Source organism: Syzygium oleosum, unplaced genomic scaffold (genome assembly GCF_021117445.2).
Source record: "Syzygium oleosum isolate NSW1041296 unplaced genomic scaffold, Sole_v2.1 Sole_v2.01, whole genome shotgun sequence".
In the NCBI taxonomy this organism is placed as follows: Eukaryota; Viridiplantae; Streptophyta; class Magnoliopsida; order Myrtales; family Myrtaceae; genus Syzygium; species Syzygium oleosum.
Window position 1 is genome coordinate 31167366 of NW_026607485.1, and position 72089 is coordinate 31239454.

General features: G+C 41.1%; 4 protein-coding genes and 2 pseudogenes across 6 annotated transcripts; 4 read left to right on the forward strand and 2 right to left on the reverse strand.

Annotated features, from left to right (window-relative positions):
• Positions 1–274: 274 nt before the first annotated feature.
• LOC115664722 (cytochrome P450 81E8-like) lies at positions 275–18771 on the forward strand (annotated as a pseudogene).
• A 924-nt stretch (positions 18772–19695) lies between these two features.
• LOC130137472 (fasciclin-like arabinogalactan protein 8) lies at positions 19696–21569 on the forward strand. Its single transcript, XM_056308838.1, has 2 exons — positions 19696–20010; positions 21144–21569. Exons 1-2 carry the CDS (start codon positions 19696–19698, stop codon positions 21567–21569), a joined length of 741 nt encoding a protein of 246 aa, XP_056164813.1.
• Positions 21570–22590: 1021 nt separating this feature from the next.
• On the reverse strand, positions 22591–25968 carry LOC115694341 (cytochrome P450 81E8-like). The gene is made up of 2 exons (XM_030621470.2): positions 24976–25968; positions 22591–23335 (listed from the first exon to the last, which is right to left on the reverse strand). The coding sequence occupies exons 1-2, from the start codon at positions 25900–25902 to the stop codon at positions 22724–22726; spliced, it is 1539 nt and encodes a 512-aa protein (XP_030477330.2). The 5' UTR covers positions 25903–25968; the 3' UTR covers positions 22591–22723.
• Positions 25969–26566: 598 nt separating this feature from the next.
• Positions 26567–40281, forward strand: LOC115694342 (cytochrome P450 81Q32-like). Of its 3 annotated transcripts, XM_056302392.1 has the most exons (3): positions 33410–33895; positions 37398–38229; positions 39529–40281. In XM_056302392.1, exons 1-3 carry the CDS (start codon positions 33876–33878, stop codon positions 40138–40140), a joined length of 1464 nt encoding a protein of 487 aa, XP_056158367.1. In that variant the 5' UTR covers positions 33410–33875; the 3' UTR covers positions 40141–40281. The 3 variants fall into 3 exon arrangements, 2 of the variants coding, with proteins under 2 accessions (XP_056158367.1, XP_030477331.1); XR_008814267.1 differs by lacking the exons at positions 33410–33895; positions 39529–40281 and adding an exon at positions 26567–27185 and having other exon boundaries at positions 37398–37540; XM_030621471.2 differs by lacking the exon at positions 33410–33895 and having other exon boundaries at positions 36983–38229.
• A 1901-nt stretch (positions 40282–42182) lies between these two features.
• Positions 42183–47244, forward strand: LOC115694338 (cytochrome P450 81Q32-like; annotated as a pseudogene).
• A 909-nt stretch (positions 47245–48153) lies between these two features.
• On the reverse strand, positions 48154–49947 carry LOC115694344 (UDP-glycosyltransferase 83A1). Its single transcript, XM_030621472.2, has 2 exons — positions 49470–49947; positions 48154–49040 (listed from the first exon to the last, which is right to left on the reverse strand). The coding sequence occupies exons 1-2, from the start codon at positions 49945–49947 to the stop codon at positions 48154–48156; spliced, it is 1365 nt and encodes a 454-aa protein (XP_030477332.1).
• Positions 49948–72089: the final 22142 nt, after the last annotated feature.

A 72089-nucleotide genomic window follows, 5' to 3' on the forward strand; every position in this document is an offset into this window, starting at 1 on the left:
TGGACCTAAAGTTTGGAGTTTTTTTTAGACAAAAAAAAGTTCATGACAAATTTAAGGCTTGATATAAAGTTGGACGTTTTTTAGGGAATTAGGTCATCATCTTTTGGTACCTCTATATTAGTGGCTGGCAAAAGGACATAGTACATCAATCTTGTTCATCCTGTCCAAACTCTTCCAAAATTCAAACCCAGACATGGAACGTTCTCCATCCTCCACCTTCTTTCCTCTGGTTCTCCTCCTCCTCATCGCTCTCAAACTCTTGTCATGATGGCTAAACCAACCCAAAAACCTCCCACCAAGTCCACCTACCATCTCCATCATCGGTCACCTCCACCTCCTGAAATTCCCCCTCCACCACACCCTCCACGCCCTCTCCCTAACCTACGGCCCCATCTTCTCCCTCTGCTTCAGCTCCCGCCGGGTGGTCGTCGTCTCATCAGCGGAAGCCGCTGAAGAGTGCTTCACCACGAATGACATCTTGCTCACCAGCTACCCAGCCCTTCTCATCAACAAGCACCTCGGCTACAACTGCACCACCGTCGTCTCCTTCTCTTACGGTGACCACTGGCGCAACCTATGCCGCATCTGTGCCCTTGAGATCTTCTCCTCCACCCGCCTCAATGGCTTCTTGCCCATTCGGAGGGATAAAATCAAGCGGCTCCTCCTGAAACTCCACAAGATATCATCCTGTGATCAAGCGTCTGATAAGGGCTTCACAAAGGTGGAGCTAAAATCGATGTTCTCCGAGCTGACGTTCAACATCATAGTGCGGATGGTGGCCGGGAAGAGATACTATGGCCGGGACGTGAGCGACATCGAGGAGGCGGCGGCGTTCCGGGAGATGATGAAGGAGATCGTGAGGTACGGCGGGGCTTCGAATCCGGGGGACTACTTGGGGGTTTTGAGGTGGGTCTTCAGGGGTTTCAAGAAGAAAGTGTTTAGGCTGAGCAAGAGAACGGACGAGTTCTTGCAAAACTTGATTGAAGAACACAGAAAAATTGATAAGAATGGTGGTTGTGGTAATTTGGAGAGCAAGAACACTATGGTGGATCACTTGTTGTCGTTGCAGGAGTCTCAACCGGAATATTACACTGACCAGATTATCAAAGGGCTGATGCTGGTACGTAGATAACTACAAATCTTTCAATCTGATGAACGTAGCCAAGCATGTTGATAGTCGACAAATTCTTTCTTAAACTAGAAGCTTAGTACTGAGTTGGCCGTTGCTCGTTTTACTATACTTCCTTCTACGTTATGCTTATTTAACAGATAATTTACTAAATCATTTGTGACAAATTCTATTAGATTCATAATCAAAACTGTTTCCCACATCATCATGTGCTAATAAATCCATATTTAAATCATCCACCAGAAAAATTCATTATTAACGACTAGATTAATGAAGTTAACAGGGTAATTTCTTGAGCCTATCAAGTAGGCTTTTTCTATATGAATAAAAGTGATTGTTAACAGTTCATCTTACCTGCTTGAAGTTTGATGTCTAAAGGAGTTTAATAAGTATTTTGGAAGGTAAATTAAATGGTTTAAAATTTGCTTGAAATATCTCTTAGATATAGAAACAAGAAAAATTGCACTATGAAAATTTTGATTGGTGGTTATGTTTAGAGCAAGGTGAGAACTTTAGGTGATTCGACATCTTTCTTCCTCTTTCACTTTCATTGAGACGTGAATCCCATAAATTTATCCTCTTGAAAATTGACATGTGTGACTCAAATTTTTTTTGTCCTCTTTCTCTTTTTTTGTACGTGGTTAAGGATTTTCACGTATAGGAAAGTCCATTAGAGATAATGGACATGATGATCTTGGCCATATACCACACGTTTGCCCGTGACCTGTGCTCCATTTCCTTGTCTTACTTGAGAGGGCAACTCCCGTTCGATGACTAGATAAGGTTATATACCATTCGCTTAATTTGCTGTAGGCAGATGAAAATGTTCTTTCACAAAAAAAAATGATTTTGAGGAGTCATTATCAGATAACCTTTATCGTCATAGAAACAGATTATTGACATAAATAAATCTTGGAATCGTAATCAGGTTAAACGCAGATTGAAATTCAAATGGGTGGTCCAAATGACATAAGATTGTTCGAATATATTCATAAAGAGAAACTGAATATTATTGGCGGTTAATTTTATGTTTTGAATATTTCTCCAACCTTACGATTATTGTAAGTGTCATATTTTTGTCAATTTATTCAACAATATATTCTAATTATTTTTTACTAATATGGATACCACATATATCTATAATTGGTTGAGTTTTCATATAGATAATGTGAATAACTTGTAATTATTCACCAATCAAACATATGGTTGTAGAAATTGTTCTCCGCCCAATGGAAGAAAATATAATCTATTTGTAATCGATAGTTAACTAAAAACTTGTGAGGTTTTGTGGGACCATTGCCAACTGCTCTAAAAGCTTAATTTGTTAAATGAAAGTGTATGCTTAATTTTTTTTTTTGCCTAGTACTAAGCGTGTAAATATTTCATTGGGACGTAAATAGAGGCCTGAAAAGATTTGAACTCTGGACATTTTGCTCTGATATCGTGTGAGATTTTGTAGAAACACTGCCAACTGTTCAAAAAACTTGATCTAGTAGATGAATGTGTGATTTAATTTTTAAATATTCTATCAGAATTAACATATTTATTATTAGTTTTAAATATAGATAAGAGTTAATTTTAGAATTTATATTTGTCCATTCGTGTAATAGTTGTAAAGATGGCTATAAGGGAAAACAATAGCTCCTTAAAATTAGGAGCCTGTTATGAAATACATGAATGAATATTCATTATATTCAATGTACCTATTATGGCACATTCGTAACCTACATTCTACGTATGAATGCCCATCTCCCTATTCAATGTATATATTCAATACATTGACATTAATGATATGTGCATCCTTGTTTCCTTATAAATAGGAGCTTATTTTTTGTCATTGGGTAAGAAATCAGATCAGAAGAAGAGAATGAAAGAGGAAAATATACAGTGAAAATAAAATTTCTCCTCTGACTTTCTCTACCATCTTTGGTGTTTATCTACTTTCTCTACTTAATCTCTCTCTATTCTCTCTATTATATTCTTGCAGCACAATATTTTACAACACGTTATCAGCACGAAGATCTACCAATTGAGTAAATAATTTTTGCAAGGTAAGTATATATTCTCTTTTTTTATTAATCAACTTATACTTCATCTTCTTCTATCAATTTTTTTTCTTTTGCTTGGCCTGAAGCCAAATTTCCAACCTAAAAGTATCCTTCTGCTCCTGAAGTGGCGGTGGATATTTGGAAATCCTTCTAATTAATTTAAGGATTCATTTGTTTTGCAAGAATTATGGCAAATATTGAAAAGCCCAAATTCCACATCCTCGAAGTGAGTGGAAATAATTATCTATCCTGGTGCCTTGACATGGAAATGCACCTCCAAGGGCAAGATCTTGCTAACGCAATTACAGAAGACGGAACCTCAAATGCAAAAGATAAAGCAAATGCACTGATTTTTGTTCGTCGTCATTTGCATGAGAGCCTGCAGACTCAATATTTATCTGTTCGAGACCCTCAGACCTTGTGGAAGAGGTTGAAGGATAGGTATGATCATACCAAGACTGTTATCCTTCCTCAAGCACAATATGACTGGCAAAATCTCAGACTACAAGATTTTAAATCAGTGTCTGACTATAACTCTGCTTTATTTGATATTGTTTCTCGGCTTGAGTTATGCGGTATCAAGCTCACCGATGCGGAACTGTTAGAGAAAACTTTCTCCACCTTCCATGCTTCGAATATTGTATTGCAACAAAGAATACCGAAAGCTCAATTTGACACATACTCTGAATTAATTTCTGTGCTCCTCACTGCTGAGCAAACTAATGAATTGCTGCTCAAAAATCATGATCTTAGACCTGCTGGCTCAAAAGCATTGCCTGAAGCACATGCTAACTCTGAGAAAATTACTGGCCATTTTAAGGGCTATAAGCGCAGGCAAGAATATAATCCTCGAAGGGGTGGCAGAAAATTTAACCGCCCTAGGAAATCTAACTTTGGCCCGAATCATGACAAAGAAAAGAAGCCAAAGAAGGTGACTAATGAAAGTATTTGCCATCGTTGTGGCATGACTGGGCACTGGTCACGTACTTGTCGTACACCAAAGCACTTTGTTGATCTATACCAGGCATCTTTAAAAAATACGGGCAAACGTGGTGAATCTCACGTCATTGAAATTAATCCTGCTGCCATAACCACTGTTGAGGCCAACAATATCTCTGTTGGTGGGACTCTTCTTGCTCCTAAAGTAGCAAATGCATCCCTGGATGTCTCTGATTTCTTTGAGGACCTCTGATTGCTTTGATGAAGCATCAGACTGGTGGATGACATCTTAGACTTTGAATTTTATGATTCTAATAATTTCTTTTCTAGTTGTTTTTCTTTAAATGTATTACCTTTTATTGTTCTTTAATATGGTTATGCAATGAAATGCTTATGAACTTGACATAATATTTATTATTTTGAAATTTTATTTGACCCTATAACTAATATGAAAATTTTATGATACTTGACACCTGAAGTTGTCAACATAAATGCAAATGGAAAATACCGAGAAAAAGGAAGATGTTTGTTTGCTTGATAGTGCATCAACGCATACCATATTTCGTAGTAGACACTTTTTCTCGAGTATGACATTGCGTAAGACACATGTCCATACAATATCTGGTCCTATTCCGATTATTGATGGTTTCGGGAATGCCACAATTGTTTTGCCAAAAGGCACCATCCTGCATATTGAGAATGCATTTCTAAGCAGTAGATCAAAAAGGAATCTGCTTAGCTTCAAAGATGTACGCCGTAATGGATACCATGTTGAGACTATTTATGAGCAAAATAAAGAATATATTGGCATTACCTCTTATAAGATGGGCCTGAAGACCATCCATGAGAAGCTAGAAGCTTCTTCTATGGGTTTGTATTGTGTCATGATTAAGGCCGTTGAAACCTACTCCACCATATCCCGGAGATTGGTAAACCCCGATCGCCTTTGGATTATGGCATGATCGCCTTGGTCACCCTGGCGCTTCAATGATACGTAGAATAATTCAAAATACAAAAGGGCACCCTTTAAAGGATACAAAGGTATTATTGTCCAAAGATTATAATTGTGAAGCTTGTTCACAAGGAAAACTCATTATCAAACCTTCTATAACAAAGGTTGATATTGAATCCCCTTTATTCCTGCAAAGAATTCAGGGTGATATTTGTGGACCAATACAATCACCAAGTGGACCGTTTCGATATTTTATGGTACTAGTGGACGCATCCTGCAGATGGTCCCATGTTTGTCTATTATCTGCGCGCAATGTCACCTTTGCACGTTTACTTGCACAGATTATAAAGCTCCGGGCACAATTCCCTGATTATCCAATTAAAAGCATAAGGATGGATAATGCTGGTGAATTTACATCAAAGAGTTTTGATACGTATTGTACTTCACTCGGAATCGAGGTCGAGCACCCGGTCGCATATGTTCATACTCAAAATGGATTGGCAGAATCATTGATTAAACATATCCAAATCATTGCCCGCACTCTATTATTGAGAACGAATCTCAACGATACAGCATGGGGTCATGCAGTTTTGCATGCGGCAGCCCTAATAAGATTGCGCCCCGCCCCACTACTAGTCTCTTACAATCTCCCCTTCAAATGGTTCTTGGTTATGAACCTGATATTTCACATTTACGCACCTTTGGTTGTGCAGTGCAGGTGCCTGTAGCACCGCCAAAAAGAATGAAAATGGGTCCCCAACGCCGTTTGGGCATTTATGTTGGGTTTAATTCACCGTCCATCATTAGGTTCTTGGAACCAACTACTGGTGATCTTTTTACTGCCAGATTCGCAGATTGTCATTTCAATGAGACTATGTTTCCATCGATTGGGACACCTAAAACTGACATGGCTGCGAAGCAAAAACCAGTTAAGGTTTTCTCCTGGAATGAGAAAAAATTATCTCAATTAGACCCAAGAACTCCTGAGTGTGAAAACGAGGTGCAGCGCATAATCCATTTACAGGCTATAGCCAATAGACTTCCTGACGCATTTAATGATGCTACTAAGGTAACGAAGTCTCATATTCCAGCTGCAAATGCTCCAGCTAGGATAGCTGTTCCCGAAGGACAAGCTAAAATGGATCAAAATCCCCCACATTTGAAGCGTGGTAGACCGATAGGATCAAAAGACACTGTTCCTCGAAAATGAAGGGGAAAGAATCAGGAATCCGCTCCAGAAGAGCCTGGTGTTGTGCTTACTCCTAAAGAGCTTAATGCCCCTGAAGAGGCACAAACCCATGAAAAGATCACCAACCCTAGGAATACTGAGAATTCCATTACATATTGTAATGAGATTCGGGATCGGAATGAAATCATCATTGATGATGTTTTTGCATTCTCAGTTGCTCATAAAATTATGGATGATGATTGTGAGCCGCAATCTATTATTGAATGCCGTCAAAGGCAAGATTGGTCTAAGTGGGAGGAAGCAATTAAGGCTGAATTAGCTTCCCTAGCTAAACAAAAGGTTTTTGGACCCATAACTCGCATCCCCGATAATGTAAAGCCCGTTGGATATAAATGGGTATTTATCCGGAAACGAAATGAGAAAAACGAGGTTGTCAGGTATAAAGCCCGACTCGTTGCCCAAGGATTCTCCCAGAGACCTGGGATTGATTATGATGAGACATATTCACCTGTGATGGATATGATTACATTTCGTTTTCTCATTAGTCTGGTACTCTCTGAAAGATTGGAAATGCGTCTTATGGACGTTGTGACGGCATATCTATATGGCTCATTAGACTCGGATATTTATATGAAAATTCCTGAGGGATTCAAAATGCCTGATGCATGCACTCCCCGCAACTTATTCTCAATAAAATTGCAAAGATCTTTGTACGGGTTAAAGCAATCCGGTCGCATGTGGTATCAACGCCTAAGTGAGTACCTAATTAAGGAAAGGTACAAGAATGATCCTATCTGCCCATGCGTGTTTATTAAGAAATCAGAAACCAGATTTGCTATTGTCGCAGTTTATGTCGACGATATAAATTTAATTGGAACTCCAGAAGAGTTAGCTAAAACTGCTGAGTATTTGAAAAAGGAATTTGAAGTTAAAGATTTGGGTAAAACCAAACTTTGTCTTGGTCTAGAGCTTGAGCATAAAGCAAATGGAATAATCGTCCATCAATCAGCATACATTGAAAGATTACTTAAACGCTTCAACATGGACAATGCTCACCCATTGAGCACTCCTATGGTTGTAAGGTCTCTAGATCCTCAAAAGGATCCGTTTCGTCCTAGAGAATCTGATGAAGAAATACTTGGTCCTGAAGTACCATATCTCAATGCAATTGGGGCTTTGATGTACTTGGCACAATGTACGAGACCAGATATCGCTTTTGCGGTAAATTTATTGGCACGTTTTAGTTCTGAACCAACTCGGAGACGTTGGAATGGAGTTAAACATATTTTTCGTTATCTCCGAGGAACCATAGATTTGGGATTATATTATTCCAAGGATTCCACTACCTCTGGTTTAGTTGGATATGCTGATACTGGATATAGATCTGATCCACATAAAGCTCGCTCTCAAACTGGTTATTTATTTTGTTATAATGGCACTGCCATTTCTTGGCGTTCTATGAAGCAATCGCTAGTAGCTACATCTTCCAACCACTCTGAAATTATTGCTTTATATGAAGCTGGAAGAGAGTGTGTTTGGTTAAGATCCGTTATAACACATATTCACAATTCTTGTTGCTTAACACCGGTTACAAATTCTCCCACTATAATTTATGAAGATAATGCTGCTTGTGTTGCACAAGTTAGGGGAGGATATATCAAAGGTGATAGGACCAAGCATATCTTGCCGAAATTTTTCTATACTCACGAACTCCAAGAAAGTCGACAAATTGATGTTAAGCAGATTCAATCCATAAACAATCTTGCAGATCTTTTTACCAAATCATTGCCAACGTCAACTTTTGAGAAATTAGTATATGGCATTGGTATGCGGCGAGTTCATAAGATGTAAGATTAACTAGCCCCAGCAGTGGCTATATAGCTCAAATTGAGGGGGAGATATTGTGAATTATGCATTGCACTCTTTTTCCCTTTTGTCCGGTTTTTGTCCCATTGGGTTTTTCCTTCTTAAGGTTTTTAATGAGGCAATTAATGCATCCATAAAAGGGAGAGATCATAAAATTTGTGCCCTGTACTCTTTTTCCCTTTTGTCCGGTTTTTGTCCCACTAGAGTTTTTTCGGCTTAAGGTTTTTAATGAGGCAGTATCATTCAATGCACATTCATGAATACAATGAATATTCAAGGGGGAGTGTTATGAAATACATGAATGAATATTCATTATATTCAATGTACCTATTATGGCACATTCGTAACCTACATACATGAATGAATATTCAATGTACCTATTATGGCGTATTCGTAACCTACATTCTACGTATGAATGCCCATCTCCCTATTCAATGTATATATTCAATACATTGACATTAATGATATGTGCATCCTTGTTTCCTTATAAATAGGAGCTTATTTTTTGTCATTGGGTAAGAAATCACATCAGAAGAAGAGAATGAAAGAGGAAAATATACAGTGAAAATAAAATTTCTCCTCTGACTTTCTCTACCATCTTTGGTGTTTATCTACTTTCTTTACTTAATCTCTCTATTATTTTCTTGCAGCGCAATATTTTACAACAGAGCCATGGTTATATATAATTATTCGAAGATACATCCAGAGTAGCTGTAAAAAGAAGGGATGTTGACACAATTGGTCCCTAAACTTTGGTCCAATATGCAATGTAGTTCTTAAACTTTAAATTTATTCAATGTGGTCCCTGAACTTTAACCCAATATGCAATGTCATCCCTAAACTTTTAATTTATTCAATGTGATCCTGGATTTTTTGTACATGTTCAATTTAGTCCCTAGACTATAAGAAAATATTCAATATTGTCCCTGAACTTGAATTAATAGAATGACAACATTGGACATTTTCATATAGTACAGGGACTAAATTGAACATGTACCAAAAGTTCAGGGATCATATTGAACAAATTAAAAGTTCGGGGACTATATTGAACAAATTAAAAGTTCCGGGACTACATTGCACATTAAGCTAAAGTTTATGAAATACATTGAAAAAATTTAAAATTCAGGGACCACATTACATATTTAGTTAAAGTTCAACGACCATTTGTGTCATTTTCCTTAAAAAGAACTTATCGAGGATAATCATTTTGTGACTAATACCATGACTGAGCAACTCGAATGATCTCAAAATTGAAAAGAGCAATGTCAACACCATTGGCAGCTCTTTATTGCTTTTTTTCTTGTTTTTATGAACAACTCTTTTCCTTTTTATAAGATAAAGGTCAATGAGGGCGAGCAGCGCTAACAATTCCTTCTAGGGATTATCAAACGGGTTTCACACTTGCTAAGAAATGTTTAGTTTAAGTCATGACTTCTCTGCACCACTTGCGACCTAAAGGTTTGAGATTGGCAAACCTAGCACTATACTCCTACCAAGTTGCTAAAAGTCAGGAAGTCTCTTCACACAAGATATGTCATAGTTAGGCAACACAGCATGAGCTGTTAAGGTTCGCTATCGAACTCGTGACCTTGTGAAAAACATTTGATCCATTTAGGGCATTAGATTGCTAACGAACTCGTAGTTAGGCAATACAACATGAGCTATTCTTAATTCAACCATGAAAAGCCTAGGACAAATTTGCGGGAAGTTGGTTGTGCAATGCATGATCATGATTAAGTTAGGGCATTAGGTTGCTTTGGCATAGCAGCATTTACTACTCAATTTTGGCTAGTTAGTGATTCCCTTAAATGAATATATTGATAATACTACTTGAAAGCTCTCTAATTTTCAGAATCTTAGTTTTATTTATCTTTTCTCTTCCTCCTACTCTTGCTAATTTAAAGCCGCCACCCACCGCTTCCGACCACCCATAGATTCTTTGTCGAAGATATGGTATCATTGTCGTTTGCGCCATGACCCTTATAACCATAACCTCACCCAACCAACATCTCAACATTGAACCATAGTGGTGTTGATGGTGATGTTGCGTCGGGCTGATGGTGGTGCCATTCATTTAATAGTGGCACTGTAATATTAGCTAGTGATTGGCGGTGGCAGCAATGGCTCAAGCCATCATGACGGAGAGAGAAGAATAATTATGGCCTCCTTGAGGTGGTGGCGGCAGCGGCTTCGACACAGTGGCTAATTTGTATACAAGTGGTGTCCTCTTTGAGACATCACTCACAATAAGAAGTTATATTTGAATACAAGTTTGTATTCTTCTCAAGGAGGACACCATTAATTTTATACAAGTTTGTCCTCTTTGACAAGTGGTGTCCTCTTTGAGACATCACCCACTTGTTAAATATCCCATCAATAAGAAGTCTTTCAATTGGAGACGGCAGAAAGCATGACCTCTTTGAATAAACTTGCTGAATAAGTGCTCTTTACGCTCTCATCTTCCATACCTAAAAAGATTTTAGGTAATGACTTTGTGTCTATTCAAATCATCGAGAAAGAAAATTATAGCAGAAACCTCCAATTGTGCAGAGATCTACGGAGGATGTCAATATCTTCATTGTTGCGGAAACGAGCAATCGAACAATAAAAAATTCATAATAAGTAAATAAATTAGACATCAAATTTACGTGGTTCATAGATGTGACATACATCCACGGAGAGCTGTGTAGAATTCCACTCTAGATAAAGCGATACAACGAAAATTACAACCACACTCAAGTCATTCAAACACTCTCAGTATTTCTCGGCCTTCAATTACACCTCGATGATGACTTGTATGTTTGTGTTGAGGCACAAGCTTAATGGTGTTGTCAGGATTAGGAAGTTGAGAGTTTTAATTGAAAACGAGATTATTAAGACGATCAAGGATGTGTGGACTAACAATAGCATGAAGTTTTGCTCGAATCTGTTAGATGAATTATGCATGATGGAATCCACAGTGAGACTCGCATTAGTGCTAGTGAACCACAATGGATTATAGAGTTGATGAGCAAGATATTACTAAAGACGACCCATAAAATGCTCTCTAGTGTTGGTATGGCTAAAAGATTTCTGGCGGACGTGCTTAGTATGGCGAACTACCTAGTTAATAAATCTGCATCGACTACGATTGGATGTCAGACTCCCAAAAAAAGTGTGGTCAGATAACATTACTAATTATTCTATTCTTAGATTAGTTGTTTGCCCATGTTATATTTGAGTGAGTAATGGTAAGCTTGATAGGAGAACAAGAAAGTGCATAATTCTGGGCTATGCATAAGGTGAGCGGCGATTGTAGTGCCTAGAATTAAATTCTCATATTGTCAGCAGAGAAGTTATATTTAACAAGTCTCTGGATAAGAGTGATAGTGGCAATGTTTTAACGGATCTAGAAGGTGTTTAGCTCAAAGTGGAGTTTCAACTAGAAACTCCTGAGATAGCGGGTATTAGCGGAGTAATCGACGCAGATGGTGCTTGTAGCAAAATAGTCTATAGAACTAACAGTTGATGTAACTGCTGAGTTTGACAAAGTGCGTGTTCAATCCCCTAACAAAAATGGATGTAACGGTTGTTTTGCTTTATCTGTGATAGAGAATGTTTGATTAGAAAATACTTGTGAAGTAGTTAAACGTGCATGTAGAGTTGGTGTTCTGATGAGGTCCACAATTATGGCGAAGTTCCAACAAGCTTTGGACTTTGAAGATCTCTATGGTGGTTGAGCCCATAAGAGGTTGTGGAAGAGTAGCGGTGAAGTTCAAATTCCATTGAAGTAATTGTGACTTAGCTCAAAGGTCGAGGCAAGATGGAAATTAATGAAACTGTGACATTCCGAATTTCGGCCCATAGTTGGGATTTATAAAACGTGTAATTCGTCAGTGTGCTTATAGTAAAATCTCGCCCGGGAACTGATCACTCTCGGTTATTGTTTTAAAATTGAGATTTCGCTAGAATCGCGCTCGATCGAATTTGGCCGTTATTTAGACCCCGAACTTGACAACGATTTTCGGGAGTTTCAGACGAAATAAATTGGACGGTGTCAATATTATCGTAGCCAGCGTTGAGATTGTCAGAATAATGGAAAAAGGGGAGTTTTTGACCGGGTGCGAATTTGGACTAGTAGACCTCCCTCGATATAGTTTGATTTAATTAATTCGGCCTTTGTCCCTTTTTATATGCAAGGCTTATTTTGGACCGGTAGATCGCTTTCGATTTTGAATTTGGGTCATCGGATCGCATTTAATATTTGATTGAAGTTAATTTTTTTATTGTTTTTCTCTCTCATCTCTCCTCTCTCCTCCGCGCGCACGTTCCCCCTTCTGACCGCGCACATTCTCTCTCTCTCTCTCTCTCTCTCTCTCCCCGGTCACCTTTTCCCCTTGCGCACGTTTGCCCCCCTGTCAGACCCATCCCTTCTCCTTCTCTCTCTTCCTTTTTCTTTTTCTTCTTCCTTCTTTCTTCTTCTTCTTCCTCCTCCTTCGCCGCTCGATCGTTTCTGCTTCTGCTCGCACCAGCCGACGCCGACCGAGCTCGCCTCCAGCCCCGTCGCCGTCACCGCCGTCGCCCGACCGAGCTGTGCCGCCGCTCGTCGCCCGCGACCGCCGCTCGTCGGCCTTGTCCGCCTGTCGCCGGCCCTGTCCACGCTGCACGCGAGCAGCAGCTTGCCGCTGCGTCCGCCATGGTCCGGCATTGCCCAGCCGTCCGCCGGCCTGTCCTCCGTCACCCGGCCACCCGAGACGCCGCCGTGCCACCTCCAGCCGCCGCGCGACCCCCTCTCCCCCTGTTTCTCTCTTCCCCGACGCCTTCCCCAGTTTCGGCTCCCAGCTTCGCCGCCGCCGCCGCTCGGCCTCCGCCACCCAGCCTTTCCCCCCCGCCACTTCCGCCGATCTGCCGCTCCCCCTTTGGCCGCCACCACCTTTCTTCCTCTGTTGTTCTTCCTCCCCGACGCCTTCCCTGTTTTGGGCTCTCCCCGGCGCCGCCTCGACCAGTCGCCGCGTGTCGCCGTACCGGCCGCCGTCGCTGCCCCGTCTACCACCACCTAGCCCCGGCGACCCTGCCCAGCCAGCCCGAGCGTGCCCCGGGCCGTGGCCGAGCCCGCGCCCTTGCTCGTACGGTTCAGCCGAGGAGGGGGACCGTCACTGTTCATTCCGAGTACTGTTCATACGGCCCATTACTGTTCATTCCGAGTACTGGTCATCCGAGGCCCATTAATGTTCATTCGCGTCTTGTTCATCCGGCCATTCTTGTTCATTCCGAACTTGTTCATCGGGGCCGTTCTTGTTCATTCGGCCTTGTTCATCCGGGCCGTTTTTGAGCCCGTGCGGGTTTTTCCCGAGCCAAATTGAAGTAAGTGACTTCCTAAACCCTACCTAGTACTTTGGGTATTTTATAGGCTTGTCTCGGGTTTAGAACGGCTAGGGCGTGTTTTAATTAAATTATATTATGATATAATTGTGCTAATTGGATTGGATAAAATAATGTGCATGATTTGGGTGATCATACGTGGCCGACTTGAACGTCGGGTTTGTGGATTGACGTGGCGAATTGTGAATATGGATCCTTTGATGCAATTGGCGTGAAATTGATTGAATTGAATGGCGTGTGCATGCCTGTCGATTTTAAGCCCGGATTGATCGGAGGGCTACGGACTTGGGACGTGTTGACGGCGGTCCGTGTGAAGGCATGAATGGTCGATGTGCCAAATGGATTCGAGCTTGAGACGTGTTGACGGTGGCCCGTTAAAGGTGTGTTGGACCGGGACGTGTTTACGTCGGTCATTGGAAATTGATTGAATAATGTGGCTTGGGACGTGTTGACGGCGGCCACTGGAAATTGATTGAATAGTGTGGCTTGGGACGTGTTGACGGCGGCCACTGGAAATTGATTGAATAGTGTGGCTTGGGACGTGTTGACGGCGGCCACTGGATTTGTTTGAATGGTATGGCTTGGGACGTGTTGACGGCGGCCATTGGAATTGATCGAATTGTGTGGCTTGTGTGCCTGTGAGACCGGACTTGAGACGTGTTGACGGTAGTCCGTGAGAGGAAAGTTGGTTGGACACGTGTGTGCGATGTGACTGATTGGTTTGGCGGATTGCGAGTGGGAGTGTGTGCCGAGTGATTGTGATATGGTGGTGAACTATTGTTGCGTTATCATGTTTGGACTAATATGCAGGGTTGGCACGTGGTTCGAGGCGAGGTAAGCTTGTCGTGTGAAATTGATTGTGTTGTTTGGCTATTCGCATGTTAGACTTGTCTGGGTACGCATTGGCCTACGTGGGGTATAGGGGGTTGCTTATTGAGACTCGTTCTCACGGTTATTATATAACCATTTCAGATCCGCGATCGTGATCGATTCGGAGATGCCGCGAGCTCCACAGGGATTGAAAGATAGATCATTTACCCCTGTCTTTTGAGTACCTTTTGTAGAGGAGATAAGTTTGTCAACCACCGCCCCTTTTGAAAATTGTGGCTTTAAATTTGGTAGACTGGGTTATTGTTTTGTAATAGTGATCGCTTTATGATGTATGCAATTACCGTTGCGTGCTATCCCTTTGTTATTGTTTATTGTCCGGGTTAATTAATTTCGCTTCCGTTTGCCTTTATTGTTGGGTGTTTCGTTTGGGTCGGCGACGCGTCCGGGACGTCGCGTTCAATACGACCGTGGAAGGGGTGTCGCGAGCCCGTTGGGGTTCGGGGCGTGACAGAAACTATGTCTCGAATTTAAGTAAATTTCCTAGTTTGATAGGTTCCCTTAAAAGGAAGTTTCCTATTTTGAATCCAACTCTCTTCTATATAAGAAGTGGGCTTTCCTCACGAAGAGCATTCAAGAGGAGTTTGTGCTTGTGAATTACATGCCGAGTGTTTGAACCCGTGAAAATCTTGTGTTAAGATTTTGTATACTTCCTTTATGAGATTAAGAGGTTCTTTTGCGGGGAATTGTGAGGACTAAACTTTGTGTGACAACAGCTAGCATTAATCTAGCACTCTTTCTTGGAGAAAATCGTGACAACTCGTGAACATCCAAGTGAATCCATTCTGCAATCTTTGTGGTTTCTCTAGCAGTATTACTGAAGTGCACTTTCCGTCGTTTGCCTAAGTCACAGTACACGCATATATTCAGTTTATCAGCCACATAACCACTCGGTAGATTCCTTTCACTCGAAACCTTTAGGTTTCTCTCACCAATGTGCAATGCTACAATTCAGACTATTGAACATATGCATCTGACGTCTTTGCGGCGAAATTCGTCAATGTCTCACCTTGAAGCTCACAAGCCATTGTGCTTGATTCCTTTCATTATTACTAAGGCACCTCGAATGACTTTCAGAATTCCTCTTCATCTTAAGGCAATCCCTTCTAAGATGCCCTCTCTTACCACAACTCCAACCTATAGCACCACTAATCCTAGATTGATTTCATTTGTTTAGCTGTGTACTGCTCCTACAACCACAAGTATTATTTTATCCACTACTTTCACATACTAAAGCAACAGGCATAGGCTCACCATATTTTCTTTTACGGATGTCCTCCTCAAAATCAAATCACGAATCTCATCAAAAGTCAAACTTATTGACCTAGAGGAATTACTAACAGTATTAAAAATAGTATTCCAACTATCAGATAATGAGGATTATAGATCCGAGCATATATCTCATCATCAAAGTCAATTTCAATGAAACTCAATTGTTTAAAGACCACATTGAATTCATGGTTATGATCAGCAGCTGACGCACCTTCGCCCATCTTTAAGTTAAACATACGTCACATTAAGTAGACATTGTTGATCGCAGAGTGTTTTTCGTACATGCTCGATAGGGCCTTCATCAAACAAGCAATGATCTTATCTTTGACGATATTAAACGCAACATTACGAGTCAACATTAGCCATATAACATCCAACACTTGTCTATCCAGCAATTCCTGATCAGCTTGCTTTATCAACTTAGGCTTTTTCCCAAACAAGGGTAAGTGCAGATTCCTTTAGTACAGGTAATTCTCAATCTGCATCTTCCAAAAACAAAAATCATTCCCATCAAATCTATTTATTCTGACTTTTCCTTCTTTTGTCATCTTCGATTCGCTTCAATCCAGCCAAACCTAGCTCTGATACTAATTGTTGCGGAAACAAGAAATCAAATTATAAAATATACAGGATAAGGAAATAAACAGATATTAGATTTACTTGATTCGGTTGGTGTAATCAACATCCATGAGTAGAGCAGCACAAAATTCAATTGTAGATCAAGCAAGACAACAAAGATTACAACCACACTCAAGCTACTCAAATACTCTTAAGGTGCGCATGGCAACGATTCTTTGCCCGGGAACTGATTCTGCTCAGAAATGATTCTTTTTTATTCCATGCCCGAGAATAATTTCTAAGCATTTGAAGGCGTTTGGTAACTATTCAAAATTTTTATTCTTAGAATAGAAAAAGAACAGAAATGTGTTTGGTAATTACATAAAATTTATTTTTATTAATAATATTTTAAAATTTTTTAATATTTCTTTCTATTTTTTTTTCCTTTTTTTTTTCTTTCTTTCCTTTCCCTTCCTTGGCCATGGCCGGTCGCCGGCGCCGGTGACCGGCCACATGCCAAGGCCGGCAAGGGCGGCTGCGAGGTCGACCTCGCCATGGCTGGGCGAGGTCGACCTCGCCATGGCCTCGCCGTCGCGACCGTGAGCCGCCCTCGCCGGCCTTGGCCTGTGGCCGGTCGCCAGTGGCCGGCGGCAGGCCGAAAGAAGAAAAACAAAAAACAAACCAAGAAAGAAGAAAAAAATCAAGAAGAATCAGAAATGGAAAAATTGTTTCCAGAATCAAGAAGCTACTTTTTTTTGCTTCTTAATTCTATTCCAAAACTGATTCTAGGAATAATTTTTTGCAAATTTGTGCCCGGGCTCAAAAATTTTAACAAACGGATTTCTGTTCCCAAACTGATTCTGGGAATAAAAGAACAGAAATTTTCACTGTTTGGCAACTTGCCAAACGGGCCCTTAGTATTTCCTAGTCCCTAATTGCACCCAACAACTCATATGGTGTTTAATCCTCGCAATTTCTCGTGAAATAATCTCTCAATCTCAGAAAAGATTTACACAAAATCATAATACAGATTTCCACAACTTCAAACACTTAGAATGTAATTCACGAGCACAAGCTTCTGTTGGATGCTCTTCACAAAGAAAGACCCACTACTTATATAGAAGAGAATTTGATTCAAAATAGGAAACTTCCTTTTAAGGAAATCTATGCATAATAGGGAACCAATCAAATTAGGAAACCTACTTCAATTAGGAAAGTTTTCTTTTCGAGTTCAAACTCGAGACATATTTTCAACATCCATCATGCTATAGTAAATAACAGTTGGCATGATGGTCCCATTACAAGCATATTTATCTTTGCGTACCTAATTAATATTCATAACTCATCAAACTTAATGGATTATCAATGTCATGAAGTGGATATGATGATTAACTAAGCCTAAACTTTGTAAAACTTAATTTAGAAGAATATCACCTATGATTTTGAGAATGGAGTGAATGAAGATGCGCTCAACATAATGATGAACTCATGTATTTGCAAGCAAGCAATATAATGTATACAAGATATATGTATAAACATAATATTGTACAATAATGGGATAAACTATAAGTGGATATTTAAACAACTAAATCATATCTAGGGCTCAAGAAAGAACCTGTTGTATAGCTTTATGAATTAATTAATTGATATTTGTGAATCATCCCTAGTCTACCTAGCATCATTTTTACCTTAGCATCTTTTTTCTCCCCTTCCGATAAATATTTACACCTATCCACAAGGACCACAATTTAAATCTTTCGTTTGATGATAACCTGTGAAGTGTGTGCAACAGATACAGTCAACGATCTATATCTCTTATATTTTCTGCGTTATGCAGGTTATGATTTTAGCCTATATCGACACATCAGCTGTGACGCTTGAATGGGCAATGTCAGAGCTACTCAACAATCTTCGGGTTCTAAAGAAAGCTGCTGAGGAGTTGGATAGTGTAATTGGTGAGCAACAATTGACAGATGAAGCCAACGCATCGATGCTTCTCTATCTATAAAACATTATATCTGAAACTCTGCGATTACATCCAGCAGCTCCACTTCTACTCCCACACATTTCCTCCGAGGATTGCTCCATAAGTGGATACGATGTCCCTCGTGACACCATAGTACTAGTCAACACATGGGCCATTCGTAGGGACCCAAAACTATGGGATGGCTCGACGAGTTTTAGGCCGGAGAGGTTTGAAAATGAAGTCGGGCCATACAAGTTGTTGCCATTCGGGGTTCGAAGGCAGGCATGTCCCGGAGCGGGATTAGCTCAACGGGTCATGAGCTTAGCTTTAGGGTCTTTGGTTCAATGTTTCGAATGGAAGAGGGTGAGCCAGGAATTGGTGGACATGACTGAAGGAAGAGGTGTGACCATGCCTAAGGTGGTGTCATTGGAGGCAATGTGCAAACCCCGTACGATCATGCCCAAGATTATGGGCCAATGAGTAGCTATCGACACATTGCTTGTCTTACTATTTATGTTTTTACCAAATGTGAGATGTAATGAAACTTGAAAGATTGGTAAATTTTAATAAGATAATGCAGCGTATTTAGACTCATTTATAACAGATAGCTTAATCTTTAGAATTATTATGACTTGGCTAATTATCCCATTAATTAGTTATCATTTTAATATTGATGATTAATTAAGAAAATCTAGAGAGAAAAAAGCCCAACCATGGATGTTAAAGACTTCTAGTTCTTTTAAATTGGAATGCATTAGTAATAGGACACATACATTCATGTGTGCATTGTGCACAACAGAAAAGAGGGGAAGAAAAAGGTAAATACAAAATTTGTAGTGGGTGGTTGACAAAATAATTACTTAACAATGATCATAACAATGTCAAATTATTTACTATAATCAAGTTTCTATATAGGATAAAAAATTTGGAAAAGTACTAAAAAAGTCTTAAACATATTGTATAGGTACCAATTCATTTCATCCGGTCAATTTAGGCCGAAAATCGCTGATGTGGACGCCGGCCATTCTATATGGCACAGCTGGCGGACGATTGGTACTAATGTCAATATATTTTAATAATTTTTTGTTCATTTCTTTTTTATTATTATTTTTTCCTTTTTCTTTCTTTTTTTCTTCATATTGGCCTTGGGTGAGACCATTGTGGCCTCACTGGCCACGGGTCCAGGGACTTCGCACCCCCATCAACTACAAGCAAGGTGGCCCTCACCGGCCAAAATGACAGGAAAAAAAAATAATCATTTTAAAAAAAATTTGTTCACATTAATGCCAGTCGTACCTAGTAGGATGGCTAGGGTCAACGTCAGCGATTTCTGACGAAAATTGGTCGGGATACTCATTGGCAAAATGTAAAAAGGTTTATGACTAAATTGACCCAATTGAAAAATTTAGTACTAGATCAGTTTTAGAGTGGACCGGTTCCACAAAATGGGAACCAGGAACCGCCCACTAGTTCCTGGACCCACTCAAGAACCAGACCACCGATCCGACCCAGTTCCCAGGTGGGTCCATGGAAATGGCCATTGCACAGCCTTACCATGTGCATTACGCCCCATTCTTCCTTCTCTTCCTATGCTCCGCCCACAACATAACCAAGATCCTCGTGGGCTTCCCCGAGAACTCATTCTTCAACTCCTACGTCAGCCAGACCAAGCTAGCTGACGAGATCAACAGTCGCCAAGCCATCATCATCCTCACCCTTGACAACGACACCATGTCCACCCTCGCCGACAAGAAGCCCATGTCTATCATCAAGAACGAGCTCGTCATCCATGTCGCCCTCGATTACTTTGACCCCAGAAGCTTAGACCTGTTAAACGGGTGGGTCGGGTCGGGTTTGGGTCGGGTCATAAATGGTCCGACCCAAATTGACCCATTAACCCGTTTATGACCCATTTATTCATAGTGTAAATATCTCGACCCATACCCAACCCATACCCGACCCGACCCATATTGCTAAAACACATTTATATTTAACATAATCTAGGAATACTTGTTTCTTATGATTTTTTTTTTTAAATTATACTGCTAAAACATTTTATGCAATACAAAGCTAGTAAAAAAATTTTATAATTTTTTTTAAAATTGAGGTTCTGTTTTTTTTACAAAAAATGCGACATTTCTAAAAAAATATTTTATATAAAGTCATTATCCAAGAAAATAAAAAAATTAATATTTTTTATTTTTTAAATCGAATTTTTAATTTTTTCTTTTCTTTTTTTTTCTTTTTTTCTTTTTCCTTTATTTTTGGCCGAACGCCGGCCGCCGTGGCCGGCGACCGACCCCAGGCGAGGACGAGCTCGCCGGAGGCCGGCGAAGCTCGTTCTCACAGATCTGGCGAGGCCGAGGCCTCGCCGGCCTCAGGCGAGGCTCCAGCCTCGCCGATCTGGCGAGACTCGAGCTCGCCGGCCTCAGGCGAGCTCGAGTCTCGCCAGATCGGCAAGGCTGGAGCCTCGCCACAGGTCGACAAGGCTGGAGCCTCGCCGGGATCGGGCGAGCCTCGAGGTCGCCGGAATCGGGCGAGCTCGAGGCTCGCCAAATCGGCGAGGCTCGAGCCTCGTCCGAGGCCGGCGAGGCTCGAGCCTCGTCCGAGGCCGGCGACCTCGAGCTTCGCCGGCCTCCGGCGAGGTCGTCCCGCCCCGGTGGCCGGTCGCCGTGGCCGACCACCGGCCGAAATAAAAAAAAAAAAAAGAAAAAGAAAGAAGAGAAAAGAAAAAATAAAAGAAAAGGAGAAAAAAATAATTAAATTTTGATTTTTTTTAAATATTTTTGTAAAGAAGGAGAGAGTGTGTGGATGGGTCTAGTAGGTGGGTTGGACATGGGTTCCAAACTCAACCCATTTAGACCCATTTATCTTTAAGCTTTAAAATTTAAAACCCATTTAAGGTTGGTTCTTTAAAATTAAAGTGACCCATATATGACCCATTTATTTTTAAATGGGTCATATATGGGTTTAAGACCCATTTTGACACTTCTACAGAAGCTCCACCAGATCCCCAAGGGCTCCACCCTCTCCACCACTCTAGACTAGATCATCGGGATGCGCCCGATAACACTAGCTTCGTCAACATCACTAACCTCCGGGGGGAAAAGGTCGGTTTTGGCGCCACCGCCCCCGACTGGCAGCTCAACTCATTGTACACCAAGTCGGTGAAGCAAATCGCCTACAACATCTCTGTCCTCCATATCAGTGCACCTATCATGTTCCCTGTAATCCTCGCCACCCCGGCACCGTCGGCCTCGGACGTGAATGTGACGGTGCTGCTTGAGAAGGCAAGGTGCAAGATGTTCGTGAGCCTCCTCATCTTGAGCTTTGAGAGAGAGCCAGCGAGCGAGAGAGAGCATGATTACGTGAGTGTGGAGAGTGAAGGAATTAGAGATTAGAGAAGGCCAAAGGAACTCTCTTAGGGTTTTAAAATGTAAAATTTAAAAAACAAAGATATATATATAGCGATCCAGTCTGGATCGTATGGGTGGATGGATCCGCACCTGAAACTGAGAATTGGACCGATATTCATCAGTTTCAATTTATTGGAACTGGGAACGGGGATAGTTTCCGGTATGGTCCGGTTCTTTTGCCCATCCCTACATTACAATACATTTTTTTGGTACTTTCCCCCGCGCAAAGTCCTAGCCCACCACTTGACCGGAGCTCCCACACCAACTTGGCAAGCTAGTCCATGGAGTCGGCCATTATTCACATTCAACAACTTAAAGAGAAAAATTGCTAAAAATTAGAGCTCGGATTGGTTTGGGTCCCAATCCAGCGAGCGGCGCACCTGACTCACCCACCTCCGCCTTTGCTTCTCTTTTTGGATCTTTCGATTAATTTTTTTTCTTATTTTTGACCTTTTTTCTGATGTGGCGCCCACACGGTGCCCTATCAAAGTCGTGCCATAGAAATTACTTGAAAAGAAAATTCATGTCAGTTTTTTCTTTACTAAAACTGGGCGAATCTAACAGGATTTATTAATTGCACTTATATGGACAATTTAAAGACTTGATTACATTATTCGAAAGTTTTAGATTTGATTGCTCTCAATAATTTTTGTGCCTTTTTTTTTTATTGGAGATGTATTGGGAAACGATTGATCAAGCATGCACCGCCAATGTAACATAAAAGTTCCACAAGCGGCTTTATCCATCATTGGTTTTATGGTTAATTAAAGAGTGGGTAGCTCCAACAATTAAATCAATGGTGGATTAATTGAGCATATATTTATTCACGGCTAGTCCAAGGAAACAGGACGTTCAAAAATGGCTCCTCAACCTTCCGAGGTTAAAAGGACGTTTGAAAATGGAAGAAGACACACACAAGCATCCAATATATTAATTTGAACAAATCGTAAGCCAACGTTTAAACAAGTAAACTCTGTTCAGTAAATAATGACAGCTTGCCACACACTTAAGAGATTAACTTTATAAATAAGTCTCAACACACTGCGTTATCATATGAAAGTGTACTTCTATCAAGTTTCATTACATTTTACAAATGGTATAAACATAAATAGTAGGACAAGCAATGTGTCCGTCGCTTCTCATTGATCGATAATGTTGGCCATGACGGTACGTGGTTTACACATGGCCTCCAAGGGCACCACCTTTGGCATAGTTATGCCTCTTCCTTCAGCCATGTCCACCAATTCCTCGCTCACTCTCTTCCATTCAAAACACTGAACCAAAGACCCTAAAGCTAAGCTCACTACCCGGTTAGCTAATCCGGCTCCGGGACATGCTCGCCTTCCACGCCCAAACGGCAACAACTTGTGGGGCCCGACTTCTCCATTTTCAAACCTCTCCGGCTTAAAACTCGTCGGGTCATCCCACAATCTTGGGTCCCTATGAATGGCCCATGCATTGACTAATACTATAGTATCACGAGATACGTTGTATCCACCTATGGAGCAATCCTCCGAGGACATGTGTGGGACGAGAAGTGGAGCTGCTGGATGTAATCGCAGGGTTTCGGATATAATGTTTTGTAGATAGGGAAGCTTCGATACGTTGGCTTCATCTACCAATTGCTGCTTGTCAATTACAGCATCCAACTCCTCAACAGCTTTCTTCAGAGCATGAGGATGATTGAGTAACTCCGACATTGCCCACTCAAGTGTCACAGCTGCAGTGTCTGTACCGGCTGAAAACATAACCTGTGTGGCGTGTAAAAAATGAAAATAACATATCTGATGTGTATCTAATGTAGCTTTGCCCCTTCAAATTTTGACTTAAGCACTTACAAACTCTAGCTGTGCATTTTAATGTTGGCTAACAGCCCTTCTAACTTATTTCGACTTATCTTAGAAAACTATTATTGGAATTCTCAAATCCAAATTAACCTACATATTATTATGGAGTAACGACAAGCCATGCTGGGTAACCAAAAATCAAATAAATGATCAAATAAATGGAGAAAAATATGACACAATACATATATCATAAGGTTGGAGGAATATCCAAATTATAAAGTTTACTACCTATAATTTTTTTTTCTCTTAATGCATAAATCCAAACAATCTTATATTATTCAGACCATTCATTCGAATTTCGATTTGCTTTTAACCTAATTCGTAATATTAATATGATACTTTAAGCGTATCCGATAAATGACTCCTAATGATGAAATTCTTTTTATAAATTACCCTTTTGTATGAAAAATAATTGCATCTAATGAAAGAACTTTTTTCTTTTGCCTACCGCAAATTAAGTGAATGCTATTGAATGTCATGCAAGGAGGCACGTATAATCTAATCTAGTCATCGAGCAAAATTGCCCTATACGTGAAAATCCTTATTCAGATGTAACCTATAATAATAAGACTAATTCATTCGAATTATTGGATTTAGCGAGTGGCAACATTCGCTCGTCTGAGTTCTACCCAGACCCAGGCAACCACGCTCGACCTCCGTCGTCCCTCACTCGGCCATCACTTGTCATCCCTCCGCGTCCTCACCTATGTCGCTCGTCTCCCCCTCTCTGCCTTCATACCAACAGGGGTTGGATTCTGAGGGTGGCGCCACTGCTCGAATCTCTCTTGAACCGAAGGTTCCCCCGCCTCAGACGACCTTCCATCTAAGTCCCATGAGGCCAGTGATCTCTGCAGAGTGAGAGACCGAGCGCGGGTGGTGGTGGTGCTGCTGGGACGTGACGCAACACACGGTGGGTGTACCCCTCGGTTATGGCGGTTAGGCGAAGAGGACGACGGGGCGACGGAGACGGCTGCTGCGGTGCAGCGGGCAGGAGGGCATCGGGAGGGGAAGGACAGAAGAGGAAAAGAAGAAAAAGAAAATGGACAAAAAGAAAGAAAGAAAGACGACAAAATAAACTCACGTTCTTGTGGATTTTCAATCTGATGGGAATTATAGAAGTAGAGGAAGTAAGATGTCGGATCACCTACTATTCGCACCTTACTCTAAACACGACGTCCCGTCAAACTTTTATTTGGCCATTTTTCTTGTTTCTATATCTAAGAGACGTCTCAAGCAATTTTAGTTTACTGGCCCTCTTGTTCATCTCAAGAAAGTCTACATGAATAGATAACGCTACGTCCATGAAGTTCCTCCGCTTGCTTCACTAATCAGTACGAAGCTTCTAGTTTAAGAATTTAATTTGTGGAAAATCAACATGCTTCACTACGTTCATGAGAGAGTGTGATCTAATTACCATAGTTTCAGTAACACTCTACCAAATTGACCTTGCCTGTAATATAAACCATGACCTATAATATGCGTCATATTGATGATAAAACCAACTGATAAGGATCAGACAGAAAGATTTGGAGTTATCTACCTACCAGCATAAGCCCTTTGATGATCTGGTCAGTGTAATACTCCGGTTGTGACTCCTGCAACGACAGCAAGTGATCCACCATAGTGCTCTTGCTCTCTGAACCACCACAACCATAATTCTTATCACTTTTTCTGAATTCTTCAATCAAGTTTTGCAAGAACTTGTCCGTTCTTTTGCTGAGCCTCAACACTCTCTTCTCGAAACCCCTGAAGACCCACCTCAAAACCCCCAAGAAGTCCCCTGGATTCGAAGCCCCGCCGTACATCGCGATCTCCTTCAGTATCTCCCGGAACGACGCTGCCTCCTCAACATCACTCACGTCCTCACCATAGTATCTCTTCCCAGCCACCATCCGCACTATGATGTTAAACGTCAGCTCTGAGAGCATCGATTTTAGTTCCACCTTTGTGAAGCCCTCATCAAGCGCTTGATCACTGGATGAGATCTTGTGGAGTTTTAGGAGGAGCCGCTTGATTTCGTTCCTCCGGATGGGCAAGAAGCCATCGAGGCGGGTGGAGGAGAAGATCTCGAGGGCGCAGATGCGGCGGAGGTTGCGCCAGTGGTCACCGTAAGGGGAGGAGATGACGGTGGTGGCGTTGTAGCCGAGGTGCTTGTTGAGGAGAAAGGCAGGGCGGTTGGCGAGCACGACGTCGTTTGCGGTGAAGCACTCTTCAGCGATTTCCGCTGACGAGACGGCGACCACCTGGCGGGAGCCCAAGCGGAGAGAGAAGATGGGCCCGTAGGTTTGGGAGAGGGCGTGGAGGGTGTGGTGGAGGGGGAATTTCAGGAGGTGGAGGTGGCCGATGATGGGGATGGCAGGCGGACTTGGTGGCAGGTTTTTGGGCTGGTTTAGCCATTGGGACAAGAGTTTGAGAGTGATAAAGAGGAGGAGAGCCAGAGGAAAGAAGGTGGAGGATGGAGAAAGTTCCATCTTTGGGTTTGAATAAATGGATGAGTTTGGAGAGGATGAGCAAGATGAATGTACTAGGGTTTTTTGGGTGAGGTGTTAATGAAGGAAAGAAAATGAAACACTCAAGAAAAGTGTTTTCCTTTTTTTTTTTCGGCTCATCAACATCCACAAGCATTTTTTTATTCTTTTTCTCAAACTATTCATCCAACCACTATACTAAGGACAACAGGTGTGGCTCTGAAAATCATCAATTCTGGGCCATGAGTTAAACTATGCCTCAATATACGACAGATGATGATGCGCTTTGAGTGGACATCCCTTTGGCACGCGTGTGGGACCAATTTCCTAAAGGTAATTTTCTCCATTATTCCAAATTTAGGTCGTAGATGTGGATAAGAGAAGTATACAAAATGCTCAAAAGCTAAAAGAATGGATAAGTCGATCGCGAAAGTGCTGAATGATCGGAAAACGGGGAAAGTCAACTTAAATAGGGGTGAGGATCGGATCCGATTAACGTTGTTGACACCTCAATTTATAAAAAAAAAAATACAAAATACAAAATCAGAAAATACAAAAAATATATATAGCAGAAATGAAAAAATAGCAAAACAAAAAATATAGTAACGAAAAATAGCAAAAATAAAAGGGCCATGAGAATAAAGAAATATATATATATAAAGAAAGAAAGGAGGAATTTCCACAAAAAAAAAAAGAAAAGAAAAAGAGCCAGAGCTGGCTTCTTCCTTCTCACTAGCGTCGGTGTTGTTCGTTACTTCGGAAGTGCGAGTCGGTGTTGTTCGTCACCGTTTAGCCGCACCAGAGAACTCCCAGACCTATCGCGTTCCTGTTCGTAGACGATGTTGAAGACTTCCTTCCAAACCAGGTGAGACTTCTTTCTTGTGTGTACGCTAATTTGGCCGAGAGAAGCTGATCCGATTGCTGAGTTTGTAAAAAATCTTGCTAAAATGCGACTGATCTGTTATAGAATAACTTGATTTAGATGCTTACACATCGCTTCTCGATTGAGAATCATGTTCAAATCAAACTGGAAGTTCGTCCTTTAAGTCGCGCAACACCTGTTTGACAAAATGCTTCAATGAAGAACCGAATTGATTTTTGTGAAATCGATGCTTGGAGCTCGTTCTTTTGTTCTTGATTTTCTCTTTGATTGATGAATCAATACTGAATCCGTGTTCTTCCTTGATTCTGTGGCATTCATGTATAACGGTTCGGCCATGGATGAGACTTCCGTCGGAGATATATTCCCCTCGCCGGAGCTAAGCCAGCGGTTTGAGGCCGCCACAGTGAGTTCTCTATCCTTGTTTCGTGTGTTCACGTGTGTTTAGATTTAGCGTGTTTGATTAGATGAAGATTGGTGACCGATTGAATAAGAGGCTCTGTTTTTTTATTATGGCCGGTGTGTGATGAGGGACGACGGTGGCTGTAAGTTGTAGTCAACGGAAGTTCGGCGGTCGCTGGAATAGATGGCTGACGGCGACGGTTAGAGAATCCGTGGTAATAGATTCCCGACGGTTTTGGTGAAGTGAGTGGAGAAACTTCGGTGAAGGCGTGAAGAAGAAGACCGGAAAAATAGAAATAAAAAATAAAAAGAAGAAGAAACAAAAAAGGGAAATAAAGAAATAAAAAATAGAAAATAGGGATAAAAAAAAAAAGGGAAATAAATCAGAGTCGGGTCAGATCTTGTTACTCGGGTCAGATTTGAGGTCGGGTTGGAGGCTGGGCTGCAAAAAGGGTTCAATGTTGGTGTGATTGGGCTAAAATGAATTAAACAAAAGAAGTTAGAAACTTGGGCTTGATTTGTTGTGATGGCCCATCAGAAGAGACCCAAATTCAAACTGGGCCCAAGGACTGGTCCGAATTGCGAGTCTGACCCGGACTGCTAGAGTCCGGATCAGACTGGCTAATTAGACCGGGTTCCTTGACCGGGTCCGGAGTTTTCTTTTTTCGAAATAAAAAATAAAAAAATAAAAAATTTCAGAAGATTCAGAAAAATAAAAAATGTGAGAAAAGCTAAAAAAATGTAGAATTCTCTTAGTTTATTATCATGATCCAAGGTTTCAAAAAGTGAGTAGTCATCACATATTTTGCCCTTCTTAGGAAACTCATTTTCTAAGAATGTGACATATCGTTATTCAAATTCAGTAATACTCCCACTTTCTTGTTCACCTATAAACACATACCCTTTCGAGTGCTCTGAGTATCTTATGAAAATACTCTTCTTGCCTCTGGGACTCAATTTCTCATATTTGTGAGAGGGCTCGTGAGTATAAGCAGCACAACCCCAAGGTTTAAGAAAACTTAAATCGGGTTTTCTACGTGTCCATAACTCATACAGAGTGGAAGTAACTGATTTAGAAGGCACGCGGTTAAGTACATAAGCAACAGTTAACAAAGCATCATCCCAAAAAGTGATAGGTAAGTTAGCTTGTGCCATCATAGACCTAACCATTTCTAATAGGGTTCTGTTTCCCCTCTCGGCAACACCATTTTGTTGAGGAGTATATGGAATAGACAACTGTTTTTTAATTCCTTTTTATCACATAAATTTATGAACTCATCAGATAAATATTCTCAACCTCGATCGGATCTAAACATTTTTATTTGCTTAATTTTCTACAAGTTCATAAATTTCTTGAAGCAACTTAATGCCTCAGATTTATGAGAAATCAAATAGACATATCCAAATCGAGTATAATCATCTATGAATGTGATGAAATACACAGCCCCAAGCCTTGCTCTTACATTCATTGGACCACAGATGTCAGAATAGATTAGTTGCAAAGGAAACTCAGCTCTTGTACCCTTTCCGAATGGTTTCCTTGTTATTTTCCCCGCCAGGCAATGCTCGTAAATAGGCAAATCAACTTTTTCAATATTACCTAATAAGCCCTCTTTAGCTAATCTTTGCATTCGTTGTTGGCCAATATGACCAAGTTTAGCATGCCACACATTCACATCATTTTCATAGGAATTGAAAGATGCAAATAGGGAATAACAAACGTTGACATCACCATAGTTAACATTTAATACAATAAAACCATCCAGAAAGTATCCACAACCATAGTAATTCGTATTCAAATACAAATCAACATCACTATTATGGAAGTTCAAATTAAAACCAAGTTTAACCAACACTAATACAGACACTAAATTCTGACGAATCTCTGGAGCATATAATACGTCATGTAGGAACAATGTGCGTTCACCACGCATCATCAACTGGCAGGTGTGAATCCCTTTAACTTCAGCTTTGGAGTTGTTCCCTACATAGATCCATTTTGTTCCGGTCGGAACCTGTCGGAACTCCACGAAGGCATCTCTGTCCTTCGCTACATGGTCTGTTGCTCCCGAATCTACGGTCCACAAAGGATTAGACTCAGTTAAAAATACAGAACTTGACACATAGGCAAATTTCTCAAAAATGCAAGGGAAGTTTATCTTCTTTGGCTCGCCACAATCGCGAGCGAAGTGGCCTTTCTTGCTACAGTTGTAGCATTTCACCCTCGACATCTTCTTAACAAAAGAACGCTTTTCCTTTGTCATGTTGATTAAATTTTGGTTTCTTACCCAAAGAACTTGCTCCCTTGCCTTTCCACTTCATGAACCTTTCGACGCGCTTGCGCTTGGAGCCCGAAGCCCCATGTGAGCTAGAACCAGCATAATAGATGTCGGTTTCTGGTTTCTGGTTTCGCCACCATGAGACGATCCTCTTCTAACTCAAGATGGCGCATGGCATCTTCAAAGGTCTTGATGTTCTCATTATGGGTCAGGTGCACCTTCATGTGCTCCCAGCTTTGAGGCAAGGAACGAATTACTGCTTGCACTTGCTGTTCATCAATCAGAATGTGTCCAGCATCCTTCAGCTCAATGATCATGTTCGACATCTTTCTCAGGTGTTGTTTCATAGACTGATCATGAGACTTCTTATACGAGTCAAACCTTATAGTGAGCTGTCTCAGCTTGGTCATCGACGTATGACCAAATCTTGCTGCTAATGCTTCCCACATTTCCTTGACATTCTCAAAACGCCTGAACTCTCGCATGATATCATTCTCCATGCTACTCAGCAACGTGATGCGAGCAATCGAGTTCTTCTTCTTCCATGCAGCAAATGCATCTCTGTCTCTCTTATTCTGTGCAGTGTTCTCATCCTCAGGTTATTCCATAAGTTGGTTAAGAGCTCCTAGCACTTCTTGTTCTTTTAGCACATATTGGATTTTCATGTTCCATATTTCATAATTTTCGCCATTCAATTTCTCTCATTTATTCAATTCAACCACTATGTTCTTAGTTACTGAAGTCATGGTATCTGAACATTTCAGACATATAGCACGAATTATTAATGCCACTCATTTATGCATCAGTTTTACACAAACTGATTATATTAATAAGTAGTTTCACATAGTTTTTAGATTCGAAAGTTCACTATGTTCACAATCATCATCTAAAATCCTAATATGAAATTTTCGTTAATATAACCATTAAGGTAAAATTACATTCTTTAAAGTTACTAAAACTTTTAGAATTCCCACTCAATCAGATAATATTAATAAGATAAATATTATAATAGAATAGTACCATAAACTATTCATAACAGAAAATAGCCATCAACATCTATTCATTAAAAACTATTTACATGAGGAACAAATCCATCATAGGAAAGAAACAAGAATGCCAACATGAATAGTAATATCCACCTAGGATATCTAAAACCAAACTAAAATAAAATAAAATCAACGGTTTATCAATTTCCTATACACAGGGAAAGATTTATCAATTTTTTTTAAAAATAAATCTTCTTCTTTGGCAACCAAGAAAATACTGTCGGGTATCCCTTAAGCTTTCTCCATGGCACATTCATTCTTCGCCAAGTTGTATTCATCCCTAGGGTCGAAGTCTTTGTTGCCTCAATCCTATAATATTCTCTCACAAAATCCATTGCATGTTTTTTGTAAGCTGGGACCACGTTGACCTCCCATAGTTGATGCAACACCTTTTGCCACTCAAATGGAAGATTGTTGATCGGATTATTCATCTTCTCAAAGTCCGGCATACAATAACCATTCTAGATGATTTTCTGTATCATCTTATTGACCTTGACCACGTGATTCTCCAAATCACCACTTTCCCATCGATAAACATCTAATTCAGCTCTCAACGCTGCAAGTCTTGCCTTTTGTTCAGGCGTCCTAGCCATAATGGGGGTTCGATAACTTCGTACCATCTTTCTTGCAACAAATGTAGAAAAAATCAAAGGATTACTTTTTAATCCATGATACTATATCGCAAGAAACACATTCTACCCCCCTTCAGCCCCCTTTTTTTTCGGTGGTCAATGCTGGTCAACGGTAGTCAACGCAGGTCAACGGTAGTTAACACCGGTCAACGGTCAACGGATGACCGGGTCGGGTCCACAAGTCAAACGGGTCCACGGGTCGGGTCATCGGGTCGGATCAGACTAACCGAGTCGGTCTTCCGGGTCGAGCAGGGTCTTCGGCCCAGGAGACTAACCGCGTAGCTGACGTCAGCCACGTACATACGCGCATGCTTGGCGCGTGCAGCGCACGTGCGCGCGGTAACCGCTGCGCACGTGCGACGCACGTGCCGGCGAGTTGCCGCTTGCGGCGGCGCGTGGAGGCGCGTCCGGCCTCCCCCGGAGGCGTGCCACCCATCGTTTTTCTCGTCTTGACGAGCATTACGACCCTACACTTTCAAAAATAAATTTTGACACAAAAATCGAGAAACGACTTTGAACAGTACGGCCGGGTGTCGATTTTTCGTACCCGAGCGTTCGTCGACGCCATTTCACGAATTCCGGTCAACAATCCATTTTATAAACACGTTAAACGATCAAGAAACAAGAACACATGCTCTGATACCAATGAAGGAAACAGATTCCTAGAAATTGCGAAAAAACGGGAAACACATTCTCTAAAGCACATTGCAAAACGCAGAAAACGTGCCCATTCTATACTTGAATCACCGATCGAACAAAGCATATTACGTAAACGAACATACCTCTTTACTACAGATTAAATGCACCTATTGCAGCCTCGAGAGAGAGAGCGATCCTTCAATTGTCGAGTAAAATCGCTTTTTGATTTCAAGTGAGTGAGAGTTTTCTAATAGTGAACCAAAACCACTTACAGAACCCACGTAAGTTTTTCTTCTTCTCACTTTTGTTCCCACAAGATAACTGCCATTTGCGGTTATTTTCTTTCATGGGCTCTTTCAAGATTAATGGGCTGAGTTAGCCCATCATGGGCAGCCCGTTTATTCACAAAACCCATCAGAGGCAAACCATCGGACGAGGGGGAGGCAGAGGGCGGAGATGCTCGAGCCAAGAACCACAACGAATGGCTGTTTACAGAAGACAGAAAAGCTTCAGATCAACCGAGAACTGTATGAATCAAAGACGATCGATTCCTTGTTTCCTCTTATCAGTTCATGTGAGGCACGACGCACAAGGTGTCGCTCAATCTGTGCAGAATAATACTTACTGAGAAAGTGCAAATCAAGATTCATCCATTGTCATCACTCCATGTGAGACGCTGCGTGTTCATCCTCCCATTCTCATGCCACCTGCTTGACATTATTCAAAGAGAACAAATGTATAAAACTTTAAGCAATGATACAGAAGCTGAGAGGAAGTTAATCATTCAACTTCGCAACCTCGCATCTCAAAAACTTTCAGGTAATACCCCCTCTTCCAATGAGAGCTCTGACCATGAGGTCCTTTCCTTCAAAGATACCCTATTTTTCTCACCGGTCGTGCATTGGAGATGAAGATGATGAAGAAGAAGAAGAAGATAAAAGAAGATGAAGAAAAAGATGTTTATTTTGATTTCTCTATGAAAAATTCGGTCTAGTCCGGGTGGTCTGGTTCCCACCTTGGAACCAGGAACCGGATCGGAGCCTTTGAGAACCACCCATAACCGGCCGGTTTGGTCCGGTCCGAGTGGTTCCCGTTGCACACTCCTACTTTTTTTTTTTTTTTGGTCGAAGCACACCCCTACTTTCACGTGCAATAACATTGGTAATATTATGTTGACACATATTTTTAATTACCCAATTAAATTACACAAAACTAGGAATTAAATTCTTGATTCCTAAAACAAAAATATTTTCATTTAATTGCATGACATGTAGACTTTAGGTGTATTTTGCATTATTAAAATATACATATTTTTCTTTCAAAAAAATCATCATCAACAGTGAAACAAGATCGGGACGGGTCAGGACTAGGCCCAACCCGGCCCTCTCTTCCTTTTCCCTCTAGGGCCCGGCACCCTCTCTCTTCCTTTCCCCTCTCTCCACCCTTCTTCCCTCTCGCTCTCTCCTCTGTCTCCGTGGATGAGCGACAACCGAGCGAAGGAGAGCGCTCCTCAACCAAGTAAAAACACACGGCCAGGGAGAAGTCAAGGGCAGAGCAGAGGCTGTGCGGTCCAGGAGGAGGGAGAAGGTGGCCACCGGCCGCCATAAAGCCGAAGAGAGAGGGGAGGGGGGGGCGGGGAAGCTCGGTTTTGGTGAGCAAGATCTAGAGAGGAGAAGAGAGAGATCCAGAGAGAGAAAAGGAGCAAGACAGAGGGACGGAGAGTCCCTCCGACGACCACTGCTTCTCAGCCGCGGCTGATGTCCCCCTTTGGCCGCGTCTCTTCCCCGTGCCGAGCCTCGATAAATCCCGGTTCGCCGTTTTTTGCTTTTATTTGATTCGGGATCGTTTTCGCCGAGGATCCCGGCTCGGCGGCGTTAAGACGGCCACCCATGACCTAAGTCGTCTCAGGCTCGACTCTTAGCCACCGCCGCCGAGCCGGGTAAGGCCGGCGACCACCGCGCCCCTGTTTTGCTCCGTCGACCCCTCTCTGTTTGGGCCCTGTTTTTTTGGGCGGCTCGGACCGTAGCTCGTGGCCGTCCGGCACACGCGGCTTCGGTTCCCGTCCGTCCCATGCCTAACTGTGGTTTGCGTCCTGTTCATGTGTCGAGTTCGGATCGGGTATGAGTCTCGGTTGAGTCGAAAATCCGTCGTTTTTTGGAGTGCCCGTTACCTGTTTGTTGCAATGCCTCAATTAGATCCGGTTTTTGTTTTCCCGTTTTGGTCGAGGTCGAGTCGTCTGGACACCGGTTGGTCTGGTTGAGGGGTCCCGGTGATGTTTGCGCTTCTGAGTGTTGGCCATCTCCGTCGAGGCCTAGAGGAACGAGCGGCGCGGGATGTAGAGCGTCGCGGGTGAGAAGGAGGCGAGTCGAGCAGGCGGCGACACGGGCGGAGGAGTGGCGCTGGGTTCATATCACGGCGGCGAGGCGACGGTGGCTCTGGCGTCGGCGTGCGGCGGCGGCAGGTGAAACACCGCGAGCGCTAGGGCGAAGCCGCGAAGGCAGAGCGTCGCGGGTGAATAGGAAGAGAAGTCGGGTCTGTAGCTGCGGGAATCCGGGTCGGATCCGGGTTGGGCGAGGAACCCGACCCGGTTTCCTAAAAACAATCTCTTTTTCTTTAGTCTAGTGGGCTGGGCTGGATTAGAAAATAGGATTTGGGCCGGGTTTAGTTCATGTAATTTTTTTTAGAGGTTTGGGACCTTTTTTGTGAGCTAGACCGGGCCCGCGAATTAGGCCCGATCCGGCTATGGGTCGACGAACTTGGGTCGGGTGTGGGATCCGACCCGGATCCGTTTATAATATAATATATTATTATTACAATATAATATTATAATTTAATATTTAAAAAATCTTTAAAAAATAAAAAAAATCGTTTTTTAAATTTCTTTTAAAATTAGGAAATAGGTTAGAAATTAGTATTTTTAAATAATTTTCTAAATTATGTGAATTATTTGATTAATAATCATGTTTAAATTGGATAAGTCTATAGGGTTATACGGTAGAATTTTACGTGTTATTTTTATTACTATTGTTATTATTATTATGCATGTTGTTTCTAATTAGAATATAATTTCATAAATTGTCCTATGTTGAATGTTGTTGCCTTAGTTAGGGATAGAATTTTAGATTGCATATCTAGTTTGACTGCTAATCGTTAAATATTGTGCACTCGCATGATTACCTTACACGTTAGGAGACAAGTCTTAAAAACAATTCGAATTGCCTGTCCAGTATTTCTGAAATGAGCAGGATGTAAGGTACTGAAAGGGTACTAGTCATTCAATTAGGGTAACCAAGTCCCCAAACTCACTTAATCTCTTGTTCGTAGGAGTAGGGTGATTCTCCCATCATCTTACTTAGGTTTTTAATCAACCCACCCCAAATTGATTAGTGGCGATTCCTAGATAAAAATCTTTTGCAAGTTAAAAATCTAAACCACAAGTTGCGATATGATATGGGTTTGGGAGAGCCCGAATTAAGTCCCAGACATAGACTTAGCATTAGCGCGTACCAGGCTACGCCATATTCCCTCCTTCTGAGGAAAAATTTGGCGGGGCGCGACATATTATATATTTGAATAATCCGAATCTAGAACTTGAAACGATCAAAGGATACAATTTCATTTGGTTGGGTTTTGGAGACTATCAAGTGGGTCAAACCGATACCAAACTTCTGTTATCTTCCACACCTTTGAATTTTAAACGTTTTTGTGTAATAAAATACTTTTTTTTTCTAATAATATATCTCGTTTGAGTGGGTAGGTCATTTACATTTTCCTGTTCTCTTTTACTTAGAATATAAATTTCTTGTAAATGTCTAGATGTTAAAGACTTGGTCGTCCTTTTGGTTAGGAATGCATTTGGTCTGGGACACCCACGTTCACGTGTGCATTATCCACATAAGAAAAGAGGAAAAGAAAAGGTAATCGTAATGCTACTGTCGAAGTGGGTGGTTGACAAAAAGAAAGAGTTACGGAAAAAGTGCGATAATGAAGAGACTTAACAATGATCATAAAAATATCGAATTATGTTATCATAATCTAGTTTTCTATGGGCTTAAGAATGGAACTTCATGGACAATTATCATAATGAAAAATTGCCAAATAATATCAATATAAGTATATAATTACAAAGTTGCCTCTTAGTTTTGCTCTTAGTTGTGTTACGTAGAATTGTAGTTTACCAAAAATTGCCTTCACCACACTGCAAGAAGAGGTTTTACCGCTTTCTCCACATAAGTAGTACCTCGGAGACGCCACCTTAGCCAATCATTCAAATTTGCAAGCTATTAATTTAATTCCTTTGCATATTTATAGCTTATGTAAATGTCCATTCGCTGTTCAATTAATCTTCTCTGGAAGATTATAACCTTTTCTAATAATCTAATTCTTCTCAGAAAGACTATAAACTTTCCTAATTGTCTAATAGCGCAAGCTTTGCTATGTAAAATCAACCTTTTACCATTGCTTAATGTACTCAAAAAGTATTTTCCTTATGTATAATCGCATATGCAAGGCAATTATTTTGTGTATAAAACGAGGTTAGTAGAGAGGGTATTAGGAAGATTAGTAGAAGCGGCATCCTTAATCAACTTTTCACATGCACGTGACACGTGGCAAAACACTAGTGCATCATGCGACAGAATAAGAGTCATCGATAGTGATATAGACTTAGAGACAATTTCCGTTGGAATATACAGCCAAATAATTTATAAAATTCTGATGTCTATTTTAGTACATAAATATCTTTTTCGAAAACATTTTGTAGGGTCTCTAGTATCTTTCTGGCGGCTATCAGGCGCATGCTATACCTCGTAAATGCTAAAAACCATCGTACAACCTATTCAGTCATGCCAATTTCGCAAGTTTCGTAAAATTCACAGGTTCTCCTGCCCAAGCATGGTACTTGTACAACTTGTTGATGGAAACATATAAGAGGTTGCCATTCAAACCTGCAAATACAGATAATATTCCTTGACCAGTAGAAAATGTCTTCTTTCTATAGAAAGCAAATCCTATCCTCAATTTCAACCTTTTCGAATTTTTTCCTAAAAATTTAGCCAAAGCCCCGGACGATTACCGATGTACAAATTGCTTTTGCATGTTGAATTTAATGGGTAAAGATGTAAATTGTCTATAAAACTCAATGAAATGTCCCAAATCTTATAAAAAGGTATTTCTTGTGTATTATATTCGAAATTCAGACCTTAGAGTTACAATCCAAAACTTTGTTTCTTTACATCTTAAATTAAAATTTATGTAAGTTACATGTAGCTGAGAAGTATTAAAATCATCTAGGTTTTCACCTAACAAGTTGAAACTTCTTAGCTTGGTCATCTTGACTCAACAACCCAAGGAACTCACCTGCTCCAGCCACAAATAAGGAATATTTTATGTATAACTCGATGTATATTGTGCTTATATAAATACACACATTAAGCAAGCGGCCGCCCAGGGAAGTAAACAAGACGACCCCTTTCGTTAACCCCTCCATTATCCCAAACATCATCACCGAAAATCAACTTGGATCAAGCAAAAACCAAACAAAAATGGAGAATTACAACTTGCTATTCTTGTTCACAACCTCTCTAATGATCATCGCACTCACTCACAAGCTCTTGCGCAGATTAATCACAAGAACGCCCAAAAAGAACCACCCTCCAAGCCCGCCTTCCCTCCCCGTCGTCGGCCACCTCCACCATCTCAAGAAGCCTGTCCACCGGACCCTCCTCGCTCTCTCCCGCACCTATGGCCCCATCCTCTCCCTCCGCTTCGGCGTCCGCCCCATCGTCATCGTTTCCTCCGTGTCCGTCGCCGAGGAATGCTTCACCCAGAACGACGTCGTCCTTGCAAACCGACCCAGGTTCATCATCGGCAAGTACCTTGGGTACAACTACACCACCGTTGCCGGCGCCCCCTACGGCGATCACTGGCGCAACCTCCGCCGAATCGGTGCCGTTGAGATATTCTCCTCACACCGCCTTGACACATCGCTCGGAATCCGCAAGGATGAGGTCAAGCGCCTCATGAGGAAGCTGCTCAGGTGCCAAAGCAGCGACAGCTTTGCAAGGGTGGAGCTGAGGGCGGCCCTTACGGAGCTGACATTCAACGTGATGATGAGGATGATGGCGGGGAAGAGGTACTACGGGGAGGACGTGAGCGACGTGGAGGAGGCAGCGACCTTCAGGGACATCATCAAGGAGATCGTGAAGTACTCAGGGAGCTCATATCCCGGGGACTTCCTGCCGCCACTCAGGTGGATTGACTACGGCGGATACATGAAGAGGATGTTCAAGCTCGGGAAGAAGACGGACGGGTTCTTGCAGGGGCTGATCGACGACCATCGGAAGAAGAAGGAGAGGGAGGAGGAGAAGAAGAGCACGATCGATCACTTGCTGGCGATGCAGGCGTCGCAGCCGGAGTATTACACGGACGAGATCATCAAGGGGTTCTTGCTGGTGAGTTTTTCTTATCTGGTCTCGAGAGGTTTTTGGATGGTTGCTTGTTTTGATCTCTTTGGTTCTTTTCCAATTATTTTGTCGGTATCTTATTGTCGATGAGCTGCCTGCGATGCGACCGTGGTCCTCTAGATTGTTAAGTTTTTGGTTTCATTGACGGGAAGTAGCGAGCGGAAAACCCAACCAATGAAATTTTAACAATTTACCGACCCATATGAATCTTAAATTATTATAGTTTAGATAATATGGTATATAAACGGTACAATAACTTCTTGGTAGGGTAGAATTTAGATAGTTAAGAAATGAAAATTCATGTACCTGTGGATAATACATACCATAAGTGCAATTTTTCACACTATAAACATTTTGTGTCTAGGTCACTTATTCAAATTTGAGCCCACATTTTATAGGATCTATAAAGTTAGTTCGATATTTTAATGGGTATGGAACTAACTTTCGATGTGCTTTCACCATAAAACATATTATTCCGTCTCTTTTCGTCCAAATATGATACTTATACTAATTTTTAAATATTTTTTTTTTGATAAATTGCAACTCGGTGGACTTGCTTTATCAATTTTTCTCTGCCAATAAGTGAGCCTGCTTTTGACTTTGGCAAAATAGGGGAAGCCCACTTGACAAATAAATAGAGTATTTTGTTTTCCCTTCTTTGATCGGTAAAACCGGCGTTAGAGCTGGACGAAAAGTTGGAAAATCACGTTGTCGTTATCGTTTTCGATGCGAGCTTTAACCACGTGGTGATTAATATGGTGCTTATAATAAAAAATATGACAAACTGATCCAATTCTTGGTCCAATTCTTAAGCTAAAAAAGTCTTGTTTCATTATTGTTTTAATCTCTAGTTTCTTGAGCTGAACGATACAGTTCTAGTTAGAATCGATATTCGGAAATATTCTACCCTGCGTTCAATTTTTATGCACAAACCTAAGTGGAACTCTCCGAGTATTTTGAGGTTCCTTGACCAAAAGCTTTTTTCATTGTAGTGATTCTCCTTGTGAGTTGGTGAATTTTGAAAAACAACCGTTGCTTGAATGTCAAGCTTACCAAATTTATGTTGAAAATTAGGATTTTAATATGTTACGCAGCATGCGTAACTTATTGCTACACAATCTATATCCTTTATCATTGATATGCATAGTTATGACTTTTTGGAAGAGATATATATAGCTTTAGTTTGAAAAACTGACTTATCCAAATCGATGGTGATGGATAAGAGCCATCCAAAATATGAGTTACTCAATCCAAGGAGGCATGATCCAGTGTATTTTAAACTAGCAGACACTTCTGATTGCTGGAACTGATACATCATCTGTCACAATGGAGTGGGCGCTTGCCAATTTGCTCAACCATCCCAATATCTTAGAAAAGGCAAGAACAGAGATAGACTCCCAAGTTGGCCAGGATCATTTGATAGACGAATCAGATCTCGCGAAGCTACTTTTCCTTCGTAACATTATCTCAGAGACACTTCGGTTACACCCACCCGTCCCACTTCTCATACCCCACTACTCATCAGATGATTGCAAAATAGGAGGGTACGACGTGCCCCGCGACACAATTGTGATGATCAATGCTTGGGCCATTCACCGAGACCCCGAACAATGGCCCGATCCGACGGCCTTCAAGCCAGAAAGGTTCGAAGGTGGTGATGGTCAAATGAATAGGTTGATATTGCCTTTTGGGTTGGGGAGGAGAGCATGTCCCGGTGCACCTTTGGCTCATAAAATGGTTGGCTTGGCTTTGGCTTCACTCATTCAATGCTTTGAATGGAAGAGGACTGGTGAAGAGGAAGTTGACATGAATGAGGGTGAAGGTCTAACAATGCCCAAGGAAAAGCCATTGGAAGCATTGTGCAAAGCACGTGAGATCGTGAATAGAGTTCTCTCTTAATCATCTCATGATGTCTGAGGGTAGCTCATTTACGTTGTAGTTTTCGATAACAGGTTATTTTTAATGATGTACTATTGTGCTAGCATTTGATTCCTTTTGTATTAGTTCATAATTGAACATGGCAGGCCCTTATTTCAACAACTTTCGAAAGAGGCAGTCTCTCTATCACGAAATTAGACATAGATGAAATGTCCATATTCATATTCCAATACTTCCCCTTTTTTTATAGACAAAAATTTACTGAGAGTCCTACATTTCATATCGTTTTCTATTTGTATAATCAAGTGCACGTGCAGTCTGAGTCTCTACTAGAGCATGCCTATGTGGCTGCCGAAAATTATGTGTGCGGCAACCTTAAAGATTGTTATGATACGAGATCGCTAGGCAGTAATCGGAAGTATTTAATTACATCCTTTCAAGAAAATTTAGGTCCACTTGTACCAACTGAGAAATTTTAGAATTTTATTACATGTCATACTTAAAGTTCAAAAGTTGCACGAATTGATAAAAACATATTTGAGGTAAAACCAAGATGAAGTAAGAAGTCGTATGGTTACGTTTACATAAACTGTTTTTCTTTTCTTGAAAGTAAAAGAGTAATTTTCTTGCTGAAAACACCATGTGGATGACTATGAATTAAATCAATTTCTTAAAAAATAAAAACCAACATAATCCATTGTCTTAGAAGAAAAAAATTGTTTTTTATATTTATAAAAGTGATTTTGGTTATATCTAATTACTTAGATTAACAAAGGAAAATGATTGCGTATATCTCTTCAAACTTAGAACCTGTTCTTCACCACAAAAAAGGTGAGAGATTTTAGTGCCTTTGAAGTTATAATGAGTGATGAGATTACAATTTCAATGACAGCCGTATGTCATTGTTAGTAATGGAGAATTCTATCATATGATGTCATGAAAGCTATCGACATCTTTGAAATTTTTGCTCCTCTTTTTATAATTGAAACTTTTTATAACCAGTTTTGATGATGTCTTGAATGGAGAGTGAAATTTTTTAATGGTATGAAGAAATAAATGTGTTACTTTTGTTAGTTCTAACTAATTGATATTTATTTTTACTATATACTTTATGAAAGATACAATGGTAATATAAATAAAAACAAAATTGCTAGCATTTCGACATTACAATCATAGTTTAGTGAAATGAAGCTAAAAAAAAATTTATTATTTGGCATAACCTAATGTTGCTTTTTAATCAAAAGAACATTTAATTAAACTAATAACGAGTTCATTGATTTTCTATCTATAAATGAAAACAAATATAAACGTAACCAAAAAGGCCCAAGATTTCAATGTGATTTTGTTTTTAGTCAAAGTAGTCTCACGTATTGCATACTTTCATCATTCTTACGATTATTTTAACAGTTACTTTTCAATTATTTGAATACTTATGGCTTCAAAATAGTTTATTTTCATTTATTTGACTATATACATGTTTCCTGATTTTTTTTTTAAAAGAAGGCGGTAGTTTATTAGCTATTAAGTTTCTTTTATTTTGGGTATAAGCAGCATTTGGCAGAGATATCAAAATTGTAGTTGTTCTGGTTTTTTTTTTATGATATTTTATTTGTCATTAATTCTCTTTTATTTGGAGTGTAGAGACACATTTGACAGAGATGCTAATATCTTGTGTCATAAGATGCTTATGTCTAGTCTTATTTTAATCTTTTTTTTTTTGGCTGATTTGAAGGAATTGTCACATGGCCCACTGTTTGTTTAAGATGTTTGTCGTGAAGTTTCACTTTAATAATAATAGAGTCTGACATCATATAGCATGGTCGTCTTGATTCTAATTTCTTAAAGAACCCAAAAAACAACTCCCATCCCATGACTCACGAGCCTATATTATAGACAAAAATACAGGCACCGTATTTTTTTTAATAAATCAAGAACAAATATACATCCAGAGTTCAAAGTCAGAAAGCCATTCATGTCGATCAAGAACCTTTTCTTCAAGTTAAACCTCTCACTTCTTCAACCCACATTAATTGACGTCAACTTAAGTCAAGCAGAAACCAAACATGGAGGAACAAAACGTGCTGTTAGTATTATTCATAATCTCTCTAATAACCATAGTTTGCACACACTAGATCTTGCACAGGTCAATCACAAGAACGCCCAAAAAGAACCACCCTCCAAGCCCACCCTGTGTCCCCATCATCGGCCTCCTCCTCAGCCTAAAGAAGCCCGTCCACCGGTGTGACATCCTCAAATTCGACCCTATTCGGAATGTAATGAAATGATGATTTTAATCGATGCACTATTAGTAATTCTCACTCTGAATTGATCACTCATGAGAGACTAACCGAGAGGGAAAGGCTGTTAAGGAATTAAGTACGCACGACCTGAAAACTCGACCAGGGATTGACAATTCGACCATAAGGATTGACGAGGGACAATTTTGAGCCAGTATAGACCGATCAAGGGATGGTTATAGAACGATTCGCCAATAGCATACAATCGGATTGCGGGTGATTCCGCTTGACCGTTGTATGTATTGCGAACGATCCTAAACCCATTGACTGATGATCGCGTACTTTGGAACTAGCGATTGATCCCTCGCAATTACATGACAATCGAAATCATCCATGGTTCGAGAAAACTTAAATGTGGTTTGATACCGAATCAACCACAGGTCGAATTCGCATAACTCCTTAAAGCCGCCCGTTAGTCTGAGATATACTAAAGTCGCAATTGATTGATTTTTACCAAGAATTAGAATCCGAATTTGGATGTCGAATCTCCGAGGATTTCAAAACTAAATTATTGGACACCGCCTCATTGATTTGATCGTTTATCGGTTTGCTCGAAATTCTCGGAAAAGGATTTAACGGACCGAGAATTTGAGCCCACGAGGAAGAGGGCCAGACGAAGGCACATTGGGCCTCAAGCCCAATGTGATTCGGCCATTTGGGCCCAAGGCAAGCCCAAGTGTGCCAATGAGGCCCATTAAGCCATTAAGCCCAATTTCAAGCCCAAGTTGAACCCATTAGCATTTTCAAGCCCATTCCTAATCCGTTTGAGCCCAAATTTGATTTATACGAGTCCGTACAAAATTCTAGCTCGTATATGCGTATAAATATTTTTATACCTTGTGAAATTACCAAAATACCATTCTAGCTTTTATGATAAAGAAACAAAGGCATTTAAGAGAGAGAAGACTTTTGTGCATTTTTGAATGATGAAAGAGGACTTTGAAGGCTTGCCTTAAGTGAGAGAAATATCTCTCTTTTGTCTCTCTTTCCTCACTCTCTCTCATTTCACGTCCACCCCCTCCTCTCTCTTTTCTATCTCTCCATTTTCCTCTCAATTTTCACTCTTCTTCCCCCTTTTCTTCCTTTCTCGGCCAAACCAGCAGAACAGCCTTTGGGCTGCTTTACACCACCACTGAACCACCAGCAGCTCGCCGTGTTCTCCTGGAGCCGTGCACCGCCCGTTCAAGCCTTTTTCCGCCGCCGGTTCAAGGCCGCCGAGCCAAAAACAGCCGCCCCAAAGCTGCTGTCCAGCCAAGACCCAGTCGTCGTCGTCTTTCCGTGTCAATTCCGGACCATGCAAAGCGTAGCCTTCGCCGCCGCCGACGCACCGGTGTCTCCGGAATTTTAAACGGGTGAGTTATCGCCCTAATCCCTCGCTTAGTAGGTTAAACTTGATTAGAGCGGATTAGTTAAGTTAATTGTGCTTAGTACTAATTGATTAGGGATTAGTGATAATCTATTGGATTAATTATATTATTAATTTATTAATTTTCGGAAATTAAATAATAATATTTTATTAATTTTCGGAATTAAAAATATTTTTATTTTATTAATATTTTTATGGAAATTCCGAAATTAAATTGTGTTTATTTTAGGCTTAAATTGTGATGCCTAAGCTCGAATTTGCCTTATATATTGGTTTGTATGCCAAATTGAATTGTTTGGTTAATTTTAAGTATAGCATGTCGGGTACTTAATTAATAAACCCTGAGGTGTCGGGTTTATTTGTTAAGTTTATGTGAGAAATATGTTGTGGATACTTGAATATAGAAGCATGCCAAGTTTGGGAATTTATTGATATGTGCATAATCACGTGTGAATATTTTAGTACATTTTTATGTGTGAAAGTTGGATATTTCAACGTATTAGCACGGATTATGTTTGCATCGGCTATTGAAAATTATAATGATGGAACCTGAGTGTTGCTATGTGTGCATGATCACCTAAAGGTTCCTTTCGTGCCCGGTTATATCGGAAAATCGTATACCGGATGGCCGCCAACCTAGGGTTTGGCCGTGGCCCTAACGGGTGTCCCCAATTTGGTAATTGGAAGCCGTCGCTGGTAGCAGGGGAGACGTAGTTATTCACGAATCGGATTCGAAATGAACCAATTTATGGGATATGTCGTCATTGTGGTCGGGTGAGACGATGCCGTGCCCGATGGGGCGGGATGATGCCCGGTTATGCCGGAAGACTGCCAACCTGAGGCGAATATCGCGGGTTGTGCCGTAGCCCCTGGTGTGGCTGTAGTAATTGGAATACGCGTGAAAAATTATGGTAGCATTGCGCTTGATTATGGAATGAAATTGTTAGGCACAGTATAGGACGGGCCGAAGCGGTTTCACTTTATAATCAGGACACGTGTGAATGCATTGTACTTGGAAAAATTGATGCGTATTCTGATTGTATTATATGCTTATTGCATTATTATGACATACGGTGAATCATAATGTACAGGGCGTGTGCATGTGCCCAGGGCAAGGTAAGGTTGCATGTGATTGTGTTGTGAAGTACCTGTATGTTCTATATTGAGTTGTCTGCCAACGATGTATCGTTGCATGTGTTAAGTACATCCGAGATGAGTTGACCTCCTAGTCGAGGCTTAGGTCGTGAACTCGCTGAGATTTATCTCATTTGTTGTTGTTAACCACTTTTCAGGTCATCCGATATGAGTACACGTACCGTTCCTTGGGAACCGACTTTTTGAGGGAGAATACCTTTTGAGGTTATCCTCGTAGATAGAGGAGCTAGGTTAACCCCTACCTATTATGGTTGTAATCGGGAAGGTCCGCGTGGTGGACTTGTAATATATTAACCCGATGTATTGCTGATGATGTTGTTTAAATTGAGGTGTGTTTTCCTGACTATCCCTGTTGTTGTGATTGGAAGTTTTTAGTTCGCTTCCGCATGCGTTTAATCGTTAGTAATTCGATTGGGTCGGCGATGCATCCTGGGATGTCGCATTTATAACGACCTTGGTGGGATGTTAGCGCACTCGAGGGTCGGGGCGTGACAACCGGACCCTCCACGCCCTCTCCCGAACCCACGGCCCCATCATCTACCTCCACCCTGGTGTCCGCCGCATCCTTGTCATCTCCTCGAGGTCGCTCGTCAAAGAATGCTTCACTCGGAATGACACTGTCCTCGCAAACTGCCCAAACTTTCTTCTCAGCAAGCACATCAGCTACAACTACTCCGTGGTCTCGGCCGCCCCCTGTGGTGACCACTGGCGCAACCTCTGCCACATCATCACCACCCAGATCGTCTCCTCGCACAGCCTTGACGCATCCCTCAACATCCGAAGGGAAGAAGTCGGGCGCCTCCTCCTGAAACTCGGGCGCAACAGATTGGCTAGCGGCTTCGCAAGAGTTGAGCTGAAGTCGACGTTGATGGACCTGCCGCTCAACATGATGATGAGGGTCATGGCAGGGAAGAGGTACTACGGGGAGGACGTGACTGATGTCGAGGAAGCGAAGGCATTCAGGGACATGATCGAGGAGGTTATGGGGTTCGCCATGACACTTTATCCATCAGATTATCTGCCAGCTCTAAGATGGATTGATTGGCGGGGGTATGTGAAGAGGGGGTCTGACGTCGGGAAGAAGATGGATCGGTTGCTGCAGGTACTGGTTGACGAACACAGGAAGACGGAGGAGAAGAAGGAGAAGAGCATGATCGATCACCTCCTGTGGTTGCAGGCATCGCAGCCGGAGTATTACACAGACGAGATCATCAAGGGTTTCGTGCAGGTGACCGCTCTTTCTCTCCCTCTTTGCTTAGCTTCTTATGATTTGTTTGGCATTTCGAAGAATGCACCCGTAATTTTGCTCGAAATCAAAAGCATCGCTGTGAAAGAAATCGTGAACTGAGATAAATAAAGAGAGAGAAGAGAAATTGACACCAGGAAGTATGGGGTTTAGTAGGATTAACCTGTCCAACAGGTAGAGCGGCAGCAATAAATTCTCCATGTATACAACGGATAGAGTGATAAAAGAGGAGAAAGGATTTAAAGATGCACTTTCTATTTGCTAAGGGTGATTGAGATCAAGACATGAAAACACAATATAACATTTTAAAATGGCCAGACAATCCTTGTTGCTGGAACCGACACATCTTCAGTCACAATGGAGTGGGCACTCGCCAATTTGCTTAATCACCCCAACATCTTGGAGAAGGCAAAAGCAGAGATTGACTCCCAAATCGGTCATAATCGTTTAGTTGATGAAGGAGATCTTCCCAGGTTACCTTATATTCAGAATATCGTCTCAGAAACACTTTCGATTACACCCACCAGCTCCACTTCTTGTACCACACTATTCATCAGATGACTGCGAAATAGGAGGCTACAGCGTGTCGAGAGGCACAATGGTACTATTTAATGCTTGGGCCATTCACAGAGACCCGGAACACTGGTCCGACCTGACGAGCTTCAAGCCTGAAAGATTTGAAAGCGGTGAAGATAAAATGAATAGGTTGATGTTGCCTTTTGGGTTGGGGAGAAGAGCATGCCCTGGTGCACAGTTGGCTCATAAGATGGTGGGCTTAACTTTGGCTTCCCTAATTCAGTGCTTTGAATGGAAGAGGATTGGGGAAGAGGAAGTTGACATGGTTGAGGGTGAAGGGTTGACAATGCCCAAGAAAAAGCCATTGGAAGCATTGTACAAACCACGCGAAATCATGGACAGAGTTCTGTCTCAGTCATCTAATACTTAACGTATGGAGGTGGCCCAGTACTTTAGAGTTTCCGATGACGGGTTGGTTTTGATAATGTAATAGAGTGGCTCGTTTTTCTAGGATTAATGTTAGCGTAGGAGTGTGGCTTTGTTTTAACCGATAATTGTCGTAAAAACTATGTGCACGATTGATGTACGATGCAGTTTTACCACATTTGAGAAGAATAATTTCTCTGACATGATATTAGACAGAGGTTAGATGCTCGAATTCCAACTCTCCCCTTTATTGTTATTGAAAATAATTTATGAACAGTCTGAAACTTTGTGAGTGGAACAGAATCGTTTCCAATTAGGAATAATCAAGTTCTAACCACACTTTTAGGTTTGGTATTTATTGGGAGGTTCATAAATTCCTTTTAGGTTTGGTATTTTAATTTTTATTAACCACACTTGTAAGAAATTGGTGTGTCTACTAATTTAGTGCAGTGTTGGTAAATTTATTATAGGGGCGGGTACATGACTCTTGCACAATTTCTGATGAGTTGATAATTTACTATAAAACTCGATAATGTTGATAACATATTAAACAGATTATGTAACAAGCCAAATTATCCACCAACTTTTCTTACCAACAGTATTGACAACCAGCATGGAAGTTCTCAAATTTTAGGCCTACGGACGCTAGAATTTTTCCGGTTGTGCTTGTGGGAATTTAAAAAGTGATTAAAAGTTTCACTTTCAATATGATTAATTTGTTTTGCCATAGGAATGTGCTCTCGGAAACTCCCCTGTCAAAGTCACGGATAGATACACATCTATAATACATGACTCTTGCTTCTTTTATTTGGAGATGAAGATTTCTCTGCGCAAAAAGAAAATGTAATCATCGAAGACATTAAATCATATGCACGTTTAGAGTATCCTCTCAGAAACTTCCCCGTTCATGATCTTTCGTCCAAGCCCACCTTATATATGTGGTTTTCATAATACAAAGACAGACACAGCAACAAATAGTGTTGGACATTATCATTGCACTTTTAGGTCTTATGAAATTCAACAATAGCTCATAGAGTTTTCATCCATTCAACAAAGTTACTGAAGTTTTTGTGAGATTTGCCGCCTTCCTCAATGCCCTTTGCGAGTTTCTCCTTGATGTCCAAAGCTCTTTTACTGAAGTTCTCATCATCGAGCAATTGATCCACCTTGCGCTTGATTTCTTCTCTCCTTATGATCTTGCTCTCGTCTCGATCGAATCTCAAACCAACCCTCCACAAGTCACATATGTAGTTCTCATTAAGGAACTGATCGGCAAAGTATGGCCAGCACAAGAAAGGGATGCCGTTGCTTGCTCCTTCCATGGTGGAGTTCCAACCGCAATGGCTCATGAAACAGGCGATGGCAGGATGAGCCAGGACTTTTTGCTGCGGAGCCCAACCAACCAATTTCCCTCGACCCGAGATCCTCTCTTTGAACCCTTTTGGGTACGCATCATCTTTCTGTTCGGTGGTGTCAGGACGAACAACCCATAGGATTGGCCTGTTGCAGAGTTCAAGCCCCAAGGCCAGTTCCTGGAATTGGGTTTGGTCAAAAACCGTGAAACTGCCAAAAGCAACATAAATGACAGACTTTGGGGGTTGTTGGTCCAGCCATATCAAACAGTCCGAGTCTTCGGGCCAGAAGTATCCGGCTGAGCTATTGAGCCGGTGGTTCGCCAAGAGTGGGCCGATAGGCAGGATCCTACGAGCGAAGCCGAGGGCTGCAGGCTCTAGGTCACAGGACGTGTTGCCTATAAACCAGTCTGCGAGTTCCACGGTTTTGCTGATTCTGACCATAACATTGAACATGATTTTCTGTGTAGCTACATCGCCAATGCAGGCCCAAGTAAAGTTTGCCGGGCTCATGTCAGGCATGCCGGGTGCCAGTTGAAACTTCTGATGTTTAATCACTACTCCTGAGAGCAGGCAGAATGAGGAACAGCAAATAGAAAAAAGTCAAGACGACGAATGATGAGGATAGTGAAAATTCATCGACTCTAATGCAGTATGTCAGCGCATTACTATATTAGGCTTATCATGTAGCTCAGTTTGATGTTTCTGGCCATGGAGTGGACCGTTGGATGAAAGGGCATTGTAGGCTCTTGCCAATGAACTATCCTCTCAGTAAATTGCCAAAATATTCTTTTTACAAAGAAAGTTTTGAATGACTAAGTGTTAGATTCGATTTCAAAGTTCATCAGTATGGCATCAAATTTCCTTTTAGTTTTGTGTATCATCTCCTAGAAGTGAGATAGTGTTAAGCAAGTAAGCTCATAGACTTAATCACACTATGATTTCTCTACCGATGCATTACCCTGTTATACATAGCATAAATTTCATCGCACCTTCATCATCGATGATTCCATCACTGATCATCTTCGGAATGCTCAATCCCGATGCGAAGAGCGCAATGGATGCCGGCCAGAATGCAGCTTTAGGAATCTTCATCTTATGCGCAACTTCCAGAGCCCACTCAATGCTCCCATCAGCAAGGACACAGGTGATTTTCTCTCCTTTTTCCTCGGTCTCTCGTATGAGTTCCGCTAGCTTCCCGGACATGACCTGGGACATCGCTTCCACTAGTATTCCTAGATCATTCCTATCTTGCTCAGGTTCCAACCCGTCGGGAATGGAAACTAAACGGATGTTACCTCCAAGAGAATCCTTGTCCGCGAGTGCATCGATGACCCTTTTGTGAATGAAGTCCGAGTTCACGAATGTAACTCGAATCCCACAGTCGACAAGGCGTTTCGAGACCTCCATAAGAGGAATCACGTGACCTTGTGCGGGAAAAGGTATGGCCAGAACATGTGGGATGCTCATTGTGGTACTACCTTTCGATCTTAGCAATGCTACGATTTCAGATTCATGTCTATTTATAAGAGGCTCCAAAGTGGCGGGCCTAGGGGGGGCCAGTGGTGGTCGCCGACCCCTAGGTCCAATTTTCTTTTACATCTATGGTGTTTAAGTGAAAGTTTTGTTTGGCCATCTTGAACCTCGAATTCTCAGTCCGCCGTCGGCTCCCAAGTAATGTTGTGAAGAGCTAAAGCACTCGAGAACTATGTCTTCTTATGCACCAGATTTTTCCTCTTGCCCTTTCCCTTGAACTTTTTCTGTCATATTTGTCCTTTTATTTCTGGATTGCTTCTTTGCTCCTTGTTGGATTTTGTCCTTTCATCTATGTCTAACAAGGGTGACTTCAATTGCATCGACCGCAGGTATATACTTTAATAAATGTGAAATGAATGCAAGTGACCTACTATTTTACTACTTAAGTTTAAAAGTTGATGAGTTTATTTAACGATAATAATCATTGTCCGTTGTCTTGCCATGCTGGGAACTTATCATTTGTCCTTTCCATACAAGGAAATAATCATTTGTCTATTCACAAGTAGGCATATAAGGCAATCATGTAATGAGATATCGATGTGACTCCACTCCATCGACAATTTCAGAGTTGCATAATGCATTAGTAGTTAGAACCCTCCTTCTCAAAAAGAGAATCTTATTTGGACCCGGATGCATATATATCATGTTCACCCCAATCACTGATCGCATGGATAACACATGATCAAAAGATGAGATGGGTCCGACCCCTCTATGCATTTTCAGACAAGTCTTTTCCATCAAAACATGAAAAGCATTTCATTAAAAAGATGAGTGTTGAGTATTAATGCTGGCAATTAATTTACGACTCAAACCTATTCACAAGACTTGTAATTTATTGCGATTGCGTTGTCCACGTGATTATGAAATCAACTTGTTTATGCACGAACAATAAACTTGTGAGTATACAGGTTGACATTAGTATCCAATAAATGAATCATATCAAGTTAACACTTAGGATTCACTTCGAGAAAACTACCAAAACAATTCTATGCCTATTACAATTGTAACAATTCAGTCCTAAACCTTTTTTTTGCTATTTCAATCGTAAACTTTTTACATTTGTGCCAATTTAGTCCATCCGGCCAACTTTAGCCAGCCGACACTAACGTGGCAATTTTTTCAATATTTTTAATTTTTTTTCAAATATTTTATTTTCCTTTCTTTTTCCTTTTTTTTTTTCTTTCCTTCTTCCCCAGGACGGTCACCAGACCGATAGCACCTAAGTCTATCACCCATTTTGTCACGTTGGCCACAATATTGGCTTAAGAAATGACCGCAACAATTATGTATCAGAATCATTTGTTTTAACCAAGTTGACTTTTGGTTTAGCGCGATTGTCATTTCCCCGCAAATTTTTTTTTTTTGGTTGATTTCCAATTTACAGATCTTCACCAAAGGTAAACACATTTCCTATAGTGGATTTTGTCTCATTGGAATCTAAAGTTAGCATCAATGTATCCTTATAATACAGCAAAAAATCCACTATATAAAATGTAATAGTTTTTTATTCACATGGCTGCAAAATTACAACTCCAAAGTCCATATTTGACCTCCATATCTTTCTTTTTGGTCCACACTTTTTGCTTATTTAGTCTCACACACGTAAAACACCGCAGTAAATTCTCATACAACAATTTACATGACAGTTGCAAGGATAACTAAATTAATATCACATTGTTCATTTCCAGAAATTAGTCGACACATTGCCAGTCAACATTTATCATTAATTGAATTCTAATCAAATGACCGAAACATGAACGACACAAAAAGATGGCAAGCAGCAAGTTCGAGAACATCCTAAAACTAAGTGCCAATGAAAAAACAATGGCAACAACACATGACGTTTATCGTCACATGAACAAACCATATAACATGCGCTACAATGGATGGAGCGTATGCAGCTTGACTGCCCACGAGCAACCACCCTCGAAGCAAATCGGATAGTCAAAAAAGTGAGCCTCCACATAGTTCAAAACTTCAAAATTGGATGAACAGAAGTCACAGTCACCAAACTTATCTGAAAGAAGTAACAGCAATAGATGTAATTGAAAAACAACAAGCCGAATCTTCAACAGTTTGAGAGGCGCAAGGAGGCGGCACTGCTATAAGCTTTCAAGCTCCAACCTTTTCCACCAAGTGAACATGGCAATATCAAATATAATTGAGGAAATTCATGCAATGCAAGACACTGAGTTCTAGATCTATCTATAGCGTGCTCTCATCTCTCGGTCAAAACCCATAACTGCAGAATCCAAAACTTTAGAAATGTCGCAATCAATCAAAACCTCAAAACCATGCTTCATTGTGCATATTTACTCAAAGAGAAGAGAGAGATAGAGGACATCTGCTTACAATATAATTATCACGAACTTAGAGAGAGAGAACACCAACACACATCCAACTCCCTCTCGGAAAAACAAAGTATCAAAGCCCCAAAGAACGATTTTACTTTACACTCAATAATCTTTCCGAAATGATCAAAAACTCTTTTGTGTTGATGTTCAATAATGCCCCACGACAAACTGCCACGAATATGCGATACTTGTCCTTTACCATTGCCGAGTCCTCATTCAATTCCAACAGCAATGATAGTAGCTAGTTTGGGAATCCATAAGGGATTATCCTTATGATTGTTGAAAAAATACTAGTGTTGACACCCAAAATTATCCCTGGTGGGAGGGGGCCGTTTACAAGTTACAAAAGATATAAAGTATGGTCCACATGGCGAAAATCCAAAAAAGGCCGCAAGTCAGGCCCAGAGGCATTAAGAAGACCTAAGGTAATTATTGACAGGACACGTCATAGAGGTGTCGACAAGTTCAAAATCACGAGCCTTGCACGTGACATCGATAAGTTCAAGATCACAAGCCTTGCACGTGACGTCGACGAATCCAAGATCACGAGCTTTGCACGTGACGTCGACGAATCCAAGATCACGAGCTTTGCACGGAATCATGGTAATACGTGGCGAAAAATTCATTTACACGTGTCAAAAGGTAAAGATATGACCATGGGCGTGAAGATCAAGGAAGAAATAAAGAGACACGTGGAAGAAAATTAGCTATTACGTGATGCCCAAGGAGCGTAAGAAATGTCGACAAGTCAGGAAACGGTTAAAGCGCGAAACGTAAGGAAATGGAAAACGACTATCAAGGAGAAGTGTTCGGTCAACAGTTATCAAGCTGCTCTATAAATACTCAAGGATTTCCAACGTAGAGAGAACTTCGAAGAAAACACAACACATCTTTTATCTAGCATTTATCCTTAACGCATTAGGAGTAGTTTTAGTTGCAACTTTCAGATTCTTTGTCGTAGATTCAATTCCGACGAGGGTCTTTATCAGGTTCAACATTGTTGATTAGATTCCAATGTTGTGCCACCAGTTCAGCATCGTCGATTAAATTCCGGCGTTGTACTTAGAGTATAGCTGTTGATTAGATTCCAGCCATATTCTTTCAAGTTACGTCATTGATTAAATTCTGGTGTACTTTGAATGTATTGTCGAGTTTGGCATCATATCAAGTCAGGGTGTAAGATCTATTGGGATTAATAAACGCATTTGACATTCTCTGTCCAAGCTTGACTCAAGACCCTGGTCTCCCTTAATAAAATCCAAAACGCAGCGTTCGGTGAAAGATTTTCGACGGAGTAAAAATCGGCGAAACATCTTTTTGGCACCCCCGGTGGGACCTTTATTGAGCTAAGTAGAGAGAGTGCTATGCCACGCACCCGGAGTAGAACTAACTCGGATAATACTACTAACGAACAAGCTGCATCGATGGTTAAAGATAATACCCGTGCTGAGACATCATCTGCTCAACTTCTTCATACCGAGGTTGCTAACTAATCTCGAGAGGAGGTCACAGATATGTTGAGGCAACGTGTTGAAGATAGAAGGCAAACTGAGCTCACACTAGTTGCACTTTCTACCATGAGGCGGACTATTGAAGAAACTCAGAACGAGTTCGCTGATTATGTGGTAAGGCGTATGATTGATGTGGTTAGACCTTTGATCATTAACACTTATCATGAATGCACACAAAGCCAACATGGAGGGTCCATCGTACCGACACAACTAAGAACAGGGTCTCCATCAGCATTGGGGGGTCCTCCAATATAGTTTGGAACAATGATGCAAACTACGTCTACAATCCCACCCATTCGAATATTATCAAGGGGCGAAACCTTGCCAATAGCACCAAGCGAAGGATTACCGCACTCTAGCGCGGATCCAAATGGAGGAATCGCTCGACAATCGGTTATCGATGAAAACCTCCAAAGAGGACATCAGGTTGCTCAGATACAAGGCCCCCCTATCATCCAGGAAAAAGACAAAAGGTATGGTCGACGGGGTGAAGTTCGTTAGGCTGATGCTGACGAAAGCAAGGATGAAACCGAATCAACAGATATAGCTAATGTGGCTCTCGCGAAAATGGTGATTGATAAGCCATATATCTGCAAAGCTCTAAAGCCAGCAAGAGTTAGAGAAAAATCCAACCTCATGTCCAAGGCTAAGGAACCCATTTTTTATTCTTTCGATATCAATAAGACAGAGGAAATATTTGACTTATTATTAGCTGACGGACAGATTAGGCTGACGGAAGGTCAAATTTTACCCACCAAAGAAGAATTAGCGGGAAAGAAGTATTGCAAATGGCATCATTCATGGAGCCATGCCACCAATGACTGCCTTGTATTTAAAAGAAACGTCCAGGAAGCTATTAAACAAGGGAAGATAAAATTCTCTGAGGACAAAGGTAAGTCCCCGATGGAAGTTGATGTCGATCATTTTCCTGTAATGGCAGGGATGGTGTCATTAAGGACAAAGACCAGGGGGCATCAGCCATGTCGTTTTTGCGAAAAGTGTAAATGACTGTTGGAACAAGAGAAACATTACTCCAAAAGTCGAAGACGTCCACCTAGTGAGGTTGTCAACGGATTTCGTGATTTGGTACTCATTGATTCATATGATGAACAAACTCCTTCTAGGGGTGTTAATCATCATAGAGGTCGTCGAAGCCGTAATAAGGCTATTAAGTCATTCAAGCAAAGGTACGAAGAAGGTGATCCGACTATAGGTACTTTGGGAGAGCCTAGTGGTAAATATGATTATTTTGTTAGTTATGCTCCACCACCTTCATACAATGGGAAGATCGAGCCAAGTGGATGGGGCTCTAATTTCCCTGATCGGGAAGATCTTCACACAGACTCTCATCCACCACATCGACAAACTCTGAAGGTACTAAGAGACCCACTTGTAGGTCAATGGTATGACGCCAGCCGAACTCAAAACTGCAATTCAAATCTAACACGGACTCAAAAAAGGAGAATACTGAGGAAAAAAGAAGAATATCAGCTCCAACAACAGGTAAATCAAGTTCACATCAAGCGGGTTAAACCAACCTTGATCTCAGAACAAAAGGTCAAGCCGAAGTGTCCTAAGCGTGGGAATTTAGTCTGAAAACGAAAACCAGGAATTCAAGCGTCGACATCAGCAATCTTCACCAAAGCAAGACATTGAGCCTGCGCGGTACGAACCACAACAATTGTCAAGATCAATCTCATCGTTGAGCTCTTGCATGGTTCGAGTATGCCTTCCATCGAACCTTCGGGTTATGACGATGGAGCCAGATCATCTGGCAGAAGTTACAATGGAAGAGAAAGAAAAAGCAGAATTTCGCTTTGACATAGAGGAGGTAGTTGAATTTGAAAAGCCTCCACCCAAGGGTTTAAATCATTTAAGGGCTCTGAATATCAACGCAAAAGTTAATAGCCGACCAGTGTCTCAAGTGTTGGTGGACGGGGGATCTACACTGAATCTCATCCCATATCGTTTCTACAAGAAACTGGGAAGACGTGATGAAGAGATTATTCCCTCGAACATTCAATTGTTCGACTTTAATGGAGAAATCTCCGAAGTTAAAGGAATTTTCATTGCCGACTTAACCGTGGGTACCAAAACTTCCAGAACGTCCTTTTGTATGGTTAATGCAGATGGGTCTTACAATTTAATATTGGGCCGAGATTGGATCCATGGTAATCAATGTGTACCATCAACTCTCCATCAGATGCTAGCATTTTGGAATAGGGATAAGGTAGAATACGTCAAAGCAAACACCAAATCACAGACAACCTATGCACATGGATCTCCAACTCGTCAGTTGGCACTGGAAGATAGTATATCCATCAGTAAGCCACCTCTCGTTGACCCCAATAGTATTGTATTCTGCCGTTTCGATAAAAGGATCGTTGAGTGGGTCCCAAAGAGTCAACTGGCAGCACAATTAAATGAGGTTGTCCATGGAGAACCTTATATTGTCAAAAGACCTCATTGAGAGGTACTCGGCCTATCGGGCGGAGCTTGCAGAATAATCCGCAGAAGCTGTCGATGGAATCCTTGAATTTGAAGAGTCACCCATAAAAGAAATTGAAAAATCAATTGAAGCTCATGACCCGTTACAAGAAGTTAACCTTGGGCTAGGTAATGAACACCGTCCTATTTACATAAGCTCATTGATCGATGATGACTTCAAAACTCAGTTGATAAGACTCTTGAAGAAGTATACGGATTGTTTTGCCTGGGACTATAAAGAAATGCCAGGATTAAGCAGAGATGTCGTCGAACACCGAATACCCATAAAAAAGGGGTTCAGGCCGCATAAACAGCCGCCCAGACGATTTGCCCCGGAGGTTATCCTTAAAGTAAAAGAAGAAGTCGAGCGATTGCTAGCAGCAGGGTTTATTAGAACGGCATGGTACGTCGAGTGGTTGTCTAACATAGTCCCGGTAAAGAAAAAGAATGGGAAGCTACGTGTCTGCATTGATTTTCGAGACTTAAACGCAGCCACGCCCAAGGATGAGTACCAGATGCCAATGGCGGATATGTTAGTTGACTCGGCTTCGGGAAATGAAATTATGTCATTAATGGATGGTCATTCAGGCTACAATCAAATATTCATTGCTAAAGAGGACGTCCATAAAACTGCATTCAGGTGTCCTGGGGCTATTGGTACTTTTGAATGGCTCGTCATGCCATTTGGATTAAAGAATGCAAGGGCAACTTACCAAAGAGCCATGAATTTCGTCTTTCATGACATGATTGGGGACTTTATGGAAGTCTATATCGATGACATTATTGTTAAATCAGACTAGGTATGTCATTTATAGAACAAGCTTTTATTAGAATGTAGAAATTCGACCTGAAAATGAATCCATTGAAATGTGCTTTTGGAGTAAGGGCTGGTAATTTCTTAGGGTTCCTGGTTAATCAAAGAGGAATTGAAATCGATAAGAATAAAGCTAAGACCATCTTAGAGTTACCACCCCCCACAACCAAAAGGCAACTTGAGATGATTTTAGGAAAGATAAATTTTTTGCATCGATTTATCGCTAACCTGTCAGGAAAAATTGAGGTGTTTTCCCCATTGTTGAAGTTGAAAAGTCAAGAAGAGTTTGTATGGGAAGACAAACATCAACATGCCTTTGACCAAGTCAAGCGGTATTTGGTTAATCCACCAGTATTGATGCCGCCAAGAGTGGGTCAACCATTGAAATTGTACCTGGCCTCTACCGATACTACCATCGGATGCATGCTGGCGCAGGAGAATGGTGAAGGCAAAGAGCAAGCGGTGTATTATTTGAGTCGGATGTTGAATGATCCCGAAACAAGATACACTGCGATTGAGAAGCTATGCTTGTCATTGTTTTATGCATGTACAAAATTGCGTCATTATATGCTGCCGACTACGATACATGTGATATGTAAAACAGACGTGATTAAGTACATGTTGACTCGACCTATTGTTAAAGGCCGAATTGCCAAGTGGGCATTTGCTTTGACCGAAATAAATCTGGTCTATGTACCACTTAAGCAATAAAAGGACAAGCCATAGCAAATTTCATTACGGAATATGCTGGAGCACGAGATGAAAGTTGTGAGGAATACATTGACGTAGTCCCATGGCAACTTTACTTCGATGGATCCAGTATCCCTGGATCTGCTGGGGCTAGGATCATGATAATATTCCCTCATGGACAGAAAACGAAACTTATGTTCAAAATGAATTTTGAATGCTCCAATAACCAGGCCGAATATGAGGCCTTAATTGTTGGCTTAAACATCTTGGCCAACATGAAAATACGTTTCGTCAAAGTTATAGGGGATTCTCAATTAGTGATAAAGCAATTATCTAGGGAGTACCAGTGTCTTAATGAGAATATTATATCTTATTATTCACTGGCCAAAGATCTCCTAAATCACTTTGATGACTTTGAGTTGATCCATATTAAAAGAGAGCATAACACGGAGGCCAATGATTTGACACAAATGGCTCCCGGTTATAAAATATCAAAAGGACTTGTTGGCCATATGATTACTCAGACCAAGGTCTTACCATCGATGGACAATAAAGTCATGTTTACACAGTCGACAGAAACTCTTGTCGACAACACGACTGTTGACAAAGTAGTAACCCAAGATTGGAGAACCCGATTTATAGAGTATCTCAATAACCCAGTCTCTACTGATAAAAACTTCAAAAGAAAAGCCTTCAATTATTTAATGATTGGAGACGAGTTATATCGTAAGACTGTGGATGGGCTATTGCTCAAATGTTTGGGACGACAAGAATCTGTGATAGCAATGGCCGAGGTTCAAGAAGGCATATGTGGGGCCCATCAACCAGGGATAAAAATGAAGTGGTTACTCTATCGACATGGTTACTTTTGGCCAACTATTACCCGAGATTGCATAAGTTATGCTAAAGGATGTGAAGCTTGTCAAAAGTACGGACCCATTCAACATGTTCCTGCAGCCGTAATGAAACCTATCATCAAACATTGGCCATTTAGGGGCTGGGCGATGGATATAATAGGAAAAATCTACCCCCCTTCATCAAGAAAACATAGCTTCATTTTGGTTGCTACCGACTATTTTACCAATTGGGTTGAAGCGGCCTCGTATAAGAATACAACATAAAAGACAATGAAAGAGTTCATCGAGGAACGTATTATCCATCGATTTGGCATTCCAGAATCTATAACTACGGACCAAGGCACGGTTTTTACTGGACAAGAGGTGATTAGTTTCGCCAAGGCTAGAGGCATTAAAATGATTCATTCAACTCCTTATTATGCCCAAGCCAATGGCCAAGCTGAAGCCTCCAACAAAGCCATCATCGCACTAATTAAACGACACCTGGAGGATAATCCCAGAGAGTGGGATGTGTTGCTATCGACTGTATTATAGGCTTATAGAACGTCCAAAAAGACAGCTACCGAAACTAGCCCATATATGCTCACTTATGGACAAGAGGCAGTTCTCCCTGTTGAAGTTACGATTCAATCCCTACGAGTCAGACTTCAAAATAACTTGGCCAAGGAGGAATATGACGAGTTAATGTTCGCCAACGTTGATGAATTGGGAGAAAATAGAGCGATTGCCCTGGAAAAGCTAATCCTCCAGAAAGATAGAGTTGCCAAAGCATATAATAAACATGTGAAGCATAAACAGTTCGAAATTGGCGACTTAGTATGGAAGACCATTTTGCCAACGAGTTTGGACAGTGAAAAGTTTGGTAAATGGTCACCAACTTGGGAAGGACCATTTATGGTAACCGAAGCATTTGTCGGAAATGCTTATCGACTAATGCACATCGACGGAAAGGAATTTCCCCATACTATCAACGGCAAATATTTGAAAAAGTATTATCCTACTATGTGGGAGATGAGAGACATGGAGGAAGAAGAGACTGAAAATTCTAAGTAAGTCCAGTTTCATTCACAAGCAAAAGACAGATTAAAAAAAAAACGAACGACATTGTTTTTGGTTTTCTTCTTTCTCTCTCTCTCCTTCTTCTTCTCCTTCTTCTTCTTCTTCTTCTTCTTCTTCTTTCCTTCTTTCCTTCCTTCCTTCCTTCCAAACCCAGACCTGCCAGCCATCTTCACTCTCCCAGGCCGAGACCGACATGTTCTCTAAAACGGGCCAAGAAGTGCTGCATCCGCTTCTCTAGGCGCTGATTCGCCACTTCAGCCTGCTCCTTGGCCTCCTCGAGTTTAGGGAGCATCTCCTCCAGGTTCAACAGCCATTTGTTAAGCCCTCGGATAAGTTCAAGATGGGACTCCACCAGTTCATCTGACTTCTCGGCCATTCTGCCCAAGGATGTGGAAGCGGAGTTGACAAAGGTTTCACAACGAGAATCCATCGAGAGGTCAATCTCGATTTCATCCTTTTCGGGGCAAGGAACTACTCGCCTCAGTCTTTTCTCCGCTCCCGGGATCCGCTCAACAATCGGCTCCCGGTATTTGTCAAGATGCTCTCGGGAAGAGTGGAGTTGGCCCTGCACGTCAGAGAGTGTGTTGTATACCACATCAGCATGCTCGACCTCCTCCTTGAGACTCTCGGACAAGCGTTCCGTAACGAAGTACGCATGGATAGCCTTCCCATTGTCCTGGAACTGGGACACCCCGTGCTCAAAGACGGTCGCGAATTCCTCATAGTCAGCAAGGAAAGGATGATCGGAAGGCAGGTCATCGGGTTTCCCTTTGCGAATCAGTTTCTCAACCTTGGCTACCGCCTGGGGCTTGAGGACCAGAACGGCGTAGGTCAGGCTCAGGTAGGAGGTAATCTCCTTCCATAAGGCCTTGAACTTGCGAGCACTCAAGGTTGGTGACGAGGCACTGGATTCCATCGTCGATCGGCACAATAAGAGAAAGGAGATTTCTCTAGAGAATGGGAAGTTAAAATTCAAAGTCGAGTGGTGAAGTCTTGATCGCAATAGGCCCACTATTTATAGCACGCAACTGGAGTCCCAAATCGTCATGAATCGGTACGAGAAGATTGACTGACGTGACGAATATCTCGATGGGCACGTTCGTATCCGATTGATCAGCCCAAGATACAAGGATTGGAACGTTGCGAGTAATGGGTATTTATTCCTTGAAGGTTACGAAGCAAGATTCGGGGAAAAACGTGCCGATGATTACTCCTAACCGTTCGATGATTTACACGTGTACCGATGGAATTCAACTACTACTCAGTCGGATGTCCATACGACGGCAGAAGTAAATCACACCGATATAAAGTGATTACGCATCGTACTGATTCATTAAATGCAAGTACAGAAGATTGTACACAGACATCTTTTCAAGAGCATAAAGAGAGGGTAGTTCGGTCAATAATGCCATCAAAGCAGGCGCAGACTATGATTATTCAGATAAAAGGAGAAGCCGAGCAATAAAGATAGTTACATCAGTGCTATTCTCGTCATTAATGACATGGAAAAGAAAGAAAAAGATGGTACTAGTTGTAAACTAAGCGAAATGTTGTTCAAGGCCCAGGACGAAGCTGTGAAGTTGGACTTCTCGATCACAGTTCAATTCCAGGATTTCGTTCTTTCTGGCTTGGCTGTCCTCCACCTTAGTGCTCAGTTGCTTCATGGTCGCTTCGAGGTTTAATATAACCTTGCTTTGATCGAAGAGCGTCGACAGAGAAATGCTTTCAGGCAAAAGGACACTATAAGTGCCATAACTTGTGTACGGAGATCACTTTGGTGCCATAACTTTTTTTCGGATCACTTTGGTGCCAAGTCGGGGGAAAAACGATCACTTAAGTGTCATAAGTTTTTTTGAATCACTTCAGTGGTAAAATTTTTGAAAAACGATCACTTAAGTGCTAAAATTTTTTAAAAACGATCATTTAAGTGCTAAAATTTTTGAAAAACGATCACTTAAATGCCAATCTCCGGCGAGCCACGTCAGCTTCAGAAATTAATAAAAAAAAATGCCACGTTGGATTTCCGGCGAAAAATTGTGTACGGCACCGGAGTTGGCACTTAAGTGATCGTTTTTCAAAAATTTTAGTACTTAAGTGATCGTTTTTCAAAAATTTTAGCACTAAAGTGATCCAAAAAAACTTATGGCACCAAAGTGAGCGCCGTACACAAGTTATGGCACTTGTAGTGTTCTTTTGCCAATGCTTTCATTGATATGGAATGCCTCAAAGACCTTACGGGCCCCGTCTAGTTCTTCTTCTTTAAGACTCAAGGTCTTCTCTTTGCCCTCGACGTTATTAACATATTCAAGCCCGGCCTTAAAAGCCTTCATAGTTACATCGAATGAATCAGAGAATTCATGGAGAGCAAAGTCTAGAGCTCGACAAGGTAAAGGGTAGGGTAAATTAGTCAGATAGTCAAGCAAGGACCTGACTTTGCTTTCGATCTCTGGGACGTCGCAAATGACGACGTACCCTTCCTTTAATAGCTTACAAAGTTGAGCTCCCTTCGAGCGAATTTCATCATGATTAGTAGGAGGAAAAAAGTTGCTTACCGAAGGACGTTTACCCCCAATAACTCGAATGTTGTTAACCTGAAGAGCTTTAAAGGAAGAACGATCCATGGTAGAGCTCACTTCGTCCATCGATTCGCTTAAGAATTCATCCATATCGGAGAAGGATAATGATGGCGTGCTCGGAGATAAGGGCATATCGGACATAGGAAACCTCCTGAAAGGATGTAACAATCCCATTGGGAGCAAGGTTATCCTCGACAAGGTAGAATCCAGATCTTCAGGAAAAATCAAGACCTTATATTCATCCCACCATTGATTAAATGACATTGAACCATACGGAGTATTGAAATTATCGACAAGCTTGAACTGTCCCAGGATATATTTGGCAACTTCATTGTAGCATGACAGAGCATCATTCCGTGAAGACAAAGGACAAGGGAAGTTCACCGAATAGACAATTGGCATAGGAATACCTTGCACCAATCCAAATTGATGGGCACAGTAATGGGGGTTGTATGCCTCGAAACCAATAGAAAACCTTCCTCCAGAAGTGAATTCTAATGGAAGATCGGTGGGAACAAGGATGCTTGCCCAAAATATTAAGGTGTCATGTTGTATAGTCGATGAGTCACACACGAAGTTTACGCCAAACCTATGAAAAGTGAAGTCCTTCAAGGTAAGCAGAATACCCAGGAAGTATTCCAAGACTGGAAGCCCTCCAATCGGCTGGAGGAAAACACTACAAAACTTCCAAGGCCCAAAAACAGTCTCTATAGGTTGCTTATGTGCGTCATACTAGTCGACGAGTATAGAACCCTAAGACGTGAACAGATGAGGGAAATATGATCGAACCCAACCATGCAATATCCACAGCGGACCAATGAAAGGGTCAGGATGCGCACTAAATAATGAAGATTGTGCATCGGTCAGGCCTCTATACAAGGTGGACAAGGCCATTCGACCTAATCCCATATCAACACCCTGAGTAAGGGCGTATGCGATGTCCACAAACCCATATGATATGGAGGTGGTACAAAAGATATATCGACAGAGCCAACAAAACAAGAATGCAACATGTTCTTGAGGAGTTATTGGTCCGTCTGGCTTGCTAAATTCCTTGATGAAGTCAGGAAATGAGAGATCAATGAAAGAGATACCATAAAAATCTGGACATGACCACGACTTCTGATTATAAAATTCCACAAAATGGGATAGGTCAGTCAGTGACCACATATCGAGCAAAGTAATGGTTACCGGATCAGGGGGCAGGAAAAGCAATTAGTCGATGGTGACTAGAGACAGCAAAGAGCTCCAATAAGCCCATATTCCACAAGATTTATGGAAAGACAGCTTAGTGATAAGACCTCCTTTATCTTTGCCGCTTTCCAAATACTGGACATTTCTGGTTTCATCCTTTGGTACCACCGAGAGAATTGTTCGTCATAGCACGGATACGAGTTGAAACGAGAATTTGGTGATGCCCAAGTGGAGATGCTAAGTCGGGATCGACTAATGGGAAGAACCTCTTTATAATGACGTGAAAAATACTCGGTAAAGATGGATGGTGGAGGTGTCAATTTGAGATACGGACCTAGAATCACGTGACGAGCTTTTGCATCGTAATCCATAAAGGATAGGGAAATGCGCCCTTGTCGTTCAAAACTCCGAAGGTTCTCAAAACAATTCAGGCGAAGGAGAGCTTGAGCATTGGTTGGGGAAGAAGAAAAGTTAGCCATTGTGATGGGCCAAGTGATGAAGCTTGTTAACGGCTATTAGGTATTTATACTAGTCTATTTGGCCGATGAGTTAGGCCCACTAACTGGTGACGTGCACATGAACGAAGGCGCAAGGTTCGGGATCCATTATAAAAATTGGTTATGAATGATCGTGGCACACGTAGGACACTCAATGAAAATAAGGGTATTTTATTGAGGAGAAGAAGGTTTATCCGACAGAAAGTCGTGAATCCCTCGTTGGAGCAAAAACAACTGAGATTCTAGTCTACTCATTTCTGAAATACATGCGCTTCTATTTTGACGATGTTCCATTGCAGTGTTCAATACTCGCATGTGTTCTTGTTGCTTCAAGTTCTTCAGAACACCGACATGATGACGCAGTTCTTGCTCAATTTCTGCCTGTTGACGAAGCTTAATCTCTCGCCGTCGACGAGTCTCTTCAAGGACCGCCATAAGACACCTTTCCTTCTCGACAAGGACATTTACTTCGTTCGTAATAGCCCGAAGGGATTCGCGACGAGTGTTTACTGTCTCACTAGCCTCCTTCATAATGTCAACCGGCTCTTCATGTATTTCTGTAGGAATGGCCATCTCTCGTACGTGGCCCAAAAGTTGTTGGTACTTATCGAATATAGTCTGAAACTCTTGGGAGAAAACCTTGAGTCGTTCCCTGAGTGCCGAAGGAAGAATAGATCCAACTCTGGCATTGTCATTCCCAAGACGCTCAATGAGGAGTTTGAATTGCTCTAAGGCCGCGGCATCATACGACATCCTCGCAAATCCTCCTACAGAGAAGTCTAAAAAGCGCGTCAATTCCATCTTCTTCTTGACAATGGCTAGTTTTGATTGACCAGAATGAGGCGACAAGTCGTATGGTTTAAATGCCAAAATAAATTCAATTTCGTTTATAGCGTGCATTGTTTTGCCCGTATAAGCGGTAGTCGACTGATGGTCAGGAGTTGATGAGGCAAGCGTCGATGATAAGGCCTCAGCAGAGTTAGTCGTGAGAGCCGGAGTTATAAACATTGGAGTTGACGTCGACAGTGAGACTGTGGAAGGATTGACCACAGTGGCTGGAATAGTGGTCCGTTGAACCATGATACTTGTCGATGGACCACATGCTGTGAAACCGGAATGACATCTCAGTATCAGGATTAGATAAGAATTGAAGACAACGTAATGTTTGAAAGACACGTACCTGTCTCAGGCATAGTTGTCTCGTGTCCAACCATATTAAGAGCGACAGTGGTTCCTACGGTGGAATCAGGAATTGGAGCAGTTCGGACAAGTGGAGAAGTAAGAACAATTACTGGTATAACTGGAAAGAAAAGAAGAATAAATAAATCCAGTAAACAAGACGAGCAGAATACGTCATACAAAAACAAAAAATTTACCAGGGGTCACAATAGTGGATGAACTAGGTTGAATAAAGAGCTGTACTCGGGATAGCATCGAATTGGTAACAGAGGCGCTGGAAGATATCAAGACAGTTGTGGCCGATGTGGTGATAGAAATGCCAGTCGATGGAATTGAGATGTTGTTAACCCGCTCAACAGAAGAAAGACCAGTAGATGCCAAGGTGGTAATAGGATTCTAAATTGTGGGAACAGAGATATTATCTCTTGGACCTTTCTCCAAAGAAGTAATGGGTTCTAAAGAAACCACATCGCGTGTAACCGGCTCAGCAAATGGTTCGATAGATAAAGTGTTGGACTTCTTTCTTAGAGAAGGAGGAGAAGATCTTTTCCTTTTTCTTCTCAGCAATGATACAATCTCTTCCAACGTTTCCTCTTTGTTTATTCCAGAGACGATTTAAAAGGAAGAAAGACCTTATAAGTAACAAACTGAAAGGATAAAGTGAGCCGACACAGAGGAAAAAGACAGAGACTTACCATCAGTAGGATTTCCTACAGCATCGACACCCTCTGCGTCAGAATCTTCTTCTGTTTCTGAGTTAAGAAATGGAAAGTTAGAAGATGCACCGGATTAGAACAGAACAGGGACGTAAAGTGGTGGTGTTTATACCTTGGGTAATCAGTTTCTTAGAACCATTCCGCTTCACACGACTAATTACGGATCGGAGGGCCTCTTCGTATGTACTTTCAAATGCAAAGGAATACCACCAGGTTTGCCACTCAGCAAGGTGTCCTGGACGGGCTTTGAAACCATTAGGGAGATCTGCACTATAATGGGTGCGCATTGTGTTAGCAATTTCAGTACAACAGAGAAGTGGGCTTCGATTTTTGAGAGAGTATTATTTCTTCTTGGTTCCTTCCGAGAAGCCCATTGAATAAGGAATTGGCATGGGAATTGCTTGCCAGAGTCCAAATTGTCTAGCATAATATTGTGGAGAATATACCTCAAACCCAGGATAGAATCGACCCTTCAATGAAGTCCATATGGGAAGATCTACCGCAAACAAAGCACAAGTCCAGAAAGGCCTATAGAAGTTGAATCGAGCTGGATCAAACAAATAATCAAACTCTCCATGGCCATACTTAAAGAAAATGACTTGATCATGATTCAGTTCAAGAAAAACTCGAAGATAGAAGATAAAAAGAGGCGCTTGAGAAGCAATATGTCGAGGGTGACAGTTCAGCAATCGACAGCCCAGAGGTAGAGGCATGGGACTTCTATACCCTTGCAGAGACAGATGAGGAAGGTGACGAACACCTTTACTGAAAAGGGAAGGGAAATACAAAGCCATCCATGCTTGAAGTATCCAAAAAGCACCCGAGATGGTTCCAGAATCCCCAAATTTCATTGCCCGAGAGGCGTGAGTAAAGCCTCTATATAAAACTGCAAGAATAAGAGGAGCCAATGCGAGGCGTTGTCCCGTGGCTAAGGCTGCGGCAATTTGCAGATAGTCTTTATAAACTTTAAGGGCAGGACTAAAAAACACATATTTTGATAGCCAAAATAGCATGAAAGAGAGACGTTCATCCTGGGTAACGGGACCCGAAGCTCGATGAAATCGAGACAAGAAATTGTTGTATGCCAGAGCATCTTCAGAGATAAAAGGAGTGGACAGTACAGGCAAATCCTCGACGGCATGACCAACCAATTCAAAACCCGCTATGGCAAACACATCGAGCATAGTGATGGACATGTGTCCCCAAGGGAAAAAGAAACAGTTGCTGGAAGAGGACCAGAAAGTAATGGCGGAGCCCAATAACCCACGTTCCAGGTCATAAGATGACATACTGACCTCGAGAGCGATGTCGATTCCGGCAGCTGTCCGTAAAAGTCGAGTTTCTTGGTCAGCCTTCAACCGAATAAACCATTTGTGAAAATCCTCTTCGTAAGAAGGGAAACTTCGAAATCGAGAAGACCCGGTGGACCACACATCCGTAATAGAAGAATATTGCAGTGCCAAAGTCTCACTGTGCTTATACGGGAAATGGAATTGGAGATTCACAGGTATATTGAGATGGTCCATGAAACTAGGGCCCAAAGAGAAACAGTTACATTCATCCTCGACAGTTTTCAGTAAATGAAAAAAGCAATTACCAGCGCGCGGATCGTCTTTAAACTTATCAAAAGCTGCGATGTAATCGCTGGCCGAATATTCAGACTTTTTGGACGCCATAAGAAACGATGGATCAAGATCGGAAAAGGGTTCAAGAAAGGATTTTTAGGGTTAGAGAAAAAGACGCGATGGTGAAACAAGGCTTTTACAAGAATAAAGGATGAAGAAGACGATTTGAAAAGTCACAACTGTTCGAAGAAGATACGAGGTGATGTGTCCAAAGGATATTGGATGAAGAATTCGGATGGACTGCTCGAGAGGATGTCAAAGGACAGAAAAGCATGATCATCGCCTAGGGATTCGTACACAGACAAGGTACACCTTTAAAAGAAATAAATTCAAATTTATTCCTTTTAAAAGGGGGCATATGTTGACATCCAAAATTATCCCTGGTGGGAGTGGGCCGTTTACAAGTTACAAAAGATATAAAGTACGGCCCACATGGCGAAAATCCAAAAAAGGCCGCAAGTCAGGCCCAGAGGCATTAAGAAGACCTAAGGTAATTATCGACAGGACACGTCATAAAGGTGTCGACAAGTTCAAAATCACGAGCCTTGCACGTAACATCGATAAGTTCAAGATCACGAGCCTTGCACGTGACGTCGATGAATCCAAGATCATGAGCTTTGCACGTGACGTCGACGAATCCAAGATCACGAGCTTTGCACGTGACGTCGACGAATCCAAGATCACGAGCTTTGCACGGAATCATGGTAATACGTGGCGAAAAATTCATTTACACGTATCAAAAGGTAAAGATATGACCGTGGGCGTGAAGATCAAGGAAGAAATAAAGAGACACGTGGAAGAAAATTAGCTATTACGTGATGCCCAAGGAGCATAAGCAATGTCGACAAGTCAGGAAACGGTTAAAGCGCGAAACGTAAGGAAGTGGAAAACGACTATCAAGGAGAAGTGTTCGGTCAACAGTTATCAAGCTGCTTTATAAATACTCAATGATTTCCAACGTAGAGAGGACTTCGAAGAAAACACAACACATCTTTTATCTAGCATTTATCCTTAACGCATTAGGAGTAGTTTTAGTTGCAACTTTCAGATTCTTTGTCGTAGATTCAATTCCGACCAGAGTCTTTATCAGGTTCAGCATTGTTGATTAGATTCCAATGTTGTGCCACCAGTTCAGCGTCGTCGATTAAATTTCGGCGTTGTGCTTAGAGTATAGCTGTTAATTAGATTCCAACCATATTCTCTCAAGTTACGTCATTGATTAAATTCTGGCGTACTTTGAATGTATTGTCGAGTTTGGCATCATATCAAGTCAGGGTGTAAGATCTATTGGGATTAATAAACGCATTTGACATTCTCTGTCCAAGCTTGACTCAAGACCCTGGTCTCCCTTAATAAAATATGAAACGCAGCGTTCGGTGAAAGATTTTCGACGAAGTAAAAACCGGCGAAATAACTAGATAATAATAAAATTAAGAATTGTTGGAAATATGTTGAAAAAGATGAAATATAAGATCAAATGTCTGAGGGGTGCAAGCACAGTCCTTAAGGATAATTATGTTCCTCGAAGTACGAAATTTGGTGCAATAGGCTCTAGCGGCTATCCTCCCAAGATACAACAGACCTTCTTCTTTATCCTACACTGAATAATAAAAGGAACATAAATAACGTTATGTATATAATCCAGCAAACAAAGGAAAGATATGTAACGAAAAACAAAAATATTCTTGCTTTGATATATTATATCACTTTTCAATTTTTCCGGTTATGTTTTCTCTTTAGGAAATGGAATTTTTTCTTGGTTCTCAAAGAAGCAACAGGTGGTTGCTTTGTCCAGTGCGGAAGCGGAATACATAGCAGCGGCTTATTGTGCTACTCAACCAGTTTGGCTACGTTTGATGTTTGTTGAATTACGTCATAAGCAGGAGCATCCGACGGTGATTAATTGTGATAATAAGTCAGCAATTGCCCTTGCAAAGAATCCGGTCTTTCATGGAAGAAGCAAGAACATTGATATGAAGTATCATTTCATTCGAGATCTAGTGAAGTCCAAGGAGATTGTGTTACAGTTTTGCAAGTCGGAAGACCAAGTGGCTGACATGTTTACTAAGCCGTTGAAGACAGACTCCTTCCTTAAACTCAAGAGAATGAATGGCATGGTCAAGATGAGCTCGGTTTAACGGAGGCTGTTGGAAATAAAACAGATTTTTCGTAATCCAAGCTCATCTTGTGAATTGAATTCTTGCAATTATTATCTAGAGACTTGGAGTCTTGGAAATTATTATCTAGGAAATTATGTTTACTTATTGTTGCTTGTTTTCAAGATAGTTTTTAATTGTTCTAGTTATCTAAAGATTCTATAAATATTATGTAATCCTTCAAGACATATTTGAACATCAATTCCAAATTTTATTATTCCAACACAGAATAGTATGGAACTTTCAAGATCAATTGCAAAACATGGCCCTTATCCTGTAAAACCACAAAAATTAAACCCATTAAAAGGATAATAATCAACAGAATCTAGTCATTGAGTGCAATATTAAACCCTACAGAACCGAAAATTTTGTAAAATCAACCTTTCATGTTCATCTTAGGGTGCGTGCTTTGTGCTAAGATTAATTTCTAAAATGTCACGCAATTTCCAAAAGGGATATTTTAACTGAATTCAAGAACTATAGGGATAGTACACTTCACAATGGCAAATGAAGAATTGTAGCTATAGAACGAGACAAAAAATTTGGTAAATTTCAGTTTATAGAGTGAAATATGAGAAAACTCAATCAAACTTAATAGAAGATAATATTTATTCGAGTAAAATTAAATAACGTAGGGAGTCATATATGTCCGTAATTCCTAGTCATCTCTCTGGTTCCATGTAACTCATGTTCAAGTTGTTACTTTGGTAGGCTAGTCTCCCCAAAATTTGAAAGTAGTAGCACATATTTTAAACCTATGTAGATGTCCGTGATCCCCACAAAATAAAATCAATTTAGCCGATTTGGCCTTTAATACAGTTCTTTTTGGTCCGTCACTTTAGTAGTACGATTCTTGTTGATATTTTACAGCATAAGGGCATTTTCGGCAATAGATTTTGGAAGTTTTATAATCTATCTACCAAAATCCCACATCTGACATGTGTGGTCAGGGGGTATCGGTCACTCTCCCTAAAGTGACGGTACCGTCGTCTTAGCATTTTTCTTTCATGTCTATTGATAAGGTGCTCAAAGTGGCGGGGCCAATGAGGGACCAAGTCCAATATTTTTCACATATTTAGGTAGAAAAAAATTACAGATAGGGTCTTTAAGTATAAATTTTGTCTTTCCCCTTGAACATTTTCACCATATACTTGAATAAACGTGAAATGAATGCAAGTGACTTATTACTTTACTAATTTAAGTTTAAAAGTTAATGAAGTTTATTCAATGATAATAATCATTGCCTGTTGTCTTGCCATGGTGGGAACTAATCGTTTGCCTCTCCACATAAAGTACGCACATAAGACTAAGCATGTAATGAGATATTGATTGTTACTCCATCGACAATTTCAGAGTTGCAGAATCCACTCCTCTAGCTAAAGAAGAGATTCTTATATGAACCCGAATTCATATGAACCCTGCCCGTCATAATCATTGATCATGTGGGCATCACACGATATCTTACCAATAAAAAAAACCCATTCACGATAACTATCTGCATTTACATTAAGTTTAATCGTGTCCATGTCACAATCCAATCGACTTGTTTATGCACGAGCAATAAACTTGTGCATATGCAGGGTGACAAGTTTTCCTGTTTATGACATGTTTAGGCCCGTTCAAATGAATCGGATCTGGTTAGTAAGTCATTTGGGTTAATGCAGCATGTTGAAATATATATATGTACGCAAATCTATATACGTCCAGGCGCATATTTACATGATTTTGTATAAGAATTAACTTCAGTCCATCCAGAAGTCATGTCTGATAGAGTTCGCAGTGATAGGCAAAAGTCAAGGATTTTCGCATAGCAAGCTTAAACCACATGTATCCCTTCTAGCAGGATCAGATGACCCTGCATCAATTTGTATAATAAATTTAATCCGTTTTCAGATAGTATAACAAATCATTTTTAATACCAATAATCTCCTCTAATCTAGTTATTCATTTTGTTCTATTATAGATAATTATAGAAGAAATGGAGACTATATATTTTTGCCTATATTCGCCATGTAACGCTTCACTTCTTACTCGTGATCGCCTCGTGGTACACATTTGACCAGTAAGGTCTGGCTTATCGATATACCATTTTCTAAGTTTCATCACTTGTTGATTTTATACTTGAGAGCCCCATGCCGCATATTGGACTAGTAAGGTATAGTTTATTGTCGTAATCCTCCAATTCTAATGTCTTATTGATTTTAAATTTTAAAAAAATGGATAAGAACATGTTATATCTTCGAATATAACTTGGAATAATACAGCTTATTGCAAATAACATATGGTTGGATGAATGCCTCTCATTGATATGTTATAACACAGCTCACATACGAACTTAATTTAACAATAAAAAGGGGGGGC

Excerpts from the sequence above, each read along its gene's own strand:
- LOC130137472 (XM_056308838.1), top strand. The coding sequence starts at position 19,696 with ATGGAAATGGCCATTGCACAGCCTTACCATGTGCATTACGCCCCATTC. Across the intron at positions 20,011-21,143 it reads TAGACCTGTTAAACGGGTGG|ACCCATTTTGACACTTCTAC; the intron begins GTCGGGTCGGGT and ends TATGGGTTTAAG.
- LOC115694341 (XM_030621470.2), bottom strand. The coding sequence starts at position 25,902 with ATGGAACTTTCTCCATCCTCCACCTTCTTTCCTCTGGCTCTCCTCCTC. Across the intron at positions 23,336-24,975 it reads TCATCAAAGGGCTTATGCTG|GTTATGTTTTCAGCCGGTAC; the intron begins GTAGGTAGATAA and ends CACGCCACACAG.
- LOC115694342 (XM_030621471.2), top strand. The coding sequence starts at position 37,321 with ATGGAGAATTACAACTTGCTATTCTTGTTCACAACCTCTCTAATGATC. Across the intron at positions 38,230-39,528 it reads TCATCAAGGGGTTCTTGCTG|ACACTTCTGATTGCTGGAAC; the intron begins GTGAGTTTTTCT and ends TTAAACTAGCAG.
- LOC115694344 (XM_030621472.2), bottom strand. The coding sequence starts at position 49,947 with ATGAGCATCCCACATGTTCTGGCCATACCTTTTCCCGCACAAGGTCAC. Across the intron at positions 49,041-49,469 it reads TGGAATCATCGATGATGAAG|GAGTAGTGATTAAACATCAG; the intron begins GTGCGATGAAAT and ends GCCTGCTCTCAG.